At 37.5% G+C, this 72,089-nt stretch overlaps 2 protein-coding genes and 1 long non-coding RNA gene across 3 annotated transcripts; 2 read left to right on the forward strand and 1 right to left on the reverse strand.

The window, feature by feature from the left end:
* The first annotated feature begins 22,330 nt into the window (after window positions 1-22,330).
* On the forward strand, window positions 22,331-25,484 carry LOC311290353 (putative nuclease HARBI1). The gene is made up of 4 exons (XM_084408783.1): window positions 22,331-22,656; window positions 23,487-24,317; window positions 24,483-24,686; window positions 25,298-25,484. The coding sequence occupies exons 1-4, from the start codon at window positions 22,507-22,509 to the stop codon at window positions 25,301-25,303; spliced, it is 1,191 nt and encodes a 396-aa protein (XP_084264909.1). The 5' UTR covers window positions 22,331-22,506; the 3' UTR covers window positions 25,304-25,484.
* A 28,083-nt stretch (window positions 25,485-53,567) lies between these two features.
* Window positions 53,568-58,882, reverse strand: LOC311290355. The gene is made up of 3 exons (XR_014627366.1): window positions 58,806-58,882; window positions 57,558-57,600; window positions 53,568-53,721 (listed from the first exon to the last, which is right to left on the reverse strand). It is a non-coding gene; the product is annotated as an uncharacterized lncRNA (long non-coding RNA).
* Window positions 58,883-59,320: 438 nt separating this feature from the next.
* On the forward strand, window positions 59,321-64,546 carry LOC311291106 (uncharacterized protein; the record flags this gene model as incomplete). Its single annotated transcript, XM_084409980.1, has 10 exons — window positions 59,321-59,412; window positions 61,821-61,907; window positions 62,024-62,135; window positions 62,252-62,362; window positions 62,447-62,488; window positions 62,594-62,620; window positions 62,777-62,845; window positions 63,039-63,056; window positions 63,461-63,523; window positions 64,518-64,546. Exons 1-10 carry the CDS (start codon window positions 59,356-59,358, stop codon window positions 64,544-64,546), a joined length of 615 nt encoding a protein of 204 aa, XP_084266106.1. The 5' UTR covers window positions 59,321-59,355.
* Between the last annotated feature and the right edge of the window lie 7,543 nt (window positions 64,547-72,089).

The following is a 72,089-nucleotide window of genomic DNA, read 5'->3' on the forward strand; positions in this document are numbered from 1 at the left end:
ATATAATTTTCATATCATAATGTTCAAAACTAGTGCAATACAATTCTCTGGACTCACTAGATCAATAATTGTCAGAAAAAGTTGAACTACTTCATTTGGATAGCTATAATAGGTTCACTTCAAAATCTGGCCTTTACCAAGTGTCCCCGAAAGCCTATATCTCTTTAATCAATGCTCAGACCTTCTTAAAAACAAGTCAGAACGTGTGAAATATCACCCTGAACAAGCGTGAAAATTTTCAGACAGATCGGACAAAATTTGCCTCTATAACAGTTAAAAAGGTGAAAATGATATGAATTAATGGCATGTTAAGCCAATAAGTGGTATTTTACTGCCCCCTGCTGTTTAAAATAGTCATTTTCTCATATTGGTATTGGTATCAGCCATGGTAAATCATGATAAATGATGGTGTGTGTGTATGTGTGTGTGTGTGTGTGTGTGTGGTACAAATATAACAAAGGTTTTATTTTCCAACATGAAAACAAACATAACAGAGTGCTAGTGCACAAACAATAACCGACAATGATAATGGATGAGAGGGGAACTTAAATACACAGATCAAGACAAGGACAACAGGTGACGGTTATGATGATGAGGAGCAGGTGATGATGAGGAGGGTGATGAGGAGCAGGTGCAGGTGATGACGACAGATGGTGAATGTGATGAAGACAGAAGGTGAATGTGATGAAGGTGAATGTGACACCAATATCACTGAAACATTTGTGTGTGTGTGTGTGTGTGTGTGTGTAGCATTATTGTGTGTAGCATATGTAGCAAGTATGCATTATTGAGTTAACATGGAAACACTGGTTTGCTTTAGTGCAGAAAACTGGTCAAAATCATGAGGTTTAAAGTGAAAGTGAGCCAATAAGTGGTCTTCTACTGCCCTCTGCTGGCCATTCTACTTATTAATTAAATTTTTCCACATGTGCTTGCATTTATACTTGAATACACACTAAAAATCACTTATATAGCAATAACTATTATAACACAATCATATTTTGTCAGTGTTAATCACTTTATTTGCACTGACACTTCAAATAATTGCTAGTAATGTGGTAAATCATGGTAAATCATGGTTAACTATGCTGTGTGTGTGTGTGTGTGTGTGTGTGTGTGTGTGTGTGTGTGTGTGTGTGTGTGTAAGCATGCATTGAGTTAACATGGATAAACTGGTTTGCTTTAGTGCAGAAAACTGGTTTAAAGTGAAAGTGAGCCAATAAGTGGTCTTCTACTGCCCTCTGCTGGCCATTCTACTTATTAATGAAATATTTCAACATGTGCTTGCATTCATACTTGAATACACACTAAAAATCACTTATATAGCAATAACTATTATAACACAATCATATTTTGTCAGTGTTAATCACTTTATTTGCACTGACACTTCAAATAATTGCTAGTAATGTGGTAAATCATGGTAAATCATGGTTAACTATGCTGTGTGTGTGTGTGTGTGTGTGTGTGTGTGTGTGTGTGTGTGTGTGTGTGTGTGTGTGTGTGTGTGTGTGTGTGTGTGTGTGTGTGTGTGTGTGTGTAAGCATGCATTGAGTTAACATGGATAAACTGGTTTGCTTTAGTGCAGAAAACTGGTTTAAAGTGAAAGTGAGCCAATAAGTGGTCTTCTACTGCCCTCTGCTGGCCATTCTACTTATTAATGAAATATTTCAACATGTGCTTGCATTCATACTTGAATACACACTAAAAAAATCACTTATATAGCAATAACTATTATAACACAATCATATTTTGTCAGTGTTAATCACTTTATTTGCACTGACACTTCAAATAATTGCTAGTAATGTGATAAATCAGGCTAGAAACATGGTAAATCAAAGTAAATAATACTAGATTGTCGTTTATCTCCTGGTAAATAATACTAGAACGTGGTAAATCATGGTTAACTATGCTGTGTGTGTGTGTATGTGTGTGTGTGTGTGTGTGTGTGTGTGTGTGTGTGTGTGTGTGTGTGTGTGTGTGTGTGTGTGTGTGTGTGTGTGTGTGTGTGTGTGTAAGCATGCATTGAGTTAACATGGAAAAACTGGTTTGCTTTAGTGCAGAAAACTGGTTTAAAGTGAAAGTGAGCCAATAAGTGGTCTTCTAGTGCCCTCTGCTGGCCATTCTACTTAATAATGAAATATTTTACATGTGCTTTTGCATTCATACTTGGACACACACTAAAAATCACGTATATAACTAACTATTATAACACAATAATATTTTGTCAGTGTTCATCACCTCATTTGCACTGACACTTCACATAATTGCTAGTAATGTGGTTAATCATGCTAGAAACATTGTAAATCATAGTAAATAATACTGAAATGAGGTGTATCAAGGTAAATCATGCTAGAATCCTAATAAATCATTCTGGAACATGGTATATGATAGTAAATCATGCTAGAATCATATTAAATAATTCTAGAATGTGGCAAATCGTTGTGGGAGGAGCCTATTTTACTCAAATGGCTATAACTCAAGAAGTAAATGAGATATCTTCACCAAACTCAGTACACATGTGTATGGGTTCAATTTGAGGTCACAGTAAACAATTTTATGGAGATCGGACCATAGGTGGCGCTATAACTGTTAAAAAGCTTTAAAACCATATATATCCCATGGCAAATTGCCTGTATTGGCTGTAAATGGTCTTTTCCATCTATTATGTCAGTGGTTACATGCTTGCTAAATAAATCTTAATAACTTTTGATGCTTTTGTGCTTAAATGCCTTAAAGGCCTTAACTGCTTGAACCCCGATAAATGCTGCTTGCAGCTTTAATTATTATTATTATTTTCCCCTAAAACGCATCGTGCAGCCCAAACCGTAAATGCTGGAGACTTGAAACTCAGCCAAATGGTAGTCCTCAATTTGGGGAGAACCTATCAAAGTATGACCCCGATTGGCCAATAGGTGGCGCTATAGCAAGCAAAAGTATGAAATCAGCCATAACTCCTAGACGGTTTGTCATAGAATCAAGTGTCTTATATCCCTGTAATCCTTGGCTCAAGACGGTCAAAATGTATATCTCCGATTTCATTTCCGCCTGGGAAAATTTTCCGCCATTTTGAATTTTGTCAAAAACCTACTTTTGCGAACTAGTCCTAGGTTTTTCGTCCGATTGGAACCAAACCAGTGCAGAAATGTTCTCTGGAGCCTGAATATCAATAATTATCGAAAAAAAGTTGAAATTTCAATTCACGGTCGCTAGGGGGCGCCAAAACGTACGTTGTGGGAGGAGCCTATTTTACTAAAACGGCTATAACTCGAGAAATAAATGAGGTATCTTCACCAAACTCGGTACACATGTGTAATAGTTCAATCTGGGGTCACAGTAAAAAAATCGCGACGATTGAAAACTAGATGGCGCTATAACATGAAAAAAACATAAAACAGGCTATAACCACCTGACCGTTTGTCCGATTGACTTGAAAATTGGTATGCAGTGTCTTGGTCCAAGGTGCCATGTATGTCTATGAGGACATTGGTGTATCTCGAAAAACATGGCCGCCATCGGCCAATGAAGTTTGAGCACCTATTAGACAAGGTTAACGAAGTCCGATCAGAACGAAACTCGGTGGGCATGTTTGGCTCAAGCCCCTAGAGGTCTGTAAGAATTTTGAAAGAAATCGGCCACTAGTTGGCGCTAACGAGTTTTAAGGCTCTGTAATCACGTGGTGTAACAAATTTCGTCACAAAATGCATTATCATTTGATAGACCTCCTCATCCTGAACAACTTTGCCTCAAAAACCATTGCTGTCAATCAAACAGTTCATTAAATATTCATGAATATGTTAAAAACCTACTTTTGCGAACTAGTCCCTGGTTTTTCGCCCGATCGGAACCAGACCAGTCTAGGACAATTCTCTGGACTCTCTAGATCAATAATTATCAAAAAAAAGTTGAACTTTTGCATTTGGATGGCTGTAATAGGGTCATTTATAAAATGGGCGGGGCAAAATAAATAAAAAAGCCTATAAATCATAAATAAAAACTCAGAACTTCACAAAAATTGGTGAACATATGTGAAATAACATCATTAACAAGCATGCCAAATTTTATGGAGATCGGACCAAAGGTGGCGCTATAACTGTTAAATAGCTTTAAAACCATATATTTCCTATGGTAAATGGTCTTTTTCATCTATTATGTCAGTAGTTACATGCTTGCTAAATAAATCTTAATAACTTTTGATGCTTTTATGCTTAAAGGCCTTAAAGGCCTTAATTGCTTGAACCCCGATAAATGCTGCTTGCAGCTTTAATTATTATTATTATTCTTCTGCCGTAAAACGCATCGTGCAGCCCAAACCGTAAGGGCTGGAGACTTGAAACTTTGCCAGATGGTAGTACAAAAATCGAGGAGAGGTTCAGAGATTATGACCCCGATTGGCCCATAGGTGGCGCTATAACAACCAAAAGCGCGAAACTGCTCATAACTCCTAGACCGTATGTCGTAGACTCAAGTGTCTTATATCATTGGAAAGCTGGAAACGTGATGAACAAAACGTATATCTCCGATTTCATTTCCGGTATGGAAATTTTTCCGCCATTTTGAATTTTGTCAAAAAACTACTTTTGCTAATTAGTCCTAGGTTTTTTGTCCGATCGGAACCAAACCAGTGCAGAAATGTTCTATGTAGTCTGACAATCAATAATTATCAAAAAAAAATTGAAATTTCGATTCACGGTCGCTAGGGGGCATAAAATAAACATTGTGGGAGGAGCCTATTTTACTAAAATGGCTATAACTCAAAAAGTAAATGAGATAGCTTAACCAAACTCGGTACACATGTGTATGGGTTCAGTCTGGGGTCACAGTAAAAAAATCGCGACGATTGAACAATAGGTGGCGCTATAACATGGAAAAAACATGAAAAGGGCTATAACCACCTGACCGTTAGTCCGATTGACTTGAAAATTGGTATGCAGTGTCTTGGCCCAAGGTGCCATATATGTCTATGAGGAAATTGGCGTATCTCAAAAAACATGGCCGCCATTGGCCAATGAAGTTGAGCACCTATTAGACAAGGTTAACGGAGGCCGATCGGAACGAAACTCGATGGGCATGTTCCTCTCATGGCCCTAGAGGTCTGTAAGAATTTTGAAAGAAATCGGCCACTAGTTGGCGCTAACGAGTTTTATGGCTCTGTAATCACGTGGTGTTACACTCATCCACACAATATGCATATCTTTTGATAGATCTGCTCATGCTGAACAACTTTGCCTCAAGAACCATTGCTGTCAATCAAACCGTTCATTAAATATTCGCGAACATGTTAAAAACCTACTTTTGCGAACTAGTCCTAGGTTTTTCGCCCGATCGGAACCAGACCAGTCTAGGACAATTCTCTGGACTCTCTAGATCAATAATTATCGAAAAAAAGTTGAACTTTTGCATTTGGATGGCTGTAATAGGGTCATTTATAAAATGGGCGTGGCAAAATACATTAAAAATCCTATAAATCCTAAATGAAAACTCAGAACTTCACAAAAATTGGTGAGCATATGTGACATAACATCATTAACAAGCATGCCAAATTTTATGGAGATCGGACCATAGGTGGCGCTATAACTGTTAAAAAGCTTTAAAACCATATATTTCCTATGGTACATTGCCTGTATTGGCTGTAAATGGTCTTTTCCATCTATTATGTCACTGGTTACATGCTTGCTAAAAAAACCCTGATAACTTTTGATGCTTTTGTGCTTAAAAACCCTTAAAGGCCTTAATAGCTTGAACCCCGACAAATGCTGCTTGCAGCTTTAATTATTAGGGGTTCAAGCACGAAGTGCTGAAACCCTATTGTAATTGTACTGATTTTTATTATTATTATTATTAGGGGTTCAAGCACGAAGTGCTGAAACCCTATTGTAATTGTAAGGATTTTTATTATTATTATTTTTCTTCTGCCGTAAAACGCATCGTGCAGCCCAAACCGTAAGTGCTAGAGACTTGAAACTTTGCCATATGGTAGTACAAAAATCGAGGAGAGGTTATCAAAATATGAGCCAGATTGGCCAATAGGTGGCGCTACAGTGCAAAAACCAAAAAAATGGCATATTTTTGCTTAAATCTCACCAACCCTTTGTCACAGACTCAAGTGTCTTATATCATTGGAATCCTTGGCTCAAGCCGAACAAAAAAGGCCTCAAGGATTTCCTTTCCGGTATGCAAATTTTCCGCCATTTTGGATTTTGTCCAAAACCTACTTTTGCGAACTAGTCCTAGGTTTTTTGTCCGATCGGAACCAAACAAGTGCAGAAATGTTCTCTGGAGTCTGAATATAAATAATTATTAAAAAAAAGTTTAAATTTTGATTCACGGTCGCTAAAGGGCGCCAAAACGTTCGAAGGAGGCGGAGCTAGTTTTACTAAAATGGCTATAACTCCAGAAGTAAATGAGTTATCTTCACCAAACTTGGTACACATGTGTAAGAGGTCAATCTAAGGTCACAGTAAAGAAATCGCGGTGATTAGCCACATGGTGGCGCTATAACATTAAAAAAACATAAAACAGGCTATGACCACCTGACCGTTTGTCCGATTGACTTGAAAATTGGTATGCAGTGTCTTGGTCCAAGGTGCCATGTATGTCTATGAGGACATTGGTGTATCTCGAAAAACATGGCCGCCATCGGCCAATGAAGTTTGAGCACCTATTAGACAAGGTTAACGGAGGCCAATCAGAACGAAACTCAGTGGGCATGTTCGGCTCAAGCCCCTAGAGGTCTGTAAGAATTTTGAAAGAAATCGGCCACTAGTTGGCGCTAACGAGTTTAATGGCTCTGTAATCACGTGGTGTTACACCTATTGTCACAAAATGCATATCATTTGATAGATCTGCTCATGCTGAACAACTTTGCCTCAAGAACCATTGCTGTCAATCAAACCGTTCATTAAATATTCGTAATTATGTTAAAAACCTACTTTTGCGAACTAGTCCTAGGTTTTTCGCCCGATCGGAACCAAACAAGTCTAGGACAATTCTATGGACTCTCTAGATAAATAATTATCAAAAAAAAGTTGAACTTTAGCATTTTTCGCATTGGTACATTGGGTCATAAAGAAAATGGGCGTGGCAAAATGCACTCAAAAGCCTATAAATCCTAAACGAAAACTCAGAACTTCACAAAAATTGGTGAGCATATGTGCCATAACATTCTAAACAAGCACGTAAAATTTCATGAAGATCGGACGATAGGTGGCGCTATAACTGTTAAAAAGCTTTGAAAACCATATATTTCCTATGGTAAATTGCCTGTTTTGGCTGTAAATGGTCTTTTCCATCTATTATTTCAGTGGTTAAAAGCTTTCCAAATAAAACTCAATGTCTTAAATGCTTATGTGCTTAAAGGCCTTAAATGCTTGAACCCCGATAAATGCTGCTTGCAGCTTTAATTATTATTATTATTATTATTATTATTATTTTTCTTCTGCCGTAAAACTCATCGTGCAGCCCAAACCGTAAGAGCTGGAGCTTTGAAACTTTGACAGATGGTAGTACAAAAATCGAGGAGAGGTTCAGAGAATATGACCCCAATTGGCCCATAGGTGGCGCTATAGCAACCAAAAGCGCGAAACTGCTCATAACTCCTAGACCGTATGACGTAGACTCAAGTGTCTTATATCACTGGAAAGCTGGAAACCTGAAGGTCAAAACGTATATCTCCGATTTCATTTCCTGTATGCAAATTGTCCGCCATTTTGAATTTAGTTAAAAACCTACTTTTGCGAACTAGTCCTAGGTTTTTTGTCCAATTGGATCCAAAACAGTGCAGAAATGTTCTCTGGAGTCTGAATATCAATAATTATCGAAAAAAAGTCGAAATTTCGATTCCTGATCGCCAGGGGGTGATAAATTAATGTTGTGGGAGGAGCCTATTTTACTAAAATGGCTATAACTCGAGAATGAAATTAGATATCTTCACCAAACTTGGTGCACATGTGTATGAGTTCAATCTGGGGTCACAGTAAAAAAATCGCGACGATTGATCACTAGGTGGCGCTATAACATGAAAAAAACACGAAAACGGCTATGACCACGTGACCGTTAGTCCGATTGACTTGAAAATTGGTATGCAGTGTCTTGGTCCAAGGTGCCATGTATGTCTATGAGGACATTGGCGTATCTCGAAAAACATGGCCGCCATCGACCAATGAAATTTGAGCACCTATTAGACAAGGTTAACGGAGGCCGATCGGAACGAAACTCGATGGGCATGTTCGACTCATGGCCCTAGAGGTCTGTAAGAGTTTTGAAAGAAATCGGCCACTAGTTGGCGCTAACGAGTTTTATGGCTCTGTAATCACGTGGTGTTCAACTTATCGTCACAAAATGCATATCAACTGATAGATCTGCTCATGCTGAACAACTTTGCCTCAAGAACTAATGCTGTCAATTAAACCGTTTATTAAATATTCGTAATTATGTTAAAAACCTACTTTTGCAAACTAGTCCTAGGTTTTTCGCCCGATCGAAACCAGACCAGTCTAGGACAATTCTCTGGACACTCTAGATCAATAATTATCAAAAAAAAGTTGAACTTTTGCATGTAGATGGCTGTAATAGGGTCATTTAGAAAAGGGGCGTGGCAAAAAAACACTAAAAAGCCTATAAATCCTAAATGAAAACTCAGAACTTCACAAAAATTGGTGAGCATATGTGACATAACATCATTAACAAGCATGCCAATTTTTATGGAGATCGGACCATAGGTGGCGCTATAACTGCTAAAAAGCTTTAAAACCATATATTTCCTATGGTATTTCCTGTAAATGGTCTTTTCCATCTATTATGTCAGTAGTTACATGCTTGCTAAATAAAACTTAATCACTTTTGATGCTTTTGTGCTTAAAGGCCTTAACTGCTTGAACCCCGATAAATGCTGCTTGCAGCTTTAATTATTATTATTCTTCTGCCGTAAAACGCATCGTGCAGCCCAAACCGTAAGGGCTGGAGACTTGAAACTTTGCCAGATGGTAGTACAAAAATCGAGGAGAGGTTCAGAGATTATGACCCCGATTGGCCCATAGGTGGCGCTATAACAACCAAAAGCGCGAAACTGCTCATAACTCCTAGACCGTATGTCGTAGACTCAAGTGTCTTATATCATTGGAAAGCTGGAAACGTGATGAACAAAACGTATATCTCCGATTTCATTTCCGGTATGGAAATTTTTCCGCCATTTTGAATTTTGTCAAAAAACTACTTTTGCTAATTAGTCCTAGGTTTTTTGTCCGATCGGAACCAAACCAGTGCAGAAATGTTCTATGGAGTCTGACAATCAATAATTATCAAAAAAAAATTGAAATTTCGATTCATGGCCGCTAGGGGGCATAAAATAAACATTGTGGGAGGAGCCTATTTTACTAAAATGGCTATAACTCAAAAAGTAAATGAGATAGCTTAACCAAACTCGGTACACATGTGTATGGGTTCAGTCTGGGGTCACAGTAAAAAAATCGCGACGATTGAACAATAGGTGGCGCTATAACATGGAAAAAACATGTAAAGGGCTATAACCACCTGACCGTTAGTCCGATTGACTTGAAAATTGGTATGCAGTGTCTTGGCCCAAGGTGCCATATATGTCTATGAGGAAATTGGCGTATCTCAAAAAACATGGCCGCCATTGGCCAATGAATTTGAGCACCTATTAGACAAGGTTAACGGAGGCCGATCGGAACGAAACTCGATGGGCATGTTCATCTCATGGCCCTAGAGGTCTGTAAGAATTTTGAAAGAAATCGGCCACTAGTTGGCGGTAACGAGTTTTATGGCTCTGTAATCACGTGGTGTTACACTCATCCACACAATATGCATATCATTTGATAGATCTGCTCATGCTGAACAACTTTGCCTCAAGAACCATTGCTGTCAATCAAACCGTTCATTAAATATTCGCGAACATGTTAAAAACCTACTTTTGCGAACTAGTCCTAGGTTTTTCGCCCGATCGGAACCAGACCAGTCTAGGACAATTCTCTGGACTCTCTAGATCAATAATTATCGAAAAAAAGTTGAACTTTTGCATTTGGATGGCTGTAATAGGGTCATTTATAAAATGGGCGTGGCAAAATACATTAAAAATCCTATAAATCCTAAATGAAAACTCAGAACTTCACAAAAACTGGTGAGCATATGTGACATAACATCATTAACAAGCATACAAAATTTCATGGAGATTGGACCATAGTTGGCGCTATATCTGTTAAAAATCTTTAAAACCATATATTTCCTATGGTACATTGCCTGTATTGGCTGTAAATGGTCTTTTCCATCTCTGATCATATAATTTTCATATCATAATGTTCAAAACTAGTGCAATACAATTCTCTGGACTCACTAGATCAATAATTGTCAGAAAAAGTTGAACTACTTCATTTGGATAGCTATAATAGGTTCACTTCAAAATCTGGCCTTTACCAAGTGTCCCCGAAAGCCTATATCTCTTTAATCAATGCTCAGACCTTCTTAAAAACAAGTCAGAACGTGTGAAATATCACCCTGAACAAGCATGAAAATTTTCAGACAGATCGGACAAAATTTGCCTCTATAACAGTTAAAAAGGTGAAAATGATATGAATTAATGGCATGTTAAGCCAATAAGTGGTATTTTACTGCCCCCTGCTGTTTAAAATAGTCATTTTCTCATATTGGTATTGGTATCAGCCATGGTAAATCATGATAAATGATGGTGTGTGTGTGTGTGTGTGTGTGTGTGTGTGTGTGTGTGTGTGGTACAAATATAACAAAGGTTTTATTTTCCAACATGAAAACAAACATAACAGAGTGCTAGTGCACAAACAATAACCGACAATGATAATGGATGAGAGGGGAACTTAAATACACAGATCAAGACAAGGACAACAGGTGACGGTTATGATGATGAGGAGCAGGTGATGATGAGGAGGGTGATGAGGAGCAGGTGCAGGTGATGACGACAGATGGTGAATGTGATGAAGACAGAAGGTGAATGTGATGAAGGTGAATGTGACACCAATATCACTGAAACATTTGTGTGTGTGTGTGTGTGTGTGTGTGTGTGTGTGTGTGTGTGTGTGTAGCATTATTGTGTGTAGCATATGTAGCAAGTATGCATTATTGAGTTAACATGGAAACACTGGTTTGCTTTAGTGCAGAAAACTGGTCAAAATCATGAGGTTTAAAGTGAAAGTGAGCCAATAAGTGGTCTTCTACTGCCCTCTGCTGGCCATTCTACTTATTAATTAAATTTTTCCACATGTGCTTGCATTTATACTTGAATACACACAAAAAATCACTTATATAGCAATAACTATTATAACACAATCATATTTTGTCAGTGTTAATCACTTTATTTGCACTGACACTTCAAATAATTGCTAGTAATGTGGTAAATCATGGTAAATCATGGTTAACTATGCTGTGTGTGTGTGTGTGTGTGTGTGTGTGTGTGTGTGTGTGTGTGTGTGTGTGTGTGTGTGTGTGTGTGTGTGTGTGTGTGTGTAAGCATGCATTGAGTTAACATGGATAAACTGGTTTGCTTTAGTGCAGAAAACTGGTTTAAAGTGAAAGTGAGCCAATAAGTGGTCTTCTACTGCCCTCTGCTGGCCATTCTACTTATTAATGAAATATTTCAACATGTGCTTGCATTCATACTTGAATACACACTAAAAAAATCACTTATATAGCAATAACTATTATAACACAATCATATTTTGTCAGTGTTAATCACTTTATTTGCACTGACACTTCAAATAATTGCTAGTAATGTGATAAATCAGGCTAGAAACATGGTAAATCAAAGTAAATAATACTAGATTGTTGTTTATCTCCTGGTAAATAATACTAGAACGTGGTATATCATGGTAAATCATGGTTAACCATGCTGTGTGTGTATGTGTGTGTGTGTGTGTGTAAGCATGCATTGAGTTAACATGGATAAACTGGTTTGCTTTAGTGCAGAAAACTGGTTTAAAGTGAAAGTGAGCCAATAAGTGGTCTTCTAGTGCCCTCTGCTGGCCATTCTACTTAATAATGAAATATTTTACATGTGCTTTTGCATTCATACTTGGACACACACTAAAAATCACGTATATAACTAACTATTATAACACAATAATATTTTGTCAGTGTTCATCACCTCATTTGCACTGACACTTCACATAATTGCTAGTAATGTGGTTAATCATGCTAGAAACATTGTAAATCATAGTAAATAATACTGAAATGAGGTGTATCAAGGTAAATCATGCTAGAATCCTAATAAATCATTCTGGAACATGGTATATGATAGTAAATCATGCTAGAATTATATTAAATTATTCTTGAATGTGGCAAATCGTTGTGGGAGGAGCCTATTTTACTCAAATGGCTATAACTCAAGAAGTAAATGAGATATCTTCACCAAAATCAGTACACATGTGTATGGGTTCAATTTGAGGTCACAGTAAACAATTTTATGGAGATCGGACCATAGGTGGCGCTATAACTGTTAAAAAGCTTTAAAACCATATATATCCCATGGCAATTTGCCTGTATTGGCTGTAAATGGTCTTTTCCATCTATTATGTCAGTGGTTACATGCTTGCTAAATAAATCTTAATGACTTTTGATGCTTTTGTGCTTAAATGCCTTAAAGGCCTTAACTGCTTGAACCCCGATAAATGCTGCTTGCAGCTTTAATTAGGGGTTCAAGCACGAAGTGCTGAAACCCTATTGTAATTGTAAGGATTTTTATTATTAGGGGTTCAAGCACGAAGTGCTGAAACCCTATTGTAATTGTGCTGATTTTTATTATTAGGGGTTCAAGCATGAAATGCTGAAACCCTATTGTAATTGTGCTGATTTTTAGGGGTTCAAGCACGAAGTGCTGAAACCCTATTGTAATTGTGCTGATTTTTATTATTATTTTTCTTCTGCCGTAAAACGCATCGTGCAGCCCAAACCGTAAGAGCTGGAACCTTGAAACTTTGCCAAATGGTAGTACAAAAATCGAGGAGAGGTTATCAAATTATGACCCCGATTGGCCCATAGGTGGCGCTATAGCAACCAAAAGCGCGAAACTGCTCAGAACTCCTAGACCGTATGTCGTAGACTCAAGTGTCTTATATCATTGGAAAGCTGGACGCCTGACGAACAAAACGTATATCTCCGATTTCATTTCCGCCATGATAGATTTTCCGCCATTTTGAATTTTGTCAAAAACCTACTTTTGCGAACTAGTCCCTGGTTTTTCGCCCGATCGGAACCAATCCAGTGCAGAAATGTTCTCTAGAAACTGAAGATCAATAATTATCGAAAAAAAGTCGAAATTTCGATTCACGGACGCTAAGGGGCGCCAAAACGTACGTTGTGGGAGGGGCCTATTTTACTAAAATGGCTATAACTCCAGAAGTAAATGAGGTATCTTCACCAAACTCGGTACACATATGTATGAGCTCAATATGAGGTAACAGTAAAAAAATCGTGGCGATTGGCCACATGGTGGCGCTATAATATGAAAAAACCATAAAACAGGCTTTAACCACCTGACCGTTAGTCCGATTGACTTGAAAATTGGTATGCAGTGTCTTGGTCCAAGGTGTCATGTATGTGTATGAGGACATTGGCGTATCTAAAAAAACATGGCCGCCATCGGCCAATGAAATTTGAGCACCTATTAGACAAGGTTAACGGAGGCCGATCAGAAGGAAACTCGGTGGGCATGTTCTACTCATGGCCCTAGAGGTCTGTAAGAATTTTAAAAGAAATCGGCCACTAGTTGGCGCTAACGAGTTTTATGGCTCTGTAATCACGTGGTGTTACACTTATTGTCACAAAATGCATACCATTTGATAGATCTCCTCTTGTTGAACAACTTTGCCTCAAGAACCATTGCTGTCAATCAAACCGTTCATTAAATATTCGTAATTATGTTAAAAACCTACTTTTGCGAACTAGTCCCTGGTTTTTCGCCCGATCGGAACCAAATCAGTCTAGGACAATTCTATGGACTCTCTAGGTCAATAATTATCAAAAAAAAGTTGAACTTTTGCATTTTTCGAATGGCTATAACAGGGTCATTTAGAAAATGGGTGTGGTAAAATGCACTCAAAAGCCTATAAATCCTAAACGAAAACTCAGAACTTCACAAAAATTGACGAGCATATGTGTCATAACCTGCTAAAGAAGCATGGAAAATTGTATGGAGATCGGACCATAGTTGGCGCTATAACTGTTAAAACGCTTTAAAACCCATATATTTCCTATGGTAAATTGCCTGTATTTGCTGTAAATGGTGTCTTCTTTCTATTATCATATAATGTTCATATCATAATGTTCAAAACCAATGCAGCACAATTCTCTGAACTCTCTAGATCAATAATTATCAGAAAAAAAGTTTAACTTCTTCAAAAGGTGATTTTATATGAATATAATGACATATTAAGCCAATAAGTGGTATTTTACTGCCCCCTGCTGTCATTTCAGCATACTACTCCCTAATATTGTTATAAAATTCATATTTAGACTTTATAAAATCATTATTTTAACATTTACAATCACATTTTGTCAAAACTCATCTATTGAGTATTACTATTGACAATTGTGTTACACTGAGATATGGAAATGGACGAAAGTAAATGAATGAAATGAAACGAAAGTATAACGGCATTTAAGCCATGCCCTCGAATACAAATTCATTCATAACTCGAAAACGGAAAGTCGTTGCGCGCTCAAATTTTGATGGTGAGGACCTCTCCGGGCTCTTGATCGAAACGTGTCGTCGCGGGCCTCGGGAGCGCGCCCCCCGCGCATCGCCAGCCCGCGGGACCCCCGATTTTGAACGGCCATTACTCCCGAACCAGACCACCCCGAACATTGTGTGAGAGCTCGTTGGAAAGGGCCTGTCCTTGGCTAGCTTCGATTCAAATGTGGTGTTATTTGCCCTGGGCATTCCAGAGATAATAGCCCGAACAGATATGCCTTATAACAGTCATAACTCCCAGCCCCAATCGCCCAAAAACACCTTGATGGTCTCATTCAACAGGGCTCCTCAAGCACTATCTATGCTCTGAGTTTCAGAATTTTTCGCCTTTTGGTTCCTGAGATATAAGTAAAAAAACAAATTCCCATTCATTCATTCAAACACTTCAACTGTAAAATGTAAGCTATAATACCACTGTTGTCCACTAGAGGGAGCAGCAGGATTACGCATTATCTTTTAATTCGCTTTCAGTATTGGGAAATAAACAAATGCTTTAAGAAGCAATCTTTTTTATTATGATGTTTTTTTTTATTATGATATTTGTATATATTTTATTTTTTTATTATGATTATGAACGGTTTGATTGACATTAGTGATTCTTGAGGCAAAGTTGTTCAAGATGAGGAGATTTTTCACAATATTTTCACAATATCATATCCTAAAAACATTGAAAACATATTTGTCTTTGTGTGTGTGTGTGTGGATGTGTTTGTGTTTGTGTTTGTGTGTGTGTCTGTGTGTGTAAGCATGCTTAATGGAAAGAACATGGAGAAACTGCTTTGTTTTACTGGTGGATAAAAAAGTCTTTCAAATGAAAGTGAGTCAATTAGTGGTCTTCTACTATGGAAGCAGGACATTCTACGTAATAAAATATTTTCATCTGTGCTTTTGCATTAGTTTTTGGACTATATAAAATTACTTGCATGAAAATCACCTATTATAACACAGTCATGTTTTGTCAAAGTTTATCACTTCATTTGTACTGAGTTCTCAGTTTGAACAATTCTGCCTCTCAGTGATTAATTTGAAATCTGAAAATGGTGTTATACAGAAGAGATTTGCAATTATCATTTTGTTACCTATCTTTTATTTTAAATATCTACATCTACAACAAAATGTGTGTGCATGTGTGTGTTCAAGCATGGTTAGTATATTAAGTATTATTGTTTAAGTATTATTGTTTTCATTTACATTTTAACCACCAGAAGAAGAACACTCATTGGTTCATTCTGCTCACTAAAATATTATTTTTCATTTTTTTTCCATTTGAAATATTGTTTAAACTTAATAAAATCATTAAAATAACATTTCAAATCATATTTTGTCTGTTTATAAATCCCACAGACTCACATTGGCTGCAATACTAATGTTTTTGTAAAACACAGACCTGATAGTCTAATCTGTGTGTATTGTGCATATATTATTGATATTATTACTATTGCAAATCATGTTATTGTAACTCATATCTTAATAGAATATTATTTGTAATTTTAATTCTTTATTTCTTAAGTGTTTTTTTTTATGATTACTACAGATATTATCACCAAAGATATCAACTACACCTTCAATTTTAGTATTGACACGCTGCACACACAGCACAATCACACACTCACTAATGCATTCAAATAAATGTAATCTTACTGTGCTACTTTATTTGTACATGATTAGAATGAACAGAAATCTAAGAATATTTTTCTTCTTTTGTTAAAGCCATTTCAGACTCCAAGTAAGCATTATATTACTAATCATCTATTTTAAAGGTGCCATACAATTGAAAACTGTATTTATCTTGGCATAGTTGAATGATAAGAGTTCTGGACATGGAACTGACATACCGTGAGCCTCAAACACCATTGTTTCCTCCTTCATGTGTAAATCTCCTGTTTGCAAAAGACCGCTGAAAAATGAGTGAATCCGAGCATAACACCGACTGTGACGTTGGAGTCAGGATCATTAATATTTATACCCCCCAAATTTGCATTTTCCAGTCCATGTTCTAGGCCAGGCAGTGTTAATGTGGACCTGCACAGCCGAATCATCAGAAGATCTGCAGGTATTGTGAAGAAGCAAGCAAGGACAATAGTGAAAATGGCAGATCATGGATATAAATGTTATGTCTGAGGCTGTGCTGCGGATTTGAGAACTTTTCATTCCCTTCCCACAAAAGAGAACTGTCAACAGGCATGGTTGATGTTTACAACAGGATACCTCACCATTTTAATTCAAAGCTGTTAGTTTGCTCTTAACGGAGGCCGATCAGAACGAAACTCGGTGGGCATGTTCGACTCGTGGCCCTAGAGGTCTGTAAGAATTTTGAAAAATCAGCCACTAGTTGACGCTAACAGGTTTTAGGGCTATGTAATCACGTGATGCATATCATTTGATAGATCTCCTCATACTGAACAACTTTGCCTCAAGAACTACTGCTGTCAATCAATTTGTTCATTAAATACTTGCGATTATGTTAAAAACCTACTTTTGCGAACTAGTCCTAGGTTTTTCGCCCGATCGGAAATATACCAGTGCAGTACAATTCTCTGGAAGCTCTAGATTATTAATTATATAAAAAACTTTAACTTTACCCATTGGGTAGCCATAACAGGATCATTTAGAAAATGGGTATGGCAAAAAACACTCAAAAGCCTGTAAATCCTAAACAAAAACTCAGACAACTCACTAAACTGCCTTATGTGCTTAAAGACCCTAAATGCTTGAACCCCGCTAAATGCTGCTTGCAGCTTTAATTATTATTATTATTATTATTCCGCCGTAAAACGCATTGTGCAGCCCAAACCGTAAGAGCTGGAACTTTGAAACTTTGACAGATGGTAGTACAAAAATCGAGGAAAGGTTCAGAGATTATGACCCCGATTGGCCCATAGGTGGCGCTATAACAACCAAAAGCGCGAAACTGCTCATAACTCCTAGACCGTATGTCGTAGACTCAAGTGTCTTATATCATTGGAAAGCTGGACGCCTGACGAACAAAACGTATATCTCCGATTTCATTTCCGCCATGATAGATTTTCCGCCATTTTGAATTTTGTCAAAAATCTACTTTTGCGAACTAGTCCCTGGTTTTTTGCCCGATTGGAACCAAACTAGTGCAGAAATGTTCTCTGGAGACTGAATATCAATAATTATCGAAAAAAAGTGGAAATTTCGATTCACGGTCGCTAAGGGGCGCCAAAACGTACGTTGTGGGAGGGGCCTATTTTACTAAAATGGCTATAACTCCCGATGTAAATGAGGTATCTTCACCAAACTTGGTACACATGTGTATGAGCTTACTCTGGGGTCACAGTAAAAAAATCGCGACGATTGGCCTCATGGTGGCGCTATAAAATGAAAAAAACATAAAACAGGCTATAACCACCTGACCGTTAGTCCGATTGACTTGAAAATTGGTATGCAGTGTCTTGGTCCAAGGTGCCATGTATGTGTATGAGGACATTGGCGTATCTCAAAAAACATGGCCGCCATCCGCCAACGAAGTTTGAGCACCTATTAGACAAGGTTAACGGAGGCCGATCGGAACGAAACTCAATGGGCATGTTCGGCTCATGGCCCTAAAGGTCTGTAAGAATTTTGAAAGAAATCGGCCACTAGTTGGCGCTAACGAGTTTTACGGCTCTGTAATCACGTGGTGTTACAAATATCCACACAATATGCATATCATTTGATAGATCTCCTCATCCTGAACAACTTTGCCTCAAGAACCATTGCTGTCAATCAAACTGTTCATTAATTATTCATTAATATGTTAAAAACCTACTTTTGCGAACTAGTCCTAGGTTTTTTGCCCGATCGGAACCAGACCAGTCTAGGACAATTCTCTGGACTCTCTAGATCAATAATTATCAAAAAAAAGTTGAACTTTTGCATTTGGATGGCTGTAATAGGGTAATTTATAAAATGGGCGTGTCAAAATACATTAAAAAGCCTATAAATCCTAAATAAAAACTCAGAACTTCACAAAAATTGGTCAGCATATGTGACATAACATCATTAACAAGCATGAAAAATTCTATGGAGATCGGACGATAGGTGGCGCTATAACTGTTAAAAAGCTTTAAAATCATATATTTCCTATGGTAAACTGCCTGTATTGGCTGTAAATGGTCTTTTCCATCTCTGATCATATAATTTTCATATCATAATGTTCAAAACTAGTGCAATACAATTCTCTGGACTCACTAGATCAATAATTGTCAGAAAAAGTTGAACTACTTCATTTGGATAGCTATAATAGGTTCACTTCAAAATCTGGCCTTTACCAAGTGTCCCCGAAAGCCTATATCTCTTTAATCAATGCTCAGACCTTCTTAAAAACAAGTCAGAACGTGTGAAATATCACCCTGAACAAGCGTGAAAATTTTCAGACAGATCGGACAAAATTTGCCTCTATAACAGTTAAAAAGGTGAAAATGATATGAATTAATGGCATGTTAAGCCAATAAGTGGTATTTTACTGCCCCCTGCTGTTTAAAATAGTCATTTTCTCATATTGGTATTGGTATCAGCCATGGTAAATCATGATAAATGATGGTGTGTGTGTATGTGTGTGTGTGTGTGTGTGTGTGGTACAAATATAACAAAGGTTTTATTTTCCAACATGAAAACAAACATAACAGAGTGCTAGTGCACAAACAATAACCGACAATGATAATGGATGAGAGGGGAACTTAAATACACAGATCAAGACAAGGACAACAGGTGACGGTTATGATGATGAGGAGCAGGTGATGATGAGGAGGGTGATGAGGAGCAGGTGCAGGTGATGACGACAGATGGTGAATGTGATGAAGACAGAAGGTGAATGTGATGAAGGTGAATGTGACACCAATATCACTGAAACATTTGTGTGTGTGTGTGTGTGTGTGTGTGTAGCATTATTGTGTGTAGCATATGTAGCAAGTATGCATTATTGAGTTAACATGGAAACACTGGTTTGCTTTAGTGCAGAAAACTGGTCAAAATCATGAGGTTTAAAGTGAAAGTGAGCCAATAAGTGGTCTTCTACTGCCCTCTGCTGGCCATTCTACTTATTAATTAAATTTTTCCACATGTGCTTGCATTTATACTTGAATACACACTAAAAATCACTTATATAGCAATAACTATTATAACACAATCATATTTTGTCAGTGTTAATCACTTTATTTGCACTGACACTTCAAATAATTGCTAGTAATGTGGTAAATCATGGTAAATCATGGTTAACTATGCTGTGTGTGTGTGTGTGTGTGTGTGTGTGTGTGTGTGTGTGTGTGTGTGTGTGTGTGTAAGCATGCATTGAGTTAACATGGATAAACTGGTTTGCTTTAGTGCAGAAAACTGGTTTAAAGTGAAAGTGAGCCAATAAGTGGTCTTCTACTGCCCTCTGCTGGCCATTCTACTTATTAATGAAATATTTCAACATGTGCTTGCATTCATACTTGAATACACACTAAAAATCACTTATATAGCAATAACTATTATAACACAATCATATTTTGTCAGTGTTAATCACTTTATTTGCACTGACACTTCAAATAATTGCTAGTAATGTGGTAAATCATGGTAAATCATGGTTAACTATGCTGTGTGTGTGTGTGTGTGTGTGTGTGTGTGTGTGTGTGTGTGTGTGTGTGTGTGTGTGTGTGTGTGTGTGTGTGTGTGTGTGTGTGTGTGTGTGTGTGTGTGTGTGTGTGTGTGTGTGTAAGCATGCATTGAGTTAACATGGATAAACTGGTTTGCTTTAGTGCAGAAAACTGGTTTAAAGTGAAAGTGAGCCAATAAGTGGTCTTCTACTGCCCTCTGCTGGCCATTCTACTTATTAATGAAATATTTCAACATGTGCTTGCATTCATACTTGAATACACACTAAAAAAATCACTTATATAGCAATAACTATTATAACACAATCATATTTTGTCAGTGTTAATCACTTTATTTGCACTGACACTTCAAATAATTGCTAGTAATGTGATAAATCAGGCTAGAAACATGGTAAATCAAAGTAAATAATACTAGATTGTCGTTTATCTCCTGGTAAATAATACTAGAACGTGGTAAATCATGGTTAACTATGCTGTGTGTGTGTGTATGTGTGTGTGTGTGTGTGTGTGTGTGTGTGTGTGTGTGTGTGTGTGTGTGTGTGTGTGTGTGTGTGTGTGTGTGTGTGTGTGTAAGCATGCATTGAGTTAACATGGAAAAACTGGTTTGCTTTAGTGCAGAAAACTGGTTTAAAGTGAAAGTGAGCCAATAAGTGGTCTTCTAGTGCCCTCTGCTGGCCATTCTACTTAATAATGAAATATTTTACATGTGCTTTTGCATTCATACTTGGACACACACTAAAAATCACGTATATAACTAACTATTATAACACAATAATATTTTGTCAGTGTTCATCACCTCATTTGCACTGACACTTCACATAATTGCTAGTAATGTGGTTAATCATGCTAGAAACATTGTAAATCATAGTAAATAATACTGAAATGAGGTGTATCAAGGTAAATCATGCTAGAATCCTAATAAATCATTCTGGAACATGGTATATGATAGTAAATCATGCTAGAATCATATTAAATAATTCTAGAATGTGGCAAATCGTTGTGGGAGGAGCCTATTTTACTCAAATGGCTATAACTCAAGAAGTAAATGAGATATCTTCACCAAACTCAGTACACATGTGTATGGGTTCAATTTGAGGTCACAGTAAACAATTTTATGGAGATCGGACCATAGGTGGCGCTATAACTGTTAAAAAGCTTTAAAACCATATATATCCCATGGCAAATTGCCTGTATTGGCTGTAAATGGTCTTTTCCATCTATTATGTCAGTGGTTACATGCTTGCTAAATAAATCTTAATAACTTTTGATGCTTTTGTGCTTAAATGCCTTAACTGCTTGAACCCCGATAAATGCTGCTTGCAGCTTTAATTATTATTATTATTTTCCCCTAAAACGCATCGTGCAGCCCAAACCGTAAATGCTGGAGACTTGAAACTCAGCCAAATGGTAGTCCTCAATTTGGGGAGAACCTATCAAAGTATGACCCCGATTGGCCAATAGGTGGCGCTATAGCAAGCAAAAGTATGAAATCAGCCATAACTCCTAGACGGTTTGTCATAGAATCAAGTGTCTTATATCCCTGTAATCCTTGGCTCAAGACGGTCAAAATGTATATCTCCGATTTCATTTCCGCCTGGGAAAATTTTCCGCCATTTTGAATTTTGTCAAAAACCTACTTTTGCGAACTAGTCCTAGGTTTTTCGTCCGATTGGAACCAAACCAGTGCAGAAATGTTCTCTGGAGCCTGAATATCAATAATTATCGAAAAAAAGTTGAAATTTCAATTCACGGTCGCTAGGGGGCGCCAAAACGTACGTTGTGGGAGGAGCCTATTTTACTAAAACGGCTATAACTCGAGAAATAAATGAGGTATCTTCACCAAACTCGGTACACATGTGTAATAGTTCAATCTGGGGTCACAGTAAAAAAATCGCGACGATTGAAAACTAGATGGCGCTATAACATGAAAAAAACATAAAACAGGCTATAACCACCTGACCGTTTGTCCGATTGACTTGAAAATTGGTATGCAGTAGCCGTTTCTCAATGTCAAGGATACGTCCTTCCAAGGACGGGTCCTTCCAAGTCACTTCCTTCAGAGGCTAGGCGAGGCTCCTTATAAGCATTCGGAGAACACGTAAATGGAACAGGCTAGCAAGTGCACGTTATTGCGTCATTACGTCAGTGTAAAGGTCTGCTTTCGGCGCTGAAAAAATGGAAGCGCAAACATTACTGCTTTGGTTGCTGTACAACATTTTTTTTGAGATGGAAATGGAGATGGAAATGGAGATGGTGAGGCAACATCGGCGTCTAAGGAGGAGAATTTTAATTTGTCGCCACCTCTGCCGTCAAAGACGTGGGATGGTAAGTATAACGTTAATGCTCTTATCATTCATTTAAAAATAATTACATCCATTATGTTATGGGTCAAATTGACCCGCACTGTTTAAACACACTTGACAGTCAAAGAATCAATATGATTAAAAAGGAGTTTATTGATTTAAAAACGATTATATTGCCTGAGTGAACAGAACTGCGTCCATAGCAACGATCATGGCAACGGTGTGCTGTATACTTCGCGGTGGTCCGTTATCAAGAAATAACAGACCGGAATTCAACCAAGCCATTGTAATAATATTTAAAAAAATATATAATTTAACAACTATTTGTCTCACAAACAAGATCCCCCCCCCCCCCAACTAGGCTATTTTACCCTATTGAGTAAAATGATCCCTTCAGTCTTTTTCTCCACATTTTGAACATAAAATGTACGTGTGCTTTCTGCATATGTATTTATTGCATTCAACACAAATGGTACTGGTTTTACTTTCTTGTCGAGATCAGCAGAGCTGGTATCTTTTCCATTGACACTTTTTATTTAGAAAAAATTAATTGACAAATTGTCAAATTGACCCACAACATAATATGAGTGTTAAGCTTACTGACTGGTAACATTCTAGCTGTTAAAACACATGCAATGGTAAAATATGTGGTCAACAAAAAAAGGCTAGGCTATATGAAGTAAAAATTGCAAGGTGAATCACCAGTAAAAAGGAACAGCTTTAAATACCCCCACCCCACCCCCACCCCCTGCAAATCAGTTGAGCCGATATTTTTGATAGTTTAACAAAGATTAAATAAATGACATAACTGAAATTATACTTAAACCTTGCTCTCTTCTACATGTTGTACAGGCTCGGCACTATTGTGCCATCAATGCCACAGTACCAGTACTGCAGCGGTACTATGGAGGGGAGGACACTCGGCCAGACTTCAGGCTGGGCAGAGAGGCCATGCAGCAGCTGATGGTGGCCCTGAAGACTGACAGGCAGCACGGATGGGGCCCCACCCTGGAGACACTCGTGTTCCTGTTCTGGCTGGCAACCGGTTCAGCCTACAGAGTTGTCTCCAGGGTCTTTAGCATGCCTCTTCCCACAGTGCACAGAGTTGTCCACAAGATGGCAGATGAGGTGGTGGCTGTGCTCCCCCAGTTTGTCCACTTCCCCCGCACACAGGAGGAGCTCCAAGTGGTTGGGGATGGTTTTGCTCGATTGGCTAATCACCAAGCGTTTGGCAAGGCAGCAGGGGCAGTAGACGGCTGCCACATTAGAATAAAATGTCCCGGCGGCCCTGATGGTCACGATTATAATAACAGAAAGCTTTTCCCTTCAGTGGTGCTCCAGGCAGTCTGTGACCATCAGGGCCGCTTTATTGACATCTTTGTGGGTTACCCAGGAAGTGTACATGATGCACGCATCATCAAGAACAGCCCCATCTACACTAGTGGGACTTACCCTCCACCTGGGTATTTTCTCCTAGCTGACGGTGGCTACCCATGTCTACAGGAACCCCTGGCCCTTATCACACCATATAAGAGGCCAGTGAGAGGCATGGCAGAGCAAAGGTTCAACTATCATCATTCCAAAGGTCGCACAATCATTGAGCGTGCATTTGGAATGATGAAAACCCGCTTCAGGTGCATCTTTTTAGAAGCACTTGAAGTACATACACTGTTTGTCCCTAAGGTAATAAATCATTGTAATACTTCTGTAGTGGATTTCTTAATCAAATCATAGTATCCTACTCAAAATAACAGTTAAATAACAACTTTTAAAGTCACACTTCCTTCTGTGTTCATGTTTTTTCATATCTCAACAGTCTTGTATCCTTTTGCTCTGCCTTGTGCACAGGTGGTGACGGCGTGTGTAATTTTACACAACATTTGTGTTGGTGTTGGGGATGTGCTGGAAGAGGGTGTGGAGGAGGAGGACAACCAGCCACCTGTGGAGCTTGATGGTGGGGAGAGCCGGAGTGGAGCTGCTTGGCGGGCTGCGCTGACCAACGAGGTGTCTGCACTCCACGAGGCACCTCTTGACCATGACTATTTTTGTCAGGTGAATAATTAAGTGTGGACTATGACCTGCTGCGCTTACATCCAAGTACATACATACAACACCATTGTACCAGTGATGTACTGTATTATGGTCTTAACTGACCATAGAAGTACATTAAAGGGATAGTTCACCCAAAAATGAAAATTCTGTCATCATTTACCCACCCTAAAAAGTTGTTTCAAACCTGTATGAATTTCTTTTTTCTGCTGAACACAAAAGAAGATATTTTGAAAAATGTCTGTAACTAAACAGTTGATGGACCCCATTGACTTCCATAGTAGGAAAAAAATACTATGGAAGTCAATGGTGTCCATCAACTGTTTGGTTACAGACATTTTTCAAAATATCTTCTTTTGTGTTCAGCAGAAAAAAGAAATTCATACAGGTTTGAAACAACTTAACTTAAATGATGACAGAATTTTCATTTTTGTTTTGTTTACCTTCTTATTAAACCTTACCTTCTTATTTAAAAAAAATTATTTAAGTTTATTTTAATTACCTTCAGTGATACAATATTAAATAAGCTGCAACTGTTGTAGAATTAATTATCATCTTACATAACAGATTGGATTACCACTGGACTAACCTAAACTTTCTTCTTCTGTCTGCAGCCTTGAAGCAACAACAGCAGCACCGGCAGTGCTGTAGGCAGTGTGGCTGACGGCCGTGTTCTTCTCGTCTTGTTGTATATAGTTGTAAATGTTTAAGTTGTTGTATATAGTTGTAGATATGAGAATGTTTTTTAAATGAATTTGCTGCTTAATGTATATAGTTGTCAATATAGAAATGTTTAAATAAAAAAATTTTTATGTAACAAAGATGAAATTAATGTTGTTTTTAAAGCTTGGAATACTGAACCAGAAAACGTTGTAAAATAAGGGTGAAGATATTGTTCAATACATTGTTTTGTTTTTCTATTGCAGTCTAAAGAACAAGTTTAAAAAAAAATGAATATACAGTTTATATTAAATAATTAAGGGGCAAAGACAAAATCAGTTCAATTTAATTGACTTTATTTTTCTGCCAACCTCTCCAACAGCAAAAAAAAGCGGTTGGACCTCTCTCTGGCCTCTGCTTCCCTCCTCTCATCTGCCTCCCTCTGGTATTTCATATCCTCCCTAAGTAACTGTAGGATTGGATCCTCTCGCTCCCTTCTCCTCTTCTCTCCTCTGTGCCCTGCTCTCTCTTTGCTGCTGTCTCTCACTCTCTCCTCCTCCTCCTCCTCCTCATCCTCGCCTCTCCCTTCATCTACCTCTTGTGCAGTGCTTGGCCCTGGTTTTTCCTGTTGGATCGAGGCAATAAGGCAAGGGGGCGAGACTGCTGCAGACTGCCCTAATGCCTCGTCCATGAGGGCAAACCAGGGCCAATTTCCTGCTGTCACCTTGCCATCCTCTGTCCCTTGACCTGTGGCAGGACACTTACATTCCTAAACAGTGAAGATCAAAAAGTTGTGATGATGTACACTATCATTCAAAAGTTTAGGGTCAGTGCGATTTTTAAATGTTTTTAAAAGAATTCTGCTAACCATGGCTGCGCTTATTTGATTAAAAATACTACAAAAATCAGTTATAGTATTAAATATTATTACAGTGTAAATCAGCTGTTTTCTATGTGAATATACAATAAAGTGTAATTTATTCCTGTGATCAAAGCTGAATGTTCAGCATCACCAGTCTTCAGTGTCACATGATCCTTCAGAAATCAGTATAATGTGAGGATTTGATGCTCAAGAAACATTAATGATTATCAATGTTGAAAACAGTTGGTCTGTCAGTTGTACAGTTTTTTTTTCAGGATACTTTGATGAATAGGAAGTTCAAAAGAAATATAATCTTTTGTAACATTATAAATGTCTTTACTGTCACTTTTGATTAAATTAATTATTCCTTGATAAATAAAAAAGTATTGATTTCTTTCCTCCAAAAAAATAAAAATAAAATTCTCACTGACCCCAAACTTGAATGGTAGTGTATTAGTACTATTGTAGACTACACTGCATATACTTGGAAGCAGGCCCAAGTCTGTTAGATTAACATTCAAGGCTTACTTCAAAAATCACAAGTTACATTAAAATGTAGATAAATCATTATTTCCATACTTGTCTCCCACCTTGTACTTGGTTTTTAAGTTGTCCCACTTTTTTTTGGCCTGGGCGTGGGAAACCCTCCCCTCGAGCCCCATCTTCTCCAAAATAAGCCTATGTGAATGACGGTGGGGGGCGGGGGAGAAATAAAAAGAAGATTACACAGCTATCACTTCTGAACATTAAATAATTTGCTTCGTTCTCACCGATATCCGTTCGCCGCGGTGTCTCTTCCCCCAGTAAATAGCTGTTTTTTTTCTACACGGAGACGTATGAACGTCTCCGTTTGTTCCTTGGTCCCTGTTAAAAAAGACGAGAAAGCTTTTCTAACGCTGTGAACGGTATAATATTAACTTTGGACAACGTTGTTCGTTATTTACAAAAGAAAATGCCGGTGACGGCTAACAATTGTGAAATGACAGGTCCGGTTCAGTTAGCCATCAATAACGTAATTTGTATAATTTATAATATATCAATACGGTAGTAATCTGTACTTTTTAATAAAAAAATTTTAAAGTACTTTGTAATTTGTAAATATACTTACATTTAAAAGCATATTGTCCCGTTGCCGCTCCGACTCCGCTAACGTCCGACATTTTGTATTTTTGAACTAAGATATGAAAGCTGCGCGCATAGGATTGTGGGTGATTTGAGAGCGCGAAGAGCGCGAAGTCTACTCATATGCATCCTTTCCTGTGTATGGGATATTTTTCGAACGAAGGACGCAGTCCTTGGTTGAAATTCCGAGGATCCTCGACATTGGAACAGTCCTTCGACGGATGTCGATGACGTAGCATCCTCGGAATTCTGGCTTCCGAGGATCCTTCCTTGACATTGAGAAACGGCTAGTGTCTTGGTCCAAGGTGCCATGTATGTCTATGAGGACATTGGTGTATCTCGAAAAACATGGCCGCCATCGGCCAATGAAGTTTGAGCACCTATTAGACAAGGTTAACGAAGTCCGATCAGAACGAAACTCGGTGGGCATGTTTGGCTCAAGCCCCTAGAGGTCTGTAAGAATTTTGAAAGAAATCGGCCACTAGTTGGCGCTAACGAGTTTTAAGGCTCTGTAATCACGTGGTGTAACAAATTTCGTCACAAAATGCATTATCATTTGATAGACCTCCTCATCCTGAACAACTTTGCCTCAAAAACCATTGCTGTCAATCAAACAGTTCATTAAATATTCATGAATATGTTAAAAACCTACTTTTGCGAACTAGTCCCTGGTTTTTCGCCCGATCGGAACCAGACCAGTCTAGGACAATTCTCTGGACTCTCTAGATCAATAATTATCAAAAAAAAGTTGAACTTTTGCATTTGGATGGCTGTAATAGGGTCATTTATAAAATGGGCGGGGCAAAATAAATAAAAAAGCCTATAAATCATAAATAAAAACTCAGAACTTCACAAAAATTGGTGAACATATGTGAAATAACATCATTAACAAGCATGCCAAATTTTATGGAGATCGGACCAAAGGTGGCGCTATAACTGTTAAATAGCTTTAAAACCATATATTTCCTATGGTAAATGGTCTTTTTCATCTATTATGTCAGTAGTTACATGCTTGCTAAATAAATCTTAATAACTTTTGATGCTTTTATGCTTAAAGGCCTTAAAGGCCTTAATTGCTTGAACCCCGATAAATGCTGCTTGCAGCTTTAATTATTATTATTATTATTATTCTTCCCTAAAACGCATCGTGCAGCCCAAACCGTAAGGCCTAGAGACGTGAAACTCGGTCAGATGGTAGTAGTCTTGCTCGCTACTCAGATACCCGGACTCGTCCCAATCGGCCAGATGGTGGCGCTACAGCGCAAAAAACAAAAAAATTGCACATTTTTGCTTAAATCTCATTAACCGTTTGTCACAGACTCAAGTGTCTTATATCATTGGAATCCTTGGGTCAAGCCGAACAAAACTGGCCTCAAGGATTTCATTTCCGGTATGCAAATTTTTCCGCCATTTTGGATTTTGTCCAAAACCTACTTTTGCGAACTAGTCCTAGGTTTTTTGCCCGATCGGAACCAAACCAGTGCAGAAATGTTCTCTGGAGTCTGAATATCAATAATTATCGAAAAAAAGTTGAAATTTCGATTCACGGTCACTAAGGGGCGCCAAAACGTTCGAAGAAGGCGGCGCCTATTTTACTAAAATGGCTATAACTCCAGAAGTAAATGAGGTATCTTCACCAAACTCGGTACACATGTGTAAGAGATCAATCTGAGGTCACAGTAAAAAAACCGCGGTGATTGGCCACATGGTGGCGCTATAACATGACAAAAACATAAAACAGGCTATAACCACCTGACCATTAGTCCGATTGACTTGAAAATTGGTATGCAGTGTCTTGGTCCAAGGTGCCATGTATATCTATGAGGACATTGGTGTATCTCGAAAAACATGGCCGCCATCGGCCAATGAAGTTTGAGCACCTATTAGACAAGGTTAACGGAGGCCAATCGGAACGAAACTCGATAGGCATATTCGACTCATGGCCCTAGAGGTCTGTAAGAATTTTGAAAGAAATCGGCCACTAGTTGGCGCTAACGAGTTTAATGGCTCTGTAATCACGTGGTGTTACACTTATTGTCACAAAATGCATATCATTTGATAGATCTGCTCATGCTGAACAACTTTGCCTCAAGAACCATTGCTGTCAATCAAACCGTTCATTAAATATTCGTAATTATGTTAAAAACCTACTTTTGCGAACTAGTCCTAGGTTTTTCGCCCGATCGGAACCAAAAAAGTCTAGGACAATTCTATGGACTCTCCTGATCAATAATTATCGAAAAAAAAGTTGAACTTTAGCATTTTTCGCATGGGTATATTGGGTCATAAAGAAAATGGGCGTGGCAAAATGCACTCAAAAGCCTATAAATCCTAAACGAAAACTCAGAACTTCAAAAAAATTGGTGAGCATATGTGCCATAACATTCTAAACAAGCATGTAAAATTTCATGAAGATCGGACGATAGGTGGCACTATAACTGTTAAAAAGCTTTGAAAACCATATATTTCCTATGGTAAATTGTCTGTTTTGGCTGTAAATGGTCTTTTCCATCTATTATTTCAGTGGTTAAAAGCTTTCCAAATAAAACTTAATGTCTTAAATGCTTATGTGCTTAAAGGCCTTAAATGCTTGAACCCCGATAAATGCTGCTTGCAGCTTTAATTATTATTATTATTATTATTATTATTATTCCGCCGTAAAACGCATCGTGCAGCCCAAACCGTAAGAGCTGGAACTTTGAAACTTTGACAGATGGTAGTACAAAAATCGAGGAAAGGTTCAGAGATTATGACCCCGATTGGCCCATAGGTGGCGCTATAACAACCAAAAGCGCGAAACTGCTCATAACTCCTAGACCGTATGTCGTAGACTCAAGTGTCTTATATCATTGGAAAGCTGGACGCCTGACGAACAAAACGTATATCTCCGATTTCATTTCCGCCATGATAGATTTTCCGCCATTTTGAATTTTGTCAAAAATCTACTTTTGCGAACTAGTCCCTGTTTTTTTGCCCGATTGGAACCAAACTAGTGCAGAAATGTTCTCTGGAGACTGAATATCAATAATTATCGAAAAAAAGTGGAAATTTCGATTCACGGTCGCTAAGGGGCGCCAAAACGTACGTTGTGGGAGGGGCCTATTTTACTAAAATGGCTATAACTCCCGATGTAAATGAGGTATCTTCACCAAACTTGGTACACATGTGTATGAGCTTACTCTGGGGTCACAGTAAAAAAATCGCGACGATTGGCCTCATGGTGGCGCTATAACATGAAAAAAACATAAAACAGGCTATAACCACCTGACCGTTAGTCCGATTGACTTGAAAATTGGTATGCAGTGTCTTGGTCCAAGGTGCCATGTATGTGTATGAGGACATTGGCGTATCTCAAAAAACATGGCCGCCATCGGCCAATGAAGTTTGAGCACCTATTAGACAAGGTTAACGGAGGCCGATCGGAACGAAACTCAATGGGCATGTTCGGCTCATGGCCCTAAAGGTCTGTAAGAATTTTGAAAGAAATCGGCCACTAGTTGGCGCTAACGAGTTTTACGGCTCTGTAATCACGTGGTGTTACAAATATCCACACAATATGCATATAATTTGACAGATCTCCTCATCCTGAACAACTTTGCCTCAAGAACCATTGCTGTCAATCAAACTGTTCATTAATTATTCATTAATATGTTAAAAACCTACTTTTGCGAACTAGTCCTAGGTTTTTTGCCCGATCGGAACCAGACCAGTCTAGGACAATTCTCTGGACTCTCTAGATCAATAATTATCAAAAAAAAGTTGAACTTTTGCATTTGGATGGCTGTAATAGGGTAATTTATAAAATGGGCGTGTCAAAATACATTAAAAAGCCTATAAATCCTAAATAAAAACTCAGAACATCACAAAAATTGGTCAGCATATGTGACATAACATCATTAACAAGCATGAAAAATTCTATGGAGATCGGACGATAGGTGGCGCTATAACTGTTAAAAAGCTTTAAAATCATATATTACCTATGGTAAACTGCCTGTATTGGCTGTAAATGGTCTTTTCCATCTCTGATCATTTAATTTTCATATCATAATGTTCAAAACTAGTGCAATACAATTCTCTGGACTCACTAGATCAATAATTGTCAGAAAAAGTTGAACTACTTCATTTGGATAGCTATAATAGGTTCACTTCAAAATCTGGCCTTTACCAAGTGTCCCCGAAAGCCTATATCTCTTTAATCAATGCTCAGACCTTCTTAAAAACAAGTCAGAACGTGTGAAATATCACCCTGAACAAGCATGAAAATTTTCAGACAGATCGGACAAAATTTGCCTCTATAACAGTTAAAAAGGTGAAAATGATATGAATTAATGGCATGTTAAGCCAATAAGTGGTATTTTACTGCCCCCTGCTGTTTAAAATAGTCATTTTCTCATATTGGTATTGGTATCAGCCATGGTAAATCATGATAAATGATGGTGTGTGTGTGTGTGTGTGTGTGTGTGTGTGTGTGTGTGTGTGTGTGTGTCTGTGTGTGTGTGTGTGTGTGTGTGTGTGTGTGTGTGTGTGTGTGTGTGTGTGTGTGGTACAAATATAACAAAGGTTTTATTTTCCAACATGAAAACAAACATAACAGAGTGCTAGTGCACAAACAATAACCGACAATGATAATGGATGAGAGGGGAACTTAAATACACAGATCAAGACAAGGACAACAGGTGACGGTTATGATGATGAGGAGCAGGTGATGATGAGGAGGGTGATGAGGAGCAGGTGCAGGTGATGACGACAGATGGTGAATGTGATGAAGACAGAATGTGACACCAATATCACTGAAACATTTGTGTGTGTGTGTGTGTGTGTGTGTGTGTGTGTGTGTGTGTAGCATTATTGTGTGTAGCATATGTAGCAAGTATGCATTATTGAGTTAACATGGAAACACTGGTTTGCTTTAGTGCAGAAAACTGGTCAAAATCATGAGGTTTAAAGTGAAAGTGAGCCAATAAGTGGTCTTCTACTGCCCTCTGCTGGCCATTCTACTTATTAATTAAATTTTTCCACATGTGCTTGCATTTATACTTGAATACACACTAAAAATCACTTATATAGCAATAACTATTATAACACAATCATATTTTGTCAGTGTTAATCACTTTATTTGCACTGACACTTCAAATAATTGCTAGTAATGTGGTAAATCATGGTAAATCATGGTTAACTATGCTGTGTGTGTGTGTGTGTGTGTGTGTGTGTGTGTGTGTGTGTGTGTGTGTGTGTGTGTGTGTGTGTGTGTGTGTGTGTGTGTGTGTGTGTGTAAGCATGCATTGAGTTAACATGGATAAACTGGTTTGCTTTAGTGCAGAAAACTGGTTTAAAGTGAAAGTGAGCCAATAAGTGGTCTTCTACTGCCCTCTGCTGGCCATTCTACTTATTAATGAAATATTTCAACATGTGCTTGCATTCATACTTGAATACACACTAAAAAAATCACTTATATAGCAATAACTATTATAACACAATCATATTTTGTCAGTGTTAATCACTTTATTTGCACTGACACTTCAAATAATTGCTAGTAATGTGATAAATCAGGCTAGAAACATGGTAAATCAAAGTAAATAATACTAGATTGTCGTTTATCTCCTGGTAAATAATACTAGAACGTGGTATATCATGGTAAATCATGGTTAACTATGCTGTGTGTGTGTGTGTGTGTGTGTGTGTGTGTGTGTGTAAGCATGCATTGAGTTAACATGGAAAAACTGGTTTGTTTTAGTGCAGAAAACTGGTTTAAAGTGAAAGTGAGCCAATAAGTGGTCTTCTAGTGCCCTCTGCTGGCCATTCTACTTAATAATGAAATATTTTACATGTGCTTTTGCATTCATACTTGGACACACACTAAAAATCACGTATATAACTAACTATTATAACACAATAATATTTTGTCAGTGTTCATCACCTCATTTGCACTGACACTTCACATAATTGCTAGTAATGTGGTTAATCATGCTAGAAACATTGTAAATCATAGTAAATAATACTGAAATGAGGTGTATCAAGGTAAATCATGCTAGAATCCTAATAAATCATTCTGGAACATGGTATATGATAGTAAATCATGCTAGAATCATATTAAATAATTCTAGAATGTGGCAAATCGTTGTGGGAGGAGCCTATTTTACTCAAATGGCTATAACTCAAGAAGTAAATGAGATATCTTCACCAAACTCAGTACACATGTGTATGGGTTCAATTTGAGGTCACAGTAAACAATTTTATGGAGATCGGACCATAGGTGGCGCTATAACTGTTAAAAAGCTTTAAAACCATATATATCCCATGGCAAATTGCCTGTATTGGCTGTAAATGGTCTTTTCCATCTATTATGTCAGTGGTTACATGCTTGCTAAATAAAACCTGATAACTTTTGATGCTTTTGTGCTTAAAAACCCTTAAAGGCCTTAATAGCTTGAACCCCGATAAATGCTGCTTGCAGCTTTAATTATTAGGGGTTCAAGCACGAAGTGCTGAAACCCTATTGTAATTGTGCTGATTTTTATTATTATTATTATTAGGGGTTCAAGCACGAAGTGCTGAAACCCTATTGTAATTGTACTGATTTTTATTATTATTATTATTATTATTATTATTATTATTATTATTTTTCTTCTGCCGTAAAACTCATCGTGCAGCCCAAACCGTAAGAGCTGGAGCTTTGAAACTTTGCCAGATGGTAGTACAAAAATCGAGGAGAGGTTCAGAGAATATGACCCCAATTGGCCCATAGGTGGCGCTATAGCAACCAAAAGCGCGAAACTGCTCATAACTCCTAGACCGTATGACGTAGACTCAAGTGTCTTATATCACTGGAAAGCTGGAAACCTGAAGGTCAAAACGTATATCTCCGATTTCATTTCCTGTATGCAAATTGTCCGCCATTTTGAATTTAGTTAAAAACCTACTTTTGCGAACTAGTCCTAGGATTTTTGTCCAATTGGATCCAAAACAGTGCAGAAATGTTCTCTGGCGTCTGAATATCAATAATTATCGAAAAAAAGTCGAAATTTCGATTCCTGATCGCCAGGGGGTGATAAATTAATGTTGTGGGAGGAGCCTATTTTACTAAAATGGCTATAACTCGAGAATGAAATTAGATATCTTCACCAAACTTGGTGCACATGTGTATGAGTTCAATCTGGGGTCACAGTAAAAAAATCGCGACGATTGATCACTAGGTGGCGCTATAACATGAAAAAAACATGAAAACGGCTATGACCACGTGACCGTTAGTCCGATTGACTTGAAAATTGGTATGCAGTGTCTTGGTCCAAGGTACCATGTATGTCTATGAGGACATTGGCGTATCTCGAAAAACATGGCCGCCATCGACCAATGAAATTTGAGCACCTATTAGACAAGGTTAACGGAGGCCGATCGGAACGAAACTCGATGGGCATGTTTGACTCATGGCCCTAGAGGTTTGTAAGAATTTTGAAAGAAATCGGCCACTAGTTGGCGCTAACGAGTTTAATGGCTCTGTAATCACGTGGTGTTACACTTATTGTCACAAAATGCATATCATTTGATAGATCTGCTCATGCTGAACAACTTTGCCTCAAGAACTATTGCTGTCAATCAAACCGTTCATTAAATATTCATAATTATGTTAAAAACCTACTTTTGCGAACTAGTCCCTGGTTTTTCGCCCGATCGGAACCAGACCAGTCTAGGACAATTTTCTGGACTCTCTAGATCAATAATTATCAAAAAAAAGTTGAACTTTTGCATTTGGATGGCTGTAATAGGGTCATTTATAAAATGGGCGGGGCAAAATAAATAAAAAAACCTATAAATCATAAATAAAAACTCAGAACTTCACAAAAATTGGTGAACATATGTGAAATAACATCATTAACAAGCATGCCAAATTTTATGGAGATCGGACCAAAGGTGACGCTATAACTGTTAAAAAGCTTTAAAACCATATATTTCCTAGGATAAATGGTCTTTTTCATCTATTATGTCAGTAGTTACATGCTTGCTAAATAAATCTTAATAACTTTTGATGCTTTTATGCTTAAAGGCCTTAAAGGCCTTAATTGCTTGAACCCCGATAAATGCTGCTTGCAGCTTTAATTAGGGGTTCAAGCACGAAGTGCTGAAACCCTATTGTAATTGTAAGGATTTTTATTAGGGGTTCAAGCACGAAGTGCTGAAACCCTATTGTAATTGTACTGATTTTTATTATTATTATTATTATTATTTTTCTTCTGCCGTAAAACGCATCGTGCAGCCCAAACCGTAAGAGCTGGAACCTTGAAACTTTGCCAGATGGTAGTACAAAAATCGAGGAGAGGTTATCAAATTATGACCCCGATTGGCCCATAGGTGGCGCTATAGCAACCAAAAGCGCGAAACTGCTCATAACTCCTAGACCGTAAGTCATAGACTCAAGTGTCTTATATCAGAGGAAAGCTGGACGCCTGACGAACAAAACGTATATCTCCGATTTTATTTCCGCCATGATAGATTTTCCGCCATTTTGAATTTTGTTGAAAACCTACTTTTGCGAACTAGTCCCTGGTTTTTCGCCCGATCGGAACCAAACCAGTGCAGAATTGTTCTGTGGAGTCTGAAGATCAATAATTATCGAAAAAAAGTTGAAATTTCGATTCACGGTCGCTAGGGGGTGCAAAATTAACGTTGTGGGAGGAGCCTATTTTACTAAAATGGCTATAACTCAAGAAGTAATTCAGTAAACTTCACCAAACTTGGTACACGTGTGTAAGAGGTCAATCTGAGGTAACAGTAAAAAAATTGCGTCGATTGGCCACATGGTGGCGCTATAAAACAAAAAAAACGTATAGACACCTGACCGTTAGTCCGATTGACTTGAAATTTGGTATGCAGTGTCTTGGCCCAAGGGGCCATGTATGTCTAAAAGGAATATGGCATATCTAAAAAAACATGGCCGCCATTGGCCAATGAGGTTTGAGCACCGTTGACGAAGTCCGATCGGAGCGAAACTCGGTGGGCATGTTCGGCTCAAGCCCCTAGAGGTCTGTAAGAATTTTGAAAGAAATCGGCCACTAGTTGGCGCTAACGAGTTTTATGGCTCTGTAATCACGTGGTGTTACACTTATCATCACAAAATGCATATCATCTGATAGATCTGCTTATGTTGAACAACTTTGCCTCAAGAACCATTGCTGTCAATCAAACCGTTCATTAAATATTCATGAATATGTTAAAAACCTACTTTTGCAAACTAGTCCCTGGTTTTTTGCCCGATCGGAACCAGACCAGTCTAGAACAATTCTCTGGACTCTCTAGATCAATAATTATCGAAAAAAAGTTGAACTTTTTTTAATTTTGGTGGCTGTAATAGGGTAATTTATAAAAGGGGCGTGGCAAAATACACTAAAAAGCCTATAAATCATAAATGAAAACTCAGAATTTGACAAAAATTGGTGCGCATATGTGACATAACATCATTAACAAGCGTACCAAATTTTATGGAGATCGGACCAAAGGTGGCGCTATAACTGTTAAAAAGCTTTAAAATCATATATTTCCTATGGTACATTGCCTGTATTGGCAGTAAATGGTCTTTTCCATCTACTATGTCAGTGGTTACATGCTTGCTTAATAACTCTTAATAACTCTTGATGCTTTTGTGCTTAAATGCCTTAAAGGCCTTAACTGCTTGAACCCCGATAAATGCTGCTTGCAGCTTTAATTATTATTATTTTTCTTCTGCCGTAAAACGCATCGTGCAGCCCAAACCGTAAGTGCTAGAGACTTGAAACTTTGCCATATGGTAGTACAAAAATCGAGGAGAGGTTATCAAAATATGAGCCAGATTGGCCAATAGGTGGCGCTACAGTGCAAAAACCAAAAAAATGGCATATTTTTGCTTAAATCTCACCAACCCTTTGTCACAGACTCAAGTGTCTTATATCATTGGAATCCTTGGCTCAAGCCGAACAAAAAAGGCCTCAAGGATTTCCTTTCCGGTATGCAAATTTTCCGCCATTTTGGATTTTGTCCAAAACCTACTTTTGCGAACTAGTCCTAGGTTTTTTGTCCGATCGGAACCAAACAAGTGCAGAAATGTTCTCTGGAGTCTGAATATCAAAAATTATTAAAAAAAAGTTTAAATTTTGATTCACGGTCGCTAAGGGGTGCCAAAACGTTCGAAGGGGGCGGAGCTAGTTTTACTAAAATGGCTATAACTCCAGAAGTAAATGAGTTATCTTCACCAAACTTGGTACACATGTGTAAGAGGTCATTCTAAGGTCACAGTAAAGAAATCGCGGTGATTAGCCACATGGTGGCGCTATAACATTAAAAAAACATAAAACAGGCTATAACCACCTGACCGTTTGTCCGATTGACTTGAAAATTGGTATGCAGTGTCTTGGTCCAAGGTGCCATGTATGTCTATGAGGACATTGGTGTATCTCGAAAAACATGGCCGCCATCGGCCAATGAAGTTTGAGCACCTATTAGACAAGGTTAACGGAGGCCAATCAGAACGAAACTCAGTGGGCATGTTCGGCTCAAGCCCCTAGAGGTCTGTAAGAATTTTGAAAGAAATCGGCCACTAGTTGGCGCTAACGAGTTTAATGGCTCTGTAATCACGTGGTGTTACACTTATTGTCACAAAATGCATATCATTTGATAAATCTGCTCATGCTGAACAACTTTGCCTCAAGAACTATTGCTGTCAATCAAACCGTTCATTAAATATTCGTAATTATGTTAGAAACCTACTTTTGCGAACTAGTCCCTGGTTTTTCGCCCGATCGGAACCAGACCAGTCTAGGACAATTCTCTGGACTCTCTAGATCAATAATTATCAAAAAAAAGTTGAACTTTTGCATTTGGATGGCTGTAATAGGGTCATTTATAAAATGGGCGGGGCAAAATAAATAAAAAAACCTATAAATCATAAATAAAAACTCAGAACTTCACAAAAATTGGTGAACATATGTGAAATAACATCATTAACAAGCATGCCAAATTTTATGGAGATCGGACCAAAGGTGGCGCTATAACTGTTAAAAAGCTTTAAAACCATATATTTCCTAGGATAAATGGTCTTTTTCATCTATTATGTCAGTAGTTACATGCTTGCTAAATAAATCTTAATAACTTTTGATGCTTTTATGCTTAAAGGCCTTAAAGGCCTTAATTGCTTGAACCCCGATAAATGCTGCTTGCAGCTTTAATTATTAGGGGTTCAAGCACGAAGTGCTGAAACCCTATTGTAATTGTACTGATTTTTATTATTATTTTTCTTCTCCGCTAAAACGCACCGTGCAGCCCAAACCGTAAGACCTGGAACCTTGAAACTTTGCCAGATGGTAGTCCTCAATTTGGGGAGAACCTATCAAAGTATGGCCCAGATTGGCCCATAGGTGGAGCTATAATGACCACATTTACTAAATTGCTCATAACTCCTAGACAGTTTGTCCTAGAATCTCAATTTTAGCATCACTGTGATCCCTGGCTCCAGACGGACAAAATGGCTATCTCCAAATTCCCCTACGAGCAAAAAAAAAAATTGTTATGGGCAAATTTGTCCAAAACCTACTTTGGCCAACTAGTCCCTGGTTTTTGACCCAATCGGAACCAGACCAGTCTAGGACAATTCTCTGGACTCTCTAGATCAATAATTATTGAAAAAAAGTTGAACTTTTGCATTGGCCTGGCTGTAACAGGGTCATTTAGGAAAGGGGTGGGACATAAAAACACTCAAAAGCCTATACAACCTAAGGGAAAACCCCAAACTTCACAAAAATCGATGAGCATATGTGTCAGAACATGGTGAAGAAGCATGCCAAGTTTCGTGAAGATCGGACAATAGGTGGCGCTATAACTGTCCAAAACGTCTCTTCTTATTAGGGGTTCAAGCACGAAGTGCTGAAACCCTATTGTAATTGTACTGATTTTTATTATTATTTTTCTTCTCCGCTAAAACGCATCGTGCAGCCCAAACCGTAAGACCTGGAACCTTGAAACTTTGCCAGATGGTAGTCCTCAATTTGGGGAGAACCTATCAAAGTATGGCCCAGATTGGCCCATAGGTGGAGCTATAATGACCACATTTACTAAATTGCTCATAACTCCTAGACAGTTTGTCCTAGAATCTCAATTTTAGCATCACTGTGATCCCTGGCTCCAGACGGACAAAATGGCTATCTCCAAATTCCCCTACGAGCAAAAAAAAAATTTGTTATGGGCAAATTTGTCCAAAACCTACTTTGGCCAACTAGTCCCTGGTTTTTGACCCAATCGGAACCAGACCAGTCTAGGACAATTCTCTGGACTCTCTAGATCAATAATTATTGAAAAAAAGTTGAACTTTTGCATTGGCCTGGCTGTAACAGGGTCATTTAGGAAAGGGGTGGGACATAAAAACACTCAAAAGCCTATACAACCTAAGGGAAAACCCCAAACTTCACAAAAATCGATGAGCATATGTGTCAGAACATGGTGAAGAAGCATGCCAAGTTTCGTGAAGATCGGACAATAGGTGGCGCTATAACTGTCCAAAACGTCTCTTCTTATTAGGGGTTCAAGCACGAAGTGCTGAAACCCTATTGTAATTGTACTGATTTTTATTATTATTTTTCTTTAGACAAGGTTAACGGAGGCCGATCGGAACGAAACTCGATGGGCATGTTCGACTCATGGCCCTAGAGGTCTGTAAGAGTTTTGAAAGAAATCGGCCACTAGTTGGCGCTAACGAGTTTTATGGCTCTGTAATCACGTGGTGTTACACTTATCGTCACAAAATGCATATCATCTGATAGATCTGCTCATGCTGAACAACTTTGCCTCAAGAACTAATGCTGTCAATTAAACCGGTTATTAAATATTCGTAATTATGTTATAAACCTACTTTTGCAAACTAGTCCTAGGTTTTTCGCCCGATCGAAACCAGACCAGTCTAGGACAATTCTCTGGACACTCTAGATGAATAATTATTAAAAAAAAGTTGAACTTTTGCATGTAGATGGCTGTAATAGGGTCATTTAGAAAATGGGCGTGGCAAAAAAACATTAAAAAGCCTATAAATCCTAAATGAAAACTCAGAACTTCACAAAAATTGGTGAGCATATGTGACATAACATCATTAACAAGCATGCCAATTTTCATGGAGATCGGACGATAGGTGGCGCTATAACTGCTAAAAAGCTTTAAAACCATATATTTCCTATGGTATTTCCTGTAAATGGTCTTTTTCATCTATTATGTCAGTAGTTACATTCTTGGTAAATAAAACGTAATCACTTTTGAGGCTTTTGTGCTTAAAGGCCTTGACTGCTTGAACCCCGATAAATGCTGCTTGCAGCTTTAATTATTATTATTATTATTATTCCGCCGTAAAACGCATCGTGCAGCCCAAACCGTAAGAGCTGGAACTTTGAAACTTTGACAGATGGTAGTACAAAAATCGAGGAAAGGTTCAGAGATTATGACCCTGATTGGCCCATAGGTGGCGCTATAACAACCAAAAGCGCGAAACTGCTCATAACTCCTAGACCGTATGTCGTAGACTCAAGTGTCTTATATCATTGGAAAGCTGGACGCCTGACGAACAAAACGTATATCTCCGATTTCATTTCCGCCATGATAGATTTTCCGCCATTTTGAATTTTGTCAAAAATCTACTTTTGCGAACTAGTCCCTGGTTTTTTGCCCGATTGGAACCAAACTAGTGCAGAAATGTTCTCTGGAGACTGAATATCAATAATTATCGAAAAAAAGTGGAAATTTCGATTCACGGTCGCTAAGGGGCGCCAAAACGTACGTTGTGGGAGGGGCCTATTTTACTAAAATGGCTATAACTCCCGATGTAAATGAGGTATCTTCACCAAACTTGGTACAGATGTGTATGAGCTTACTCTGGGGTCACAGTAAAAAAATCGCGACGATTGGCCTCATGGTGGCGCTATAAAATGAAAAAAACATAAAACAGGCTATAACCACCTGACCGTTAGTCCGATTGACTTGAAAATTGGTATGCAGTGTCTTGGTCCAAGGTGCCATGTATGTGTATGAGGACATTGGCGTATCTCAAAAAACATGGCCGCCATCGGCCAACGAAGTTTGAGCACCTATTAGACAAGGTTAACGGAGGCCGATCGGAACGAAACTCAATGGGCATGTTCGGCTCATGGCCCTAAAGGTCTGTAAGAATTTTGAAAGAAATCGGCCACTAGTTGGCGCTAACGAGTTTTACGGCTCTGTAATCACGTGGTGTTACAAATATCCACACAATATGCATATCATTTGATAGATCTCCTCATCCTGAACAACTTTGCCTCAAGAACCATTGCTGTCAATCAAACTGTTTATTAATTATTCATTAATATGTTAAAAACCTACTTTTGCGAACTAGTCCTAGGTTTTTTGCCCGATCGGAACCAGACCAGTCTAGGACAATTCTCTGGACTCTCTAGATCAATAATTATCGAAAAAAAGTTGAACTTTTGCATTTGGATGGCTGTAATAGGGTAATTTATAAAATGGGCGTGTCAAAATACATTAAAAAGCCTATAAATCCTAAATAAAAACTCAGAACTTCACAAAAATTGGTCAGCATATGTGACATAACATCATTAACAAGCATGAAAATTTCTATGGAGATCGGACGATAGGTGGCGCTATAACTGTTAAAAAGCTTTAAAATCATATATTATATGGTAAATTGCCCGTATTGGCTGTAAATGGTATTTTCATATAATCATATAATGTTCATATAATAATGTTCAAAACCAGTGCAGTGCAATTCTCTGGACTCTCTAGATCAATAATTATCAGAAAAAGTATAACTTCTTCATTTGGATGGCTATAATAGTGTCACTTCAATATGTAGCCTTGACCAAGTGTCTCCAAAAGCCTATATCTCTTTAATAAAATCAAGTCAGAACATGTGACTCTTAAGAAGTATGAAAAATTTCAGACAGATCGGACAAAATTTGCCTCTATAACAGTTAAAAATGTAAAAAAATATATAACATGGCATATTAAGCCAATAAGTGGTATTGTACTGCCCCCTGCTGTCATTTCATCATACTACTCCCTAATATTGCTATATAATTCATATTTAGACTTTATAAAATCATTATTTTAACATTTACAATCACATTTTGTCAAAACTCATCTATTGAAGTATTACTATTGACAATTGTGTCACATTAATGAATGGAATCCAGAAACGAAAGTAAAAACGGAGGCCGCCATTTAGGCCACGCCCCCCCAGTACAAATTCACTCATAACTCGAAAACGGAAAGTCGCTGCGCGCTCAAATTTTGATGGTAAGGACGTCTCCGGGCTCTTGATCGAAACGTATGGTCGCGGGCCTCGGGAGCGCCCCCCCCCCCGCGGATCGTTAGTCCGCGGGACCCCGACTTTGAACGCCCGTAACTCCCGACCCAGACCACCCCGAACCTTGTGTGAGAGCTCGTTGGAAAGGGCGCGTCCTTGGCTAGCATCGATTCAAATGTGGTGTAATTTGCCCTGGGCATTCCAGAGATAAAAGCCCCAAAATAATATGCCTCATAACTCCCGGGCCCAATCGCCCAAAAACACTGCGATGGTCTCATTCAACAGGACTCCTCAAGCACTATCTATGCTCTGAGTTTCAGAATTTTTCGCCTTCTGGTTCCCGAGATATAAGTGAAAAACCAAATTCCCATTCATTCATTCAAACACTTCAACTGTAAGATGGAGACTGTAATTCCACTGTTGTCCACTAGAGGGAGCAGCAGGATTACGCATGATCTTTTAATTCGCTTTCAGTATTGGTAAATAAACAAATGCTTTAAGAAGCAATCTTTTTTTATGATGTTTTTTTATTTTATTATGATATTTGTATATATATATATTTTTTTTTTTTATTATGATTATGAACGGTTTGATTGACATTAGTAATTCTTGAGTCAAAGTTGTTCAGGATGAGGAGATGAAGATATTTTCACAATATCACATCCTAAAAACATTGAAAACATTTGTCTTTGTGTGTGTGGATGTGTTTGTGTCTGTGTGTGTGTCTGTGTGTGTAAGCATGCTTAATGGAAAGAACATGGAGAAACTGCTTTGTTTTACTGGTGGATAAAAAAGTCTTTCAAATGAAAGTGAGTCAATTAGTGGTCTTCTACTGCCCTCTGCAGGACATTCTACTTAATAAAATATTTTCATCTGTGCTTTTGCATTAAGTTTTGGACTATATAAAATTACTTGCATGAAAATCACCTATTATAACACAATCATGTTTTGTCAAAGTTTATCACTTCATTTGTACTGAGCTCTCAGTTTGAACAATTCTGCCTCTCAGTGATTAATTTGAAATCTGAAAATGGTGTTATACAGAGGAGATTTGCAATTATCATTTTGTTACCTATCTTTTATTTTAAATATCTACATCTACAACAAAATGTGTGCATGTGTGTGTTCAAGCATGGTTAGTGTATTAATTATTGTTTAAGTATTATTGTTTTCATTTACATTTTAACCACCAGAAGAAGAACACTCATTGGTTCATTCTACCCACTAAAATATTATTTTTCATTTTTTTTCCCATTTGAAATATTGTTTAAACTTAATAAAATCATTAAAATAACATTTCAAATCATATTTTGTCTGTTTATAAATCCCACAGACTCACATTGGCTGCAATACTAATGTTTTTGTAAAACACAGACCTGATAGTCTAAACTGTGTGTATTGTGCATATATTATTGATATTATTACTATTACAAATCATGTTATTGTAACTCATATCTTAATAGAATATTATTTGTAATTTTAATTCTTTATTTCTTAATTGTTTTTGTTTTTTATGATTACAGATATTATCACCAAAGATATCAACTACACCTTCACTTTTAGTATTGATAAGCTGCACACACAGCACAATCACACACTCACTAATGCATTCAAATAAATGTAATCTTACTGTGCTACTTTATTTGTACATGATTAGAATGAACAGAAATCTAAGAATATTTTTCTTCTTTTGTTAAAGCCATTTCAGACTGCAAGTAAGCATTACATTACTAATCATCTATTTTAAAGGTGCCATACAATTGAAAACTGTATTTATCTTGGCATAGTTGAATGATAAGAGTTCTGGACATGGAACTGACATACCGTGAGCCTCAAACACCATTGTTTTCTCCTTCATGTGTAAATTCCTGTTTGCAAAAGACCGCTGAAAAATGAGTGAATCCCAGCATAACACTGACTGTGACGTTGGAGTCATATATGTCAGTGGTTAAATGCTTGCTAAATAAAACTTAATAACTTTTGATGCTTTTGTGCTTAAAGGTCTTAAAGGCCTTAACTGCTTGAACCCCGATAAATGCTGCTTGCAGCTTTAATTATTATTATTCTTCTGCCGTAAAACGCATCGTGCAGCCCAAACCGTAAGGGCTGGAGACTTGAAACTTTGCCAGATGGTAGTACAAAAATCGAGGAGAGGTTCAGAGATTATGACCCCGATTGGCCCATAGGTGGCGCTATAACAACCAAAAGCGCGAAACTGCTCATAACTCCTAGACCGTATGTCGTAGACTCAAGTGTCTTATATCATTGGAAAGCTGGAAACGTGATGAACAAAACGTATATCTCCGATTTCATTTCCGGTATGGAAATTTTTCCGCCATTTTGAATTTTGTCAAAAAACTACTTTTGCTAATTAGTCCTAGGATTTTTGTCCGATCGGAACCAAACCAGTGCAGAAATGTTCTATGGAGACTGACGATCAATAATTATCAAAAAAAATTCGAAATTTCGATTCATGGTCGCTAGGGGGCATAAAATAAACATTGTGGGAGGAGCCTATTTTACTAAAATGGCTATAACTCAAAAAGTAAATGAGATAGCTTAACCAAACTCGGTACACATGTGTATGGGTTCAGTCTGGGGTCACAGTAAAAAAATCGCGACGATTGAACAATAGGTGGCGCTATAACATGGAAAAAACATGAAAAGGGCTATAACCACCTGACCGTTAGTCCGATTGACTTGAAAATTGGTATGCAGTGTCTTGGCCCAAGGTGCCATATATGTCTATGAGGAAATTGGCGTATCTCAAAAAACATGGCCGCCATTGGCCAATGAAGTTGAGCACCTATTAGACAAGGTTAACGGAGGCCGATCGGAACGAAACTCGATGGGCATGTTCATCTCATGGCCCTAGAGGTCTGTAAGAATTTTGAAAGAAATCGGCCACTAGTTGGCGCTAACGAGTTTTATGGCTCTGTAATCACGTGGTGTTACACTCATCCACACAATATGCATATCATTTGATAGATCTGCTCATGCTGAACAACTTTGCCTCAAGAACCATTGCTGTCAATCAAACCGTTCATTAAATATTCGCGAACATGTTAAAAACCTACTTTTGCGAACTAGTCCTAGGTTTTTCGCCCGATCGGAACCAGACCAGTCTAGGACAATTCCCTGGACTCTCTAGATCAATAATTATCGAAAAAAAGTTGAACTTTTGCATTTGGATGGCTGTAATAGGGTCATTTATAAAATGGGCGTGGCAAAATACACTCAAAAGCCTATAAATCCTAAATGAAAACTCAGAACTTCACAAAAATTGGTGAGCATATGTGACATAACATCATTAACAAGCATGCCAAATTTTATGGAGATCGGACCATAGGTGGCGCTATAACTGTTAAAAAGCTTTAAAACCATATATTTCCTATGGTACATTGCCTGTATTGGCTGTAAATGGTCTTTTCCATCTATTATGTCAGTGGTTACATGCTTGCTAAATAAAACCTGATAACTTTTGATGCTTTTGTGCTTAAAAACCCTTAAAGGCCTTAATAGCTTGAACCCCGACAAATGCTGCTTGCAGCTTTAATTATTATTATTATTCTTCTGCCGTAAAACGCATCGTGCAGCCCAAACCGTAAGGGCTGGAGACTTGAAACTTTGCCAGATGGTAGTACAAAAATCGAGGAGAGGTTCAGAGATTATGACCCCGATTGGCCCATAGGTGGCGCTATAACAACCAAAAGCGCGAAACTGCTCATAACTCCTAGACCGTATGTCGTAGACTCAAGTGTCTTATATCATTAGAAAGCTGGAAACGTGATGAACAAAACGTATATCTCCGATTTCATTTCCGGTATGGAAATTTTTCCGCCATTTTGAATTTTGTCAAAAAACTACTTTTGCTAATTAGTCCTAGGTTTTTTGTCCGATCGGAACCAAACCAGTGCAGAAATGTTCTATGGAGTCTGACGATCAATAATTATCAAAAACAATTCGAAATTTCGATTCAAGGTCGCTAGGAGGCATAAAATAAACATTGTGGGAGGAGCCTATTTTACTAAAATGGCTATAACTCAAAAAGTAAATGAGATAGCTTAACCAAACTCGGTACACATGTGTATGGGTTCAGTCTGGGGTCACAGTAAAAAAATCGCGACGATTGAACAATAGGTGGCGCTATAACCTGGAAAAAACATGAAAAGGGCTATAACCACCTGACCGTTAGTCCGATTGACTTGAAAATTGGTATGCAGTGTCTTGGCCCAAGGTGCCATATATGTCTATGAGGACTTTGGCGTATCTCAAAAAACATGGCCGCTATTGGCCAATGAAGTTGAGCACCTATTAGACAAGGTTAATGGAGGCCGATCGGAATGAAACTCGATGGGCATGTTCATCTCATGGCCCTACAGGTCTGTAAGAATTTTGAAAGAAATCGGCCACTAGTTGGCGCTAACGAGTTTTAAGGCTCTGTAATCACGTGGTGTTACACTCATCCACACAATATGCATATCATTTGATAGATCTGCTCATGCTGAACAACTTTGCCTCAAGAACCATTGCTGTCAATCAAACCGTTCATTAAATATTCGCGAACATGTTAAAAACCTACTTTTGCGAACTAGTCCTAGGTTTTTCGCCCGATCGGAACCAGACCAGTCTAGGACAATTCTCTGGACTCTCTAGATCAATAATTATCGAAAAAAAGTTGAACTTTTGCATTTGGATGGCTGTAATAGGGTCATTTATAAAATGGGCGGGGCAAAATACATTAAAAATCCTATAAATCCTAAATGAAAACTCAGAACTTCACAAAAATTGGTGAGCATATGTGACATAACATCATTAACAAGCATGCCAAATTTTATGGAGATCGGACAATAGGTGGCGCTATAACTGTTAAAAAGCTTTAAAACCATAAATTTCCTATGGTACATTGCCTGTATTGGCTGTAAATGGTCTTTTCCATCTCTGATCATATAATTGTCATATCATAATGTTAAAAACTAGTGCAATACAATTCTCTGGACTCACTAGAACAATAATTGTCAGAAAAAGTTGAACTACTTCATTTGGATAGCTATAATAGGTTCACTTCAAAATGTGGCCTTTACCAAGTGTCCCCGAAAGCCTATATCTCTTTAATGAATGTTCAAACCTTCTTAAAAACAAGTCAGAACATGTGAAATATCACTCTGAACATGCATGAAAATTTTCAGACAGATCAGACTAAATTTGCCTCTATAACAGTTAAAAAGGTGAAAAGGATATGGATATAATGGCATATTAAGCCAATAAGTGGTATTTTACTGCCCCCTGCTGTTTAAAATAGTCATTTTGTCATATTGTTCTATAATTTATATTTAGACTTTATAAAATCCCTATTTTAACATTTACAATTACATTTACTCAAAATCCATCTGTTAAAGTATTAGTATTGACAGTTTGATCACATCATATATTTCAAATATCTGTATCTACAACATAATGTGTGTGTGTAGTCTTAGGTTTCTGAATAAATTCTGAATAATCTCTGCTTAATAGCTTACAAAGACTTTGTGAAATGTTTATAGACCATTGAAATATATTTTCATAATGACATATCCCAATAGCATTGAAAAAACAACAACATTTGTCTTTGTGTGTGTGTCTGTGTGTGTGTGTGTGTGTGTGTGTGTGTGTGTGTGTGTAAGCATGCATTATTGAGTTAACATGGAAAAACTGGTTTGATTTAGTGCAGAAAACTGGTAAAAATAATGACATTTAAAGTGAAACTGAGCCAATAAGTGGTCTTCTAGTGCCCTCTGCTGGCCATTCTACTTATGAAGTCTTTTCACATGTGCTTTGTGCAAATCACTTATATAACAATAACTATTATAACAAAATCATATTTTGACAGTGTTTATCACTTCATTTGCACTGACACTTCACATAATTGCTAGTAATGTGGTAAATCATGGTAAATCACGCTAGAAACATGGTAAATCATAGTAAATCATACTAGAATGTGGTGTATCAAGGTAAATCATGCTAGAATCCTGGTAAATCATTCTAGAACGTGATATATCATGGTATATCATGCTAGAACAGGGTAAATCATGGTAAACCATGGTGAATCATGATAAACTATGGTAAATCATGCTAGAATGTGGTATATCATGGTAAATTATGCTAGAACATGGTAAATCAAGGTAAACTAGAATAAATTCATGGTAAACTATGCTAGAACAGGGTAAATCATGGTAAACCATGGTAAATCAAGATAAACTATGGTAAATCATGCTAGAATGTGGTATATCATGGTAAATCATGCTAGAACATGGTAAATCAAGGTAAACAGATAAATTCATGGTAAACTATGTTAGAACAAGGTAAATCATGGTAAGCCATGGTAAATCATGATACACTATGGTAAATCATGCTAGAATGTGGTATATCATGGTAAATCATGCTAGAACATGGTAAATCAAGATAAACTGAGATAAATTCATGGTAAATCATGGTAAACCATGGTATATCACGATATACTATGGTAAATCATGCTAGAATGTGGTATATCATGGTAAATGATGCTAGAACATGGTCTTTTCCATCTATGATGTCAATGGTTACATGCTTCCTAAATTAAACTTTAGAACTTTTGATGCTTTTGTGCTTAAAGTCCTTAACGGCCTTAACTGCTTGAACCCCGATAAATGCTGCTTGCAGCTTTAATTAGGGGTTCAAGCACGAAGTGCTGAAACCCTATTGTAATTGTACTGATTTTTATTATTATTATTAGGGGTTCAAGCACGAAGTGCTGAAACCCTATTGTAATTGTACTGATTTTTATTAGGGGTTCAAGCATGAAATGCTGAAACCCTATTGTAATTGTGCTGATTTTTATTAGGGGTTCAAGCACGAAGTGCTGAAACCCTATTGTTATTGTTAATTTTCCCATGATGCAACATTCAGACATAAAACTGATCGGGCAGACCAAACCGTAAGTCGTAGAGACTTGAAACTTTGGGGGCTGATAGTACTCACACCGCCTACAGCGTCACCAAGGCCCGCCCCGATCGGCCTGACGGGGGCGCTACAGCGGTCAAAAGTACGAAACGGCTCATAACTCATCAACCGTGAGGCGTAGGCTCAAGTGTCTTATATCGTTGGATTCCTTGGCTCGAGGCGGACCAGGTGCATGCCTCGGATTTGCTCGTCACCCTGGGAAAATTTTCGGGTATTTGGGGTTTTTCACAAAACCTACTTTCGCGAACTAGTCCTAGGTTTTTGGCCCGACCGGAACCAAACCAGTGCAGCAAGATTCTTCAGGCGCCAATTTCGAGTAAATTGCATTTTTTTGAAAAACCTATTTTTGCGAACTTCTACTAGGTTTTTGGTCCGATCAGAACCAAACCACTGCAAGAATATTCTCTGGAGTCTGACAATCAATAATCATCCAAAAAATTCAAAATTTCAATTAACAATCGATAAGGGGAACCAAAATATTTGATGGCACCAGGGCCACTTTTACTAAAACAGTTATAAATTGTGAACGGAAAGAGATTTTTTTGCTAAACTTGGGATACGTCTTCCTGAGCTCAGTCTGAGATCACTTGAAAAAAAATCGCAACCATTGGCCACTAGGTGGCACTATAAAACGGTTATAACTTGTGAACGGAAAGAGATATTTTCGCAAAACTTGGGACACATGTTCATGAGCTCATTCTGAGGTCACGTGAAAAAAAATCATGACAATTGGCCACTTGGTGGCGCTATAAAATGGTTATAACTTGTGAGCGGAAAGAGATATTTTCGCTAAACTTGGGACACATGTTCATAAGCTCAATCTGAGTTGACATGAAAAAAATCGTGACAATTGGCCACATGGTGGTGCTATAACAGTGAAAAAAATCATGAAAATAGCTATAAGCGCACCCAACCGTTAGTCTACTGAAAATTGGCACGCAGTGTCTTTGTCCAGGGTGCCATGATAGTCTATGAGAACATTGGTGTATCTCAAAACTCAGTATACGTCATTGGCACAATGCCTTGAAGGAGCCTTAGAAGTTTCAAGAAAGTGTTTTTTCACAGGAGTGACCTCCTAAGACTCCTGAATCCTTGCCGATTCCAACAATACCAAACATGCCAGGTTTCGCCTTATGGTTTTTGTAAGTGTCATTTAGAGCTTTAAAAAATTGTGGTTATCTTCAAAGCCGTTAGTCCGATCGAGACAACAACAAAAAAACTAAGGAAATTTGAAAACATTGGTAAATAGCTAAACAATAATGCCAAAATGTCAAAATTATGATAGGAACAAAAAAAACTAAAAAAAAAATCCAATCATTATCACCCATGGATCATTTTTATGCTCTCATAAATAGAAGTGTCTAAACTTCAATAAAAAAAATTATATTTACAACAAATTTGACAGACATTCCAAAACTCTGGAATAGTCTTCCTGATACTGTTCGTTGCTCAGACTCGCTCTCCCAGTTTAAAACTAGATTAAAGTCGCATCTCTTTGGCCAGGCATTCATATAATCCCACAGTTCAAACTACAATCCGGCCTCTAGCTCATAAATGCCAGAGGAGAACTGGCCCCCGACTGAGCCTGGGTTCTCCCAAGGTTTTTTTCTCCATTAGGTCACCTGATGGAGTTTTAGGATACCATTAGGTCACTTGATGGAGTTTTTCGGTTCCTTGCCACTGTTGCCTTTGGCTTGCTCAGTTGGGGATATTTTGGGGATGTTTGATTTGGTTTTATCAATCAGTGAATTCCTCTTGAAACAAGCTTTGTTGTATTGTTTTGATTTGATGCTGTGAAGCTGCTTTGATGCAATCTGTATTGTGAGAAGCGCTATACAAATAAACTTGACTTGACTTGACTTGACATGTATGGGCACCTTTCAAGGACACCTAATAAAAGTGGTGGAGATCAGGCAAGACGTGGTGGTGCTATAACTGTCAAAAAAACGTTCCTAAGTAAATTGCCTGTATTGGCTGTAAATGGTATTTTCCATCAATGATATAAGTTTATTAGTTTATTTGGATCCCCATTAGCCACTACCTAGGCAGTGTCTACTCTTCCTGGGGTCCCAACAAGTAAAAAATACAAAACTACATTTAATCAACAACAATAAAAAGTCAAGTCAATGAAACACACTAACCCAAAATTTATTCCAAATATCGAAATCAACAATTTACTATATATTGTGCCATTAAATGTTCCTTTAAATATTTTTTTAAAACTAATTTATCTTGTAAAAATGTTCCTTTAAATATTTTTTTTTAAACAAATTTTTCTTGTAAAAATGGGTGATATCAATGGTAGGCTAAATGATTCCATATTTTCATTCCTCTATACATTACAGTCCGTTCTTTTCCAGTGGTTTACGAAACAGAAAAAAAAAAAAAACATCCCTTTTATTCATGCCTGGTGTAAAAATTATGCCTAGTACTATTATACAAAAGTTGAGAGTACAGGACATTAGGAACTTTAGACACAGAGATATTTCTTATAAAATAAAGCAGAGAGACAATCCTTGAGAGACCAGTGCATTCTTAGTATATTATCTCTTCTATAACAGTTTAAATTGAGTCGTGTCGCTCTGTTCTGGACAAATTATATTTTTCAATCAGTTCTTTTTTTTTTCCTTTACTTGATGCACTCGATTACACCACTGGGCAATAACACACGATTCATCCAATCACTGATTGTGCTGCTGTGACTGACACCTCTGAGAGCCAACAGAAGCGGCATATTCATAAGGCCCGCCCACAGGTCGCGCAGGCGCTGCCACTGTCAGCATAAACAGAGAATCAGATGAGAACAGATCAAATGAGACACGGAGCATTTCTCCAGAAACTCCTTGCACTAAATGATAATCATAATCTATCGAGAACTGTGATTGTGTGCACTTGTAAACTTTGGATGCTTCAGCCTGGAGTGTTGTCGTCAGAGAGAGGTGAAGTGGAAATCGGAGTAAAGATTTAGTGGATCCCAGAGCGGTAATCTTTATTGAATAGTCTTTTTTTAATTGAATATGTGATGCAATCTCGTTTTGGTGAGTGACATTTTTTTATCATATGTTATCTTATGAAAGATCCCAGCTAACAAGGGACGTCCCCCGGACGTTCCGAACGTCCACTTATGTCCTCATTTGGTCCGCTTTGTAACGTTCGGTGCAGGACGTTCCGAGGACGTCCACTTACGTCCGCATTTGGTCCGCTTTGTAACGTTCGGTGCGGGACATTCCGAGGACATCCACTTACGTCCGCATTTGGTCCGCTTTGTAACGTTCGGTGCGGGACATTCCGAGGACATCCACTTACGTCCGCATTTGGTCCGCTTTGTAACGTTCGGTGCGGGACGTTCCGAGGACATCCACTTATGTCTGCTGGTTTAAATTGTGGTTCCTTAAAAATCCCTTTAAAGCAATTTTGATAATGGATTTTATGCAGAAACCACGTTCTTAAGTAGGCTATCTTACGTAAGATGGGAAAAAAATATTGATTTTCTTAATATTGGGCTACTCAATATGCTGTTAAAAATGGCCTTTTAAATATTATATTACAAAGAGCCAACTAAACCAGTTTATATTTGCACTATAAAAATTGTACTGTTTTAAAAATGAATAAAAATATCCAAAGCCATGTAATTGTTTACATTAAATCATTTTCCCCACCATTATTATTTTTAAAAACTGTCTATTTAATGTGTGCTTCATAATGTAAATCACAGTTCACATATTCATGCAATAGTTAAAAGAATCCACCATTGTGCAGTGATTTTTGTAACAGATTAAACGTTTGAATAAATGTATGACAATGCTTATTAATGGTTCTTTTTCATGCCTCTGCATTCATGCATATATATATCTTTGCATCCTCCTCCTATATATGAAGTGCTGTGAAAAATAATTGTCACACAGCAAATCTCCACACAAGCACATTAAATCAAGATAAAACAAACTTGACTGTACAACTATAACCAAAATGGAAAACACTTTTATTATTGCTAAGGGTTCAAAATGTAAGCAGAGTAATGCAAACAGAAATGCAGATTGACAGCCGCTGAATCAGATGAAAGCAATGACTTAAAATGCAGGAGGCCCCAAAAAGGATGGAAACGAGTCCAATTGCTGAAAGAAAAGAAAAAAATGCAGGTAAGACATACATTCTCATGTAATCTTGGGGTAATTTAAATTTAAACTGACAAACTGTTGGTCAGGCTGCAAAAGGTTTGTTGCTTGTAATGTTTTTTTCCTCTTTGTTATTTAAAATTCTTAACATGTAATTGTATTAATTTAGTGTTTTAATGTGTAATTATTTTTTAAAAGTAGCCTACTTATAATTACATATGTAATTAAATAAATATTTTAACTTTTTTTTAAATTAATAATTAATTAATAAGAAAACAAAGTTGATCAGCTCATGAGGTGCCTAAAAATTGCCATCCATATTTTACAATGATTTATACTACAGGGCCGTTGAATGCTTGAATCTGATTGGTTGACGAACGTTCTAAGGTGTGCAATTATTTTCAGGGAAACGCATGGCTAAAGTAGTTCCAGGCAGGTCTTGACCGCATTACAGTTCCATATCACTTCGCATAGTCAACTGTAATAGCGGAAAATAGGATACAATTCATAACAAGAAAAAACATTTAGCCCCATGCGCTTGATCTGCAATTTTCAATGTCTAGCTCAACAATCAATGGAAACATGCAGTTTAATTAATAAGTTAAATAAGTATATAGTATAAGTATATAGTCCTATCTATAATCAATATAAAATTAAACTGAATATAGGCTAAATAAATGGATAGTTCTGCAGCACTGATTTTTATTGCAGATAATATAACAAATGAATATTTATTGATAGGCCTACTTGTTAAAAGGGCTTTGTGTTTCATTTATTCGGCTATAGTCTACTGTCATCTGTCAATAATAGGAAAAAAAAGAATGAACAAATTAATTAAATCGAATTGAATTAATAAATAATATTGACGCACATGCTTTTCGGTCTCATTATTACAGAGTCTCTCTCTAATAACTGCATTAATAACTGCATATTATAATGAATGTAATTTGATACTTATGACTGATCATGCCCAAACGCGTTTTCAGTCAGTGTTCAAAGTCGGTGTTTAAAATCTGCTGCAGTCGATGAAAACAGTCAGAGAATGTGTCAGCTAGTCGTGTGTCCCCAGCATTAGTCTGCTATCAGTGGCTCAAACCTCCGTTACTAATCAGCAACGGAGCATGGGATTAGATGCGTAAGAAATTAGTCCTACAAGAGCGTTTTAATGACAAAAACTTTACAAACGTCTTGAAATACATAATCTGAACAATGTTTCAAGGTGTGGTAACTGTAGTATAAGCGGAATAATTGACGACAGGCCGTTGAATTATTAGAAAAATAATGCTTCGCGTCGTGACCGCATTGCAACCTTGGGTGTGCATTATTTTTCTAATAATTCAACGGCCTGTCGTCAATTATTCCTTACTTATTGCTAGTCTTTGTTGAATAATAGAAATGATAAAGAGCTTAAAAAATAATTGCATATTAAATCGCAATATTGGTAAAAAATAATACTGCAATATTGGTAAAAATAATTATTTTCCAAAATCATTCAGCCCTAGATATAACTGAGAAGGGTCTGGTGTTAAAGGGATACTTCACCTCTGGAAAAGATGAATGTGTATTTAAAATGGGTAATTTATGTAGTAGAAATGTGAATTTTTTGAATTTATAGTCTTCTACACTGAGAAAAGCCTGAAAATAATGTTGTTTTTCATCCACAAGCTAAAAATACAACTCCCAGAATGCACTTGCTTCACTGTCCGAGGAGGCCACGCCTACCGGTAAGAGAGCGCAGTTAAACTCAAGGCGGCTAGCTACTAGTGGGTCTCCGTGATGAGTCTGACAGGGATTTCGAGATCACCCAAATGTCTGGGATTCAGCTTTTGTGTTCTACAGTCTCCATTCATTATTCTACTGATACAAATCTTAATGCTAAATCCAATCACCGCAGATTAGCATCACGCAAAGCAGGGATTTTGGAAAAATGAATCGTTGAACGAATCATTCTGGAGTCGCTGAGCAAATCAGGTAAAAATAAATGACTTTTATAAGACAACAAAAGTGTTTTTTTTGTCATTGCATGCATGTAAAACTATTGTTGTGGACTCCCAAAGCAATATTAGGAAAATTTTAAATGCCATAATAGGGGCCCTTTAACCAGGCTACAAAAAATGAGCTTTCAGTAAGATTTTGTATTGGGCGCAGTACCACAAATTCTCCATTAGATGCCAGCAAAACTCCACTGGGACACAGAGGTTTAATTTGTTATTTAGAGTGGAGTTTTTCCTCTCAAATTACACACATTGGGTCTCATTCATGAAACAGGAGCAGAACGAATTTGTGTAAATCATGTGTAAAGTGGTTCTGGTGTAAATTTTAGGATTCATTAAAATGTTCGTATTTTCCAAATGTTAGTTGGTACGAAAGAAATCTACACCTGCTCCCAGTCCCAGCCACGCGTAAATAGTGCGTTTAACATCCGAACGTTTTGCTCATTAATAAGGCTGCCTTTTAATTCACCGTAATCGGGTACATATTTACACAGCATTTTGAAAAAAGATTATATATAGTAATTACATACGGTTTTTCTTTTAACTTTTATTACGAGAGCCAGTAATAGCATCTGCAAACGGAACACAAGTCCACAAGTATTTTTCTTTTATTTTTTTTATATTCAAGCTGTTCATTCTTTTTCAAGTCACAAAGGTTGCAGTCAAGCTTCATGTCGAACCATTTTCTTTTCACTTCTGGGACTGTTCGATGAAACTCCATTAACTGCATCTGTAATATTCTGCCAAGCATTTTTACCTAAAGCATTTAGGTATTACCTAAAAAATAAAAAAAATTTAGGACCTGATACGCCACTATGTACGCTTGAAAATAAAATGTGGCGTTTTGAATGAACTTCTGATAATAAAACTTCAATTTCTGCATCTGAGAAATTTCTCCTTCATTTGCTTTTGAGAAGACATGTTGAAATCCTTCGTTTGGTGTCATAATATGATGCCCATATATAGTTGTCAGTCGGTTTTAATGGGCGGGATTTATGGTAATTAAGAATGAGCGTGCACGCGCGTCCCATTTACGACTGATTGGAATTCATTAACCCACACACACATTTCACTATCACGATTTTATGTTTGTACAGGGTTTCCCATACATTCATTAATTTGTGGCGGCCCGCCACAATATCAACGCTGACCGCCACGGATTGATTCAGATTTTTAAACTATTTAATATGGGTACAATTGTATTTTATTGTAGAGACTATGAGTTTCTTTGTTCTGCTGAACACAAAGTAAGATATTTGGAAGAATGTTTGTTGTTCAAACAGATCTCGGTCCCCATTGACTACCATAGTATATATTTTTTCCTACTATGGAAGTCAATGGGGACCGAGATCTGTTTGATTCTGTCATTCTTCCAAATATCTTAATTTGTGTTCAACAGAACAAAGAAACTCATACAGGTTTGGAACAACTTGAGGGCGAGTAAACTATGATAGAATTTTCATTTTTGGGTGAACTATCCCTGTAAGGCAGGGGTGTCAAACTCAGTTCCTGGAGGGCCACTGTCCTGCAGAGTTTAGCTCCAACCAGCTCCAAAAACACCTGCCTGGAAGTTTCTAGTAATCCTGAAGACCTTTATTAGCTGATCAGGTGTGTTTAATCAGGGTTGGAGCTAAACTCTGCAGGGTTGTGGCCCTCCAGGAACTGAGTTTGACACCCCTGCTGTAAGGTATCTGACACTAAGTGTTGTCAATGGAAATGTGTACTTGTCACAAAAAATATATGATATATTTAACTTTATTGATTGATAATACTTCAAATGCACAAAAAAATGATAATAGTGATACGGTATCAAGTAGTGGTGTGGCATATTAATTTGCTTACCTACAGCTTCATCCTTCAAGCCACGAAGTAAACTCATCAGGCACTTGAACACAGAAACAGAGGACACAGTAATGAGCATCAATTGTTAGGTTGTGTGAATGCGCTCTAAACAATTTCCCCATGAACTATGCATGTATACACAGAGCAACAGCCTCAACATTAGCTGCAGGGTCATCATCATCATCCTAGATGTTATACATGAATCCCAGAACATCTTCTGGTGGTGAGGCAGCATCCATCTTGCTTCAGCTGGACACTGGATCCCCTCTAATGTCTCTCATCCTTTTCTTTCAATCTAGACATCCTTCACAAGCTATAACTTATCTGCATGTCATAATCCCCTGACCCGGTTAGGGTTGTAAAGTTATACTGGTATAATGATATTTCATGGTACACACACAATTAAACTGAGGGGCTTATTAGTGCACTACATATATGGCCTTCACCAAGTTCCAAACAAGTTGCCTATTACATCATATGTCCAGTAAGAGCGGCATTAAGACATTTAAAATGTTCCTCGTCACTCAGTGATACTAAATAACTGTCATAACGGAATTAATGTTTGTTGGTTGAAGACGGTGGTGGAAATAGACGAGCTCGAGTTGATTTCATATTTGTTTCATATAAATTGCGCGAATTTTGTAGTTAATTGTTAGACAAGTTAGTTGCTTCGTTTGATTTACATTATAGGATTAATTAGTTACCATATATTGTATTTATATTAGTTGTGTACAGTTTGATAAGGTTGATTTTCAATAGGTTATAGTTTTTTACCCTTAGATTTAGTGTACAGTTAAGTTGTGTGTATATATAAGCTGTTTACGTGTTTGTGTATATAAGATTAGCTAGTTTATACGCCGTTTGTAGCTTTATTTACTTCTTTGTTTTGTTAGGCCTAACGTTACGCGTCGTGTTCATATAGTAAGGCCTATATTGTTTTCGTAATTTTAGTTTTTTAATTCAGGTCCATTACACCACTGTCCCCGTGAAAACAGTTAACGTTACATTTGTGGTAAGTACGTTAAATTTATTAATATATTACCCTTTCGTCCACAGCTAACGTTATACGCTGCGGGTTAAGTGCGCGAGACGATTAGCAGCTACATTTCTTGCGCGAGATCATGCAATCCAGAGCTCGCGACGCAAGATCTATGATCTATATAATTGCTTCTTGAATAAAAGAAAGCTAACATTTGATGTAGTTATAATTAAACACATAATTAACGTTTAAATTATGAAACGTCTTACCTTTTAAAGGTGTTTCTGTAGCCGCAGTCTTCCAGATAGCCAGCCGTGTGTGTGTGCGACCGTGTGGTTTACTGGCAGACACATAACGTTACTGTCTATCACAGCACACTATACCGCCTCCTATTGTACTGGAGTTTAATTAAAATGAGCTCTAGGGCTGAATACTGTGCAAACACACTGACAAGTAAAGCGGACTATAAAAACAATAGGCGTCCCAGTGCAAGTAGTTTTTTGGCCAAATCACAATAATAGCCTAATTCACCTTTGTTTGTAGAAAGATGTGGTTCACTTCTTGAACATATTACTAAGGTCACAGCTGAGTGTAGATTGTGCAGACCATTCAGCCTGATACATATCTTTATGGAATCATCTTTGAACCTTTATTCATTATATTAACATTTAAATTAATTCAATTTATATTTAAATTATAAATTTAAGCAAAAAAATCTAAATAGGGACAATTTACAAATTGTTTAATTAAAAAAAAACATGCTACGACTTTAGTTTAAATATGCTTTGTCACAAAAAAGTTGCTTATATATATTAATTTATGCTTATTTTTATTTTCTCAGCCAGTATACTTCTTGCAAATATGTCATCCAAAAAGGTAAGTTCAGAAGCAAAACAAGTTATATGATTGATACTGGTAGTTTGAGGGGGGAATAAATAGATTAAATCTACAAGTTTACTGAAAAACATCATTTATTGGATCATTGGCAGAGACACCAGTACAGTAGCTTGATGACATCCAAAGAGCGTAGGAAGCAGTACAAAAGAATTTGGACTAGAGTGTCAAGGGCACAAAAGAAGGCAGCCAACAAACCAACTGTCAGTTCAGATGAGATGGCCACCATTCCTGAAACTGACAGTTTTAGTCACAACCAGCTCTTTGAGGAGGAAAATTGTGTGGTTTCAGATACAACCCTGTCAAGTTCTGAGAGTGAACAAGACAGTACACCCATGCTGCTCAGAGAACAACTTTCAGAATGGGCATGTGTGTTTCAAATTAAACATAACGCTGTGGATGCTCTCTTGAGCATACTTAAAAAACATGGACATGAAGAACTCCCCCAAACTGCAAGGACACTCTTTGGAAACGAAAACCACTACGAACTTTCTAACAAAGATGGTGTCGAGAGTGTTAAGTTTAATGTGGCAGATCAGCTGTCAAAACATCTGAGCAGATATCCTGCATCTGTGACAGAGCATCTGCAGTCACTTGACCTTTCGATGAACGTTGATGGGCTACCATTATTCAAAAGCACGAACCTATCCCTCTGGCCAGTTCTCTGTTCCATAAACCTGTCACCCGAATGCATTTTCCCCCTCTGCATATCCATTGCTGCATCCAAACCCAAAACACTCAACTTTGTTGATGACATTGTTCAGGAATTGGGAAAACTAATCCAGGATGGTCTAACCTGGGGAGGCAGATGCTTAAACATCCAAGTAAGATGTATTACCTGCGATGCCCCAGCAAAAGCTATGGTCAAGTGTGTAAAGCAGTTTTCTGGATACTATGGGTGCGATAGATGCAACCAGAGGGGATCCTGGCATGGTAGGATTACATATCAAGAAACAAATAACCTGACCATGAGGACAGATGAATCATTCAGGGAGTGCTGGCAACCTGAACACCATCAAGAAGAGCAGATCTCACCCTTCTCTGTCCTCCCGATTGACATGATAAAATCCTTCCCCATAGATTATATGCACCAGAGCTGTCTTGGGGTAATGAAAAAGTTGCTGCTTTTGTGGACAAGAGGTAGAACAGATTTCCGGATGTCATCAGGAGATGTGACCAGTGTAAGCGAGAGGCTGGTGACACTAAAGAAGTCCATTCCTGATTGTTTTGCCAGGAAGCCAAGGGGTTTGGAGGAAATTGAACGCTGGAAAGCAACAGAGTTCAGACAGTTTGCTTTGTACACTGGGAAGATTGTTCTAAAGGGAGTTCTCAACGATCAGCTGTATGAACACTTCTTGTGTTTCAGCACAGCTCTTTGCATTTTAGTGAGCCCAGACCTTACAAAGTCACAAGTACCTTATGCAAACCAGCTGCTGACATATTTTGTGGAGAGAGGACGGGAGCTGTATGGAGAGACATTTTTGGTCTACAATGTCCATTCCTTGCTGCACCTTGCAGAAGATGCCCAAACCTTTGGCAGCCTTGACAACTGCAGTGCATTTAAATTTGAGAGCTATCTTCATCAGGTGAAGAAAATGGTGCGCTCTGGGAAAAACATTTTGGCACAAGTTGCAAATCGCCTGGAGGAAAGATCAAAGTCCAAGATGGAAAACAAGACAAACTTGATGTCATTCAAGAGCCCAAACAATGTGTTTGTGTTAAGCCCTGAACAATGTTGCGAGGTGGTGGCAGAAGAAGAAGACAACACAGTGTTATGCAGAGTCTACACAAATCTACAGCCATATCTGATGACACCGTGTGATTCACGTCTCTACGGAACATACACCGTTAACACTAGGCATTCTCAAATGCTCTGCTTAGAAAGACAGTCACTTCAGAGGAGGGCATTCATTGTGGACGAAAACTATGGGACCAAAATTGTGGTGTCCATTCTTCATACTTTCTAGAGCTTTCTTGACAATGATGAGAGAATGACAATTTGAGTAAGAATACATACTTGAAGTATTCCTTTCGTCCCCTGAGTCTCTACATCTTTCATCCCTGAGTCTCCGCCTCCTAAAGCTTTCCCCTCTGAGTGTCTAACGCCTTTGGCTTCATCCCTGAGTGTCTGGGTCCTGAAGCTTTGCACCCTGAGTCTCTGCCTTTAGAAGATTTGCCCCATGAGTTCCTGCCTCCTGTCTTTATCCAGCGCCATTAACTTTTGAAAACCTAGATGTTTCCAGTACAACAAAAAAACAACATCAGAAAAACATAATTTAAGCATGAGGTTAGAGAAAGTAGCCAATAATTGTCTATTAATAGGTAATTGTGTACATTAAATTTGTGTATTGCAAGCTGAAGTAACAGAGTTATCTGAATTTTACTTACAGATTTATCTCCGCTACGTAGTACTCAATTTCATTGAGCAAAATGAGGTTGAGGTGGCACCATCCTCATGGCTAGAGTGGATCGATGGGGTAAGATTTAGATGATATATATATATATATTTTTATAATACGTAAATGATAAACATTAAAACAAGTCAACTATATACAGAAAACATTAAGTAAACATACTTGTTTCTGTCTGAAAGGTACTGTTTTGCTATTGGCCCAATTCAAATGTTGGGACCAAGGTCAAAAAATGTGCCATTCGAGACGAACACCTCTGGACAAAATATGCAGTCAGAGTATTTTCTGACACAGGTAAAGGAAAAAAAACAAGGCTATCTTCAAGCTCAATAAATACTGGCAACCATTCATAAAATATAAATTGTTTATATAATGTATATTAAGCAAAAGTTGTGCTATTTTGAGAACAGACAGTTACAACCTGGCAAGATACCGGGTCCAAAAAGCACTGGAAACCTCTCATGTTGAGGACTCTGATGAAAACAGTGTACGAAAGATCATCCCACCAAGACGATTCAGAGGTATTAGATCTGTGCTAATACTGTAAATAAACTAAGGTTAGTCACATTAAAAGACAATTTCAGTTTTAACTTTGTTTCTTGCAGAAGAAGAAATCCAGCCCAGAAGAGCACAACAGACACAACACTGTAAGTATACATACAGCATTAAACAAATGAAGTTGAAATGATCAAGGAAAGTCAAATGCATGTCGTCTATAAATATTTTCTTTAAATTATCATTTTGTTTTACAGTTCAGGAGGACAGTGAATCATCACAAGGTGAAATCAGTATGTTACTGTCATTGTATCCATTGTTAAATATTGATAAATTGTTAAACAGCGGGGATGATAAAGGATTTAGAACAGAGACATTTTGCATCTGTTTCTAATTTATATTAAAAAAAATTTCTTACCCTATTGTTTTTAATTCTGAAGATGAGATGTCCTGCTTGAGAGCAAAGAAAACCAAAAAACGGTCAAGATCGACACCAATTAGACCCGAGTGTAAGTAGTGTGTTAAAAAAATTAACTGTTGAATATTTGATTATAATAATGTTAGATGATAATCTAAAGAGTACAGAGAAGTCCCTTTCTATGTTGTGCAAAAATGACTCAATTTAAGAAGGCCTACACATTTAGAAATGTTAAAAAAAAAAAACTTTCAAAGACTGTTAATGCTGTTGTTGTTGTTTTTTAGCTGAGGAGCCTGATGAAGGTAAAATCAATCGGATTTACTTTGATATGTTTATTCTATTATTACTTTTCTACTTACGGTTTTTTTCCTTATGTTAGATGAGGTACAACCTATAACAAAACATACAAAAAGATCCATGTTGCCTGAAGCACCTCGCTGTAAGTGAATTTAAATGTTTTCAGTCACATAGTTGTACTTCCATTGAATTAAAGGAATATTCCAGTATTTGTGGTATAATACTGTATACTTGTTTTCAAATGTATAGTCACATGATTTACACATATGCTAATAACATTTTTATGGCTTATAAAAAGAAAAAGAAAAAAACTACAGATCAAGCATGTACAAGAGTGCAACTGTTGGACTAAAAATGGGTCTTACAGACATTTTTTCTTAATCTAATGATTTATTTTATGTGTTTAAAGTTCCATCTCCTTCATCACAACTGCTGCCACATCAGTCCATTTCTGCCAACTTTCAGAATCAAGGTACATTAAAATGTTTTTTTTTTATGTCGACTTTGGAGTCTCCCTGCTAAAATTCGCGCTCAGCGTCTGTGAATATATTTGTTGTTGTTTTTTTTTGTGGTTTTTTTATAACTAGACACATGGATACAGATATTAATCTGAATAATGTTTTTGTAACTTGTTAGGAAGTGTGAATGATCCACAATCTCTTCGAGATGGTAACTATTTAATTAATTTCATCATAATTATCTTACAGTCAGTTTTATTAATTGTCTCCCAAACAGACGTATATGTTAATTTTTTGTATTGCTGTAGTTAGTTATGTCATTAATTTCAAAACAAATTCTGAACAGAAATATTAACTGAAGGCTACAAATTTTACTATATTAATTCTCAATATGTAAACATTAATTTTTAATCTTTTGCCTAACATGATGAAAACGGCTTCATGTTCCTTGTCCCCTCACAATGACAGTAAACTAATTATTAGGCTGCATTACATGAATCACGTTACAAAGGCCCATTTTCAGTTCAAAATGTTATAACGTTTAACATTTATAATATAAAACAGTTGTCAAATATGAAATGTTTAGTTTAGGTAGGCTACTTACATCTCATCTCGCACTTGACCGTAAACACGTGTCGATTTTGGAGTCTCCCTGCTAAAATTCGCGCTCAGCGTCTGTGAATATAAAAGCCCTCCTACTTTGATTTGATTGGTCATCTCAAATATTTCTGACATTGACGAGCAGTAACAGACCAATGAAGCTCAGTTGAACACGCACACACAAACACACCCTGTCCTCTGTATCTGACGTGTGATTGAATAACGCGCTGATTATAAGATGGGGTTTTTTTCTTTGAAAAAAGAAGTGTAATCAGCAACATTTTAATAATAATAATATCTAACATTTCATAGGAATATTGGTGCATAGCCTAATTTATTTCCATATTCACTTGTTGGGTCTCCCAAAATGGCTGATAAACATGATTTAAGTCTTGATCTCCTCTACAGTGGACATGTATGAAATCAACGCCCTTTGATATTATTGAGATAAAGACTTTCTGAAAGAACAGCTGTTCTGTAACAAAGTCTTTATACCAATAATATCAAATATCATAATAAAAAAATCTATAAATATCATTAGATAGCCTAACTTATATTAGCCTACTTATGATGTCATAAGTAAAACAAGAATAGAGTATATTTAATTAGGTCTAATGTATAGGCCTATATCATGTAGCCTATGTCTGAGTTGCGTGTGTGACAAAGTCGCCATGCAAGCTTAGCTTATGAGTTACATTATGAGCTCATATGTAGAGATCAAGCTGCATGATGTTTGCATTTTCACATAAATGCACAACGATAACATAAACAGATACTAATTACTGTGCTCATTTCGTTATTTCAGGTTAGAAGCCAACAGGAAGAATTTCCATCGGAGTAACCCCGGCCACAGCTGACAACCAGATCCAGACCATGCAGACCCCTCCCCAACAGACACACACACACACACACACACACACACACAGACACAGCGTGCGCGAGCGCAACAGACACAGACACACACACACACACACACAGACACAGCGTGCGCGAGCGCGTACACACACACACACACACACACACACACACACACACACACACACACACACCTTTAGGCTACAATTGTTCAGTTCAAATAAATGTACTTTGTTCCTTACAATTTCTCACGTGTCTTCTTTGGCCGTTTTCTGGTAAAAAGTAAAATAAAAGTAAAATAAAACGAATTAAGCAAAAGTCCCCTAAATGTCCCGAATGACCGCTGTTGGTCCCGTGAACGTCCTCTTGAACGTTCGGAGGACGTCTTTGCGAACGTCCGCGGGACATCAAGCGGACTCCACATGGGGACGTTCGGGGGGACGTTCGCACAGGCCATTTAGGGGACGTTCTGGGGACCTTTTTTTGTTAGCTGGGATATGTCAATTTCAGAAATGATTTGATATGAGCTGAGTGTAGGCCGCACAGCGCGAGCTGAACTAATTAGCCGTAGGCTAAAGCTATCACGTATAACAATGAGCATTGTGTCATGAGTTGAGACAATGGGTCTTATTCATGAAACACGAGCAGAACGAATTTTTGTGTAAATCGTGTGTAAAGTGGTTCTGACGTAAATTTTCGGATTCATTAAAATGTTCGTATTTTCCAAACGTTAGTTGGTACGAAAGAAATCTACACCTGCTCCCAGCCACGCGTAAATAGTGCGCTTAACATCCGAACGTTTTGCTCATTAATAAGGCTGCATTTTAATTCACCTTAATCGGGTACATATTTTACGGAAGAGGATTAGGGCCAGGCAATAATAAAAAAAATAAAACCATCTCGAGATTAAAGTCATTATAATGCGAGATTAAACTCGTTAACTTTCGAGAAAAAAAGTCGAAATACAATCTTGAGAATAAACTCATTAAATATTGAGAATAAAGTCGTTGTGTTTCGAGAAAAAACTCGTTAAATTTCGAGAAAAAAGTCGAAATACAATATTGAGAATAAACTCATTACATTTCGAGAATAAAGTCGTTGTGTTTCGAGAAAAAAACTCGTTAAATTTCGAGAAAAAACTCGTAATGAGTTTATTCTCAAGATTGTATTTCGAGTTTTTTCTCGAAACACAACGACTTTATTCTCGAAATGTAATGAGTTTATTCTCAAGATTGTATTTCATTTCGAGAATAAAGTCGTTGTGTTTCGAGAAAAAACTCGTTAAATTTCGAGAAAAAAGTCGAAATACAATCTTGAGAATAAACTCATTAAATTTCGAGAATAAAGTCGTTGTGTTTCGAGAAAAAAAGTCAAAATGAAATGTAGAGAATAACGCATTGGATCAGTGCTCATTATAGCCTACTGATAGAGGACATGGCAGAGTTGGATCACTTAGTCAAGCTATATTTTAGACTTTCTTTCAGTAACAAAGAATAGAACATTCTTAGGTCGGCTAGGTCTTTTTAGAAGAAAAAATCAGTCCAATTTGCGCGATGTACTCGCTTTTGTCCAACATGAAATTCAACGAGGTTTCGTGGTTTCCCAGGATACCATAAGACGCATTATTAAACTTGTTGATCCTCAAGGTGTGGAATTTCGACGAAGGAGAGTACACTTGCGCTGGCCCAAATGCACTCTGGCATATAGACAGCTATGATAAACTAAAACCGTACGGCATTGCCATTAATGGCTGTATAGATGGTTACAGTCGTTACATTCTGTGGATGGAGGCGTACACAACCAACAACGATTAATAATGCGTCTTATGGTATCCTGGGAAACCACAAAACCTCGATGAGGCTAGGCTATGCAATGAACACTGATCGAATGCGTTATTCTCTACATTTAATTTCGACTTTTTTTTCTCGAAACACAACGACTTTATTTTCGAAATTTAATGAGTTTATTCTCAAGATTGTATTTCGAGTTTTTTTCTCGAAATTTAACGATTTTTTTCTCGAAACACAACGACTTTATTCTCGATATTTAATGAGTTTATTCTCAAGATTGTATTTCGACTTTTTTTCTCGAAATTTAACGAGTTTAATCTTGAATTATAATGACTTTAATCTCGATATTTAATGACTTTATTCTCAGGATTGTATTTCGACTTTTTTTCTCGAAATTTAACGAGTTTAATCTCGAATTATAATGACTTTAATCTCGAGATGGTTTTATTTTTTTATTATTGCTTGGCCCTAATCCTCTTCCGTATATTTACACAGCATTTTGAAAAAATATTAGGTAACACTTTACAATACGGGTGCACTAATCTGCATTAATTCATATTTAACTAATGCACAGATAATCATGTGTTAATGTATGACTCATGTAGAACTAAACCATTAATTAATGATTACTGCATCAGCAACTAATAAAGATTCTAAATGATTAATAGATTAAGTAATATATGAATTGTTATTAATTAAATGTGTCTATGTATTAATTAATTAATAACTTATTTTATTAACTAAAAGTGTAAATGAATGCGTTAATTACCACAGTTGGTCAAAGCAATGTACTTCAACTTCCAGTTGTCTGCTTTAATTAATCATTAACTAATGATTTGCAAATGCATCATTATGTTATGACTTTACTTGTTGAGGCACATGACTATTAACTAATTGTTAAGTAATATGCCATTTATGGGTTTTGACAGTTTGCACATGCAGTGAATGTAATGTTGGTGAATGTGTGTGAAGGATGGGTAAGTTGGGCTACACACAAATATCAGCACACCAGAATCTGAACTCCTGAAGCTGTTACACTGTGTTTAAACTGGACGAGACCAGCTGTCTACACCTGGACATGACAGACCATCACAAGTCCATTTGTCCTTCATAACAGAACTAGCACAAGAGCTCAGAGTACGTCAGTAATAGAGTGTGGCATCGGTTTACTGACTGGGTTTTGTCGTGTAGTGTCTCGACGCATCCAGTGTAGTATCACTGACTATAATGGACGTTCTATTGTCTTTGTCCAGTCTAGACAGTGTTATGAAATAGCAGAGCTCAACCGCATGTGCTCAGTGTATGTTAACCTGACATAGTCCTGTGCCATGAACAACAAAGTTCATCGGACTCAGTGAAATCTTGGTTGTACATGGTTGGAAATTGAAATCCATGGCTTAGTGTGGATGTCCAAACCAAAATGGCATATTACTTAACAATTAGTTAATAGTCATGTGCCTCAACAAGTAAAGTCATAACATAATGATACATTTGCAAATCATTAGTTAATGATTAATTAAAGCAGACAACTGGAAGTTGAAGTACATTGCCTTGACCAATTGTGGTAATTAACGCATTGATTTAGACTTTTAGTTAATAAAATAAGTTATTAATGAATTAATACATTATGACACATTTAATTAATAACAATTCATATATTACTTTATATTAATCATTTAGAATCTTCATGATGCAGTAATCATTAATTAATGGTTTAGTTCTTCATGAGTCATACATTAACACATGATTATCTGTGCATTAGTTAAGCATGAATTAATGGTTATTAGTGCACCCGTATTGTAAAGTGTTACCAAATATTATATATAGTAATTACATACGGTTTTTCTTTTTACTTTTATTACGACAGCCAGTAATTACGAGAGCCATCTGCAAACGGAACAAAAGTCTGCAAGTTTTTTTTATTTTATTTTTTTATTCAAGCTGTTTATTCTTTTACAAGTCCGCAAGTCACAAATAATGCAGTCAAGCTTCATGTCAAACCATTTTCTTTTCACTTCTGGGACTGTTCGATTAGCCTAACAGATGAAACTCCATTAACTGCATCTATGCTGCCAAGCTTCCTTTTTTTTAGGCCTGATACGCCACTGTGTACGCTTGAAAACAAAATGTGGCGTTTTGAATGAACTTCTGATAATAAACTTCAATTTCTGCATCTGAGAAATTTCTCTTCTTAATTCGTTTTTGAGAAGACAAGTTGAAATCCTTCGTTTGGTGTCATAATATGATGCCCATATAGCCTATAGTTTTCAGTCGGTTTTAATGGGTGGGATTTATGGTAATTTAGAGAATGAGCGTGCACACGCGTCCCATTTACAACTGATTGGAATTCATTAACACACACACACACATTTCACTATCACATCTGACGTTTACGAAGTATTTCTGAATCAGGAGAAGAATTTTCGGGAATGTCGCCTTTACCACTTTAAATCACTCACATATTTACTTGTATATTTACGAATGTTTCATGAATGAGACCCATTGAGTGATTAATGAGTGTCTGTGTTAAATAACTGTCGAAAAGTTCGATTAATGTGTCATTTGAACTGCGCATGTATATGATTTGTTACTGAAATGTTGAATCAGAAATTAATTATTGTACGTTTGCCTTGTGTTTTCCAAGGCTGCGTTTTCTTGTTCTCTGTTTTTTTCCTATGTGAACGTGATCGGCAAGTGTATCCTGTTTTGTGCCATAAATAATCCTGTGGAGGTGAATCGCCTGCCTATTGAATACAATTAAATATGCACAAATGGCTAGCTGACCAGTGCCCATGGACCGGTTTCCACTTTGAACCATAATTTGAAACCATCAACTGGTAGGATAATTACAATTTTCTTTTGTTTTTCGGACTCACAGGACTTTTAATTTGTGAAATAATTTTTTTTTTTTTTACATCTGAAATGGAGAGACTTGAACTGATCGAGAGAAGTCTGAACAACTCTTTAAACTGAATCATTTGATTCACGAACTCTGGTCAGCTACGTCGTTATTCATGTTGTTGAACATACTATTTTACTATACAAAGATAAGGTGGTTAATTGGAAGGAATGATGAATCACATTGTCTTTTGAGTCAGATCCGATATCGGATTACTAGTATTTCTTTCGTCAACAAAAATTATAACTAAATATTGTCGTCAACGAACCACGTGACGAAAACGAGACGCAACGTAAATGCTGGTCATGTGACAATAACTATAATTAAATGTATAATGCAATATTGTTGACGAATAAAAACGAGACTAAATGTGGTTTACAAAATAAAAACTATGTTAAAATGTCTCTTCATTTTCGTTGACCAAAACGAGATGAAATGTTATGACGCTATTTCGTCTTGTTTAGTCACATTATTATTATTATTATTTTGCAGTATTTCTGTTTCCCGTGTCTCACTTCAGGGGCTGCATCAGGGCGCACTGCGCAGACGACGTCACTTCCTCAAGCCTCACTAGCGGCATTATTTAGAAGATGCAGCTGCGGTGAGTTAACGTAAACGACAACAAACAAAGTTAAGTCTGACGCCCGTTTCACACATAGGGCCCGATTTTAACGATCTGAAACGCAAGTATCAAGCGCGAAACGCAAGTAACTTTGTGGCCGGGTCTTGGGCGCTGTTGCTATTATACCGGCGGGATAAATGACTCTTGCGCTCAACGCAAATCTAAAATGGGTTGGTCTGAAGTAGCTTTCACTTTCACTTTCACTTTCACTTTCGATTTGCCAGACGCGCGCCAGGAGCGGTTCACAGCCGAGGAGACCGACGTTCTCGTCAGGGCCGTAAAACACAGAGAAGTGACATTGGGGATGGAGAAACACACCCAAATTAACTTCGGTTAAACAGGCGTATGATAATTTGGGTAAATGTGTAAACTAGAAGTATGCTTTTATAATCTATCTATCTATCTATCTATCTATCTATCTATCTATCTATCTATCTATCTATCTATCTATCTATCTATCTATCTATCTATCTATCTATCTATCTATCTATCTATCTATCTATCTATCGTAATGTATGATTTGCAAAAATGAAAACGGCTGCTTCTGTGTGAGAGAATCAAAGTGTATGCGCGTTGTGCACACGCTACATTGATTATGGCCAAGCATGCGCCCTTAAAATATCATAAGAATAACATGTGCAACGCGCCACTGACTTTAAACTAGATTTTTTCAGTTAGTGGCGGAATTGTTTTCTAAACGTGCAAAATAACATGAGGGAACGTTTGCGCCGGAACACGCCGCCTCTTTGCGCTGAACCGCCCCCGGGAGCGCAAGTGTATTTCTTAGTTAACCGACGTGCGTCTGTGGAGGGAAAAGTCCGCTGTGCGCGGGTGCAAAATAGGAATGATACATGCGTCGGTGTACAAAGTCAATTGCGCTGGGTGCAAGATAGGGCCCATACTCCGTGTGCAGTGCATATGCGGTGCAGGAGCAGCACTCGCTATAGTGCTTTCACATATGCTGCGTTTGCAGTGCGTAACTGATCCACGGCTGAACCACAAACACATACTCACTATTTTTATTTCAAATCCAGAAGTTATCAAATACTTTTATTTAAAAAAAGTTTTGTCAGCATTACGATTCTCTTTGTACACACATACTCTTTAATGGTCGTAATTCACATTTAAGCACAATTTAAACAATGTATTCAATGCACTACTTCTATCTAGATTTATTAGCAAGTGGTAAAATATTTAGCCATATAGTTATATTAAAATGACAAATATTTTAAATTAAAACTTAAAATTGACAAAAACAACTGACTCTCATGCCTTTTCTTTTGCATTTAAATTAATACAGTAAATCTTGGATGTCAGAAAGAACTTGTTTTTCAACCTCCACGAATGAGACGAGTGTTACTTTTCTGTTCACTATTTTAGCTATTTTTCCATAGTGATACACTATATTGACTGGGTTAAATAGAATTGCATTTCTAAAAAGAGACTAAAATACAATTTTCATTGACTAAAACTAGACTAAGGGCGCTTTCACACTTGGTTCGATTGCCTGTTCCTAACCCGAGTTCGATTGCTCCCCCCCTGCCCCCGATGGACTTTTGTTCACATATTATTTGTATCCGAACCGCAGTATGCTTGTGTCATCAAGTTGCAGCTGGTGCGTAATCGTGTTGCTTGGTAACCGCTATGAATGAAAAGGCGTCAAAATGGATAGAATTGCTCGCTTCACATTTGTTCTTTTTTTTTTTTTAACCTTTGGTTTTGTTTTCAAAGAAAAGATCCAGAAAGAGAAACACATTTGTGTTTGTCTGCCGCAAAAGTACTAAAATCGTTCCAAAGACAGCGGGCTGTCCGCC

The sequence above is a fragment of the Rutilus rutilus genome (genome assembly GCF_951802725.1).
Source record: "Rutilus rutilus genome assembly, chromosome: 5".
In the NCBI taxonomy this organism is placed as follows: domain Eukaryota; kingdom Metazoa; phylum Chordata; class Actinopteri; order Cypriniformes; family Leuciscidae; genus Rutilus; species Rutilus rutilus.

Coding starts and splice junctions, on each gene's coding strand:
- LOC311290353 (XM_084408783.1), top strand. CDS start 22,507: ATGGAAGCGCAAACATTACTGCTTTGGTTGCTGTACAACATTTTTTTT. Junction 22,657..23,486: donor GCCGTCAAAGACGTGGGATG/GTAAGTATAACG, acceptor CATGTTGTACAG/GCTCGGCACTATTGTGCCAT. Junction 24,318..24,482: donor ATACACTGTTTGTCCCTAAG/GTAATAAATCAT, acceptor CCTTGTGCACAG/GTGGTGACGGCGTGTGTAAT.